General features: G+C 55.8%; 1 protein-coding gene and 1 long non-coding RNA gene across 5 annotated transcripts; one reads left to right on the forward strand and one right to left on the reverse strand.

Annotated features, from left to right (window-relative positions):
* Positions 1–28,213: 28,213 nt before the first annotated feature.
* LOC100841016 lies at positions 28,214–47,450 on the reverse strand. Of its 4 annotated transcripts, none has more exons than XM_024460248.1 (9): positions 46,868–47,450; positions 46,705–46,767; positions 45,285–45,890; positions 44,857–44,991; positions 43,829–43,912; positions 42,678–42,734; positions 37,382–37,468; positions 36,174–36,238; positions 28,214–28,597 (listed from the first exon to the last, which is right to left on the reverse strand). In XM_024460248.1, the coding sequence occupies exons 1-9, from the start codon at positions 47,330–47,332 to the stop codon at positions 28,540–28,542; spliced, it is 1,620 nt and encodes a 539-aa protein (XP_024316016.1). In that variant the 5' UTR covers positions 47,333–47,450; the 3' UTR covers positions 28,214–28,539. The 4 variants fall into 4 exon arrangements, with proteins under 4 accessions (XP_024316016.1, XP_024316015.1, XP_010233092.1 ...); XM_024460247.1 differs by lacking the exon at positions 36,174–36,238 and adding an exon at positions 36,995–37,057; XM_010234790.3 differs by lacking the exon at positions 36,174–36,238 and having other exon boundaries at positions 46,868–47,332.
* LOC112271171 lies at positions 29,386–36,041 on the forward strand. Its single transcript, XR_002964120.1, has 2 exons — positions 29,386–31,681; positions 34,893–36,041. It is a non-coding gene; the product is annotated as an uncharacterized LOC112271171 (long non-coding RNA).
* Positions 47,451–70,518: the final 23,068 nt, after the last annotated feature.

The raw sequence follows: 70,518 nt of genomic DNA on the forward strand, positions 1-70,518 counted from the left end.
CAAATTTGAATTCAAAAATGCAATTGTGGCATGATGCTCATGGATGCAATGCATATGAAAGAGTTCGAAATTTTGGGATGTTACACGGGGATTGATTTTACAGATTTTCTGGAATTTATTTGGTGTGATTTAAAGTTAAAAATCCAAAGTTATAAAAGAAAACAGAAAAAGAAAAGAGGAAAAAAACGGACCGGCCCGGCCAAATGGGCCGAACCGGCCCGACCTACCTGCGCGCCGACTGGCCCCGCCAGATCGCAGCCCCGCAGCCACGCGCGCCGCGCTCCCGAGCCGTTGACTGGCAGGCCCCGCCTGCCAGAGTCTTCTCCTCCAATGGGCAAGTGCCCGGAAGCACCGCGCACGCGTCCTTGGCGCCGATCCCGCGCGCCATCTCCGCGCGCCGTCGCCTCCGTGCCCCCCTCCTCTTTCCTTGTGTCCCTATAAAGCCAGTAGCCTCCTCTGCGTTTCCCCCCTTTCGATTTCGCTCATCCCACGCCCACGCTGCCCAAATTTCTCGCCGGAGTACCTCGTACGCCGCCGTGTGTTTTTGTTCGCCGCCGGTGACCTGGTGGGTGAAGCTCGCTGCCGCCTGCACCTTCTTTTCCCCCTTGCCTTCGCGCATCATCTAACGCGCTTCGTTTCCTCGTTTGGTGGACCACAGCCCGACAACGTCAACGACCCGAAGCTCCGCCGCCGCCGCCGCTTCCCCTTCGTCCTAGGCGTCAAGCCCGTCCCCCCCGAGCGAAGCCGCCGCCGCCATCTTCTTCCCTGTGTCGAGAGGAAGCCATAGATGACTTCCCCGGGCCGTCGCCGCCGCTCGCCGGACCCCTAGCCGCCGGAGGTAAGCCCAAAGCCCCCCTGACTGTTAGATCTCGGCCAACGGCCGAGATTAGATCAACCCGATCGAAGGGGTATCCTTCGATCTAGGCCATCCTTGTGTTTTAAGTTAGATCCGACGGTCGCAGTTTATTTCTAATCCTGAACTGGTACCATCCAATCACAGCATGCCACGTGTCATTAGCTTAGGATTAAATTTAATTCCTCGGTCGAATTAAATTGTAACTTTGCAGAAAAGCCCCCGAAAATTCAAATGCTCATATCTTTTAATCCGTTTGGCCAAATTTGATGTTCTACACCTTTTTGGAAAGCTCTCAGCCTGTAGAATCTTTTGCAATAATTTTTATAATCTAAACCCAGCCAAATTACAGAAAAGATTTTAATGCCATTTAAATCATATCTTTTGTTTTAAAAATTCTTTTGGCATGCCACCAACTTTAAAAATTGTGTTTTGTTGTCCTCTGTCCAGTAGGACCAGAGGATTGATTTTTTAAAATTATTTTATGGTTGGTTTGTTAGAAAACCATGTTTTATGCTTTTAAACCCTCATTTTAGAATCTTGTTTTTAACTAGTGTAATAAACTTTTTATTGCTAACTCCTTTTGGACCAAAGATTTAAAACCTATGAGTTATGCAGAACTGAAATTCCTTTCGTTAACTAAAAACCCATCAACTCATGTCATTTGCCGGGAGGAGGCGTTCCCGGGCGCAGGTTCCCGCCGTGAGGGCGGGGCCGAGCGAGCAGAGGAGCGGCGCCACGTGGGCGCGCGACAGGCGCCCAGTGTGCAGTTTCGCCAGGACAAGGAGTGAGGAGCACGGCGCATTTGATGAGTCGACAGGAGGGGCGTTACCCGTCTAGTCAGGCGAACAGTGGCTGCCCAGTCCTATTTTTTAGGCCTCCGACCCCTAGCCGCAGGGTTGGCACTCGTGCATGCATGCCAGCGCACCGAGGAGGAGCTGCCCAAGCTCCTTGCTCGCCATTTGTAATCCATGCACCGTGGCACCTGTGGTATCCCCTTGGCTATAAAAGGAGGACCCCCGCCAGCGGGCAAAGGGTTCAGTTCGGTTCGGTTCTGCTGTTTTCGGTCAAACAACTCATAGTTCTACACTAGCCTTAGCCAAAAGTAGCAAGGAGCACTCAGCCAAAAAGAGAGTGCCCGGGGACCCTCCCCCGCCAACTTGTAAACCCTCAGTCTTACAATAATAGAAGCTCAGACAAGCAGGACGTAGGGTTTTACACCTCCGGGTGGCCCGAACCTGGGTAAAAAGAGTGTGCATGCGTTTTTAGTGTCTGCGTACGCTTTGCATTGGCCTCGCCAGCGATTGCCGGAGCGATCCCCGTAGCCCACTGCCGAATCTAAAAGGGGGTGCCTGCGCATCCCCGGTGTCGGAGCCCCGCGCGACGACATCTGGCGCGCCAGGTAGGGGGCGCGTGAGGAGAGCTCGCCGGTGACCACCGGCGGCGACGTCTACACCAAGATCGGTCTCGTCGTTTTCGACGACAGAGCCAGCCCCCATGCCCCCCAAGCGGGCTGGTGACTCGACGATTGACCCGCGTGCGGCCCCGATGGCACACACGCGGTCACACGACGTGCCACGCGCATCGCAGGAACAAGGTGATCCAGATCCAGCTCGAGCGCAGTCGTCATAGCTGCGACCGCCGCCTCCTCGACCGTCGGCTGATAACCGGTCGAGAGGGCCTGCGGCTCCCAACGCCGGAGCCAGCCACGCGAGGGGCTACAACGCCGCCCGCGCCCTGCAGCGGGGTGGCCCGTAGGCCGACGAACGGCAGCAGCGGCAGCAGCCGCACGACGAGCACGGAGCGTCGCGGGCGATGCCCATCGGGTCGCATCCGGCTCACCCGAGGGTGTCCGTGGATAGAGCGGAGAGCAGCCGTTCGGGAAACCGGAAACCTCCTGCGCAAATCCCGGCGGAGGCCATCATCGCCGCGCGAGTCATGGTGCGCTACGAGCCGCCCCAGGGCACGCCGGCGCACGAGGCTGGGAGCGCTGAGTTGGACGCGCTCCTCGCGCTCACCGCCCAAGAGCCACAAGGCGAATGCGGCCCAGCAGGCTCAGGCCGCGGGCAGAACCCGGGGCGCGGAGGAAAAACCCTCCCCCGCAGGGAGTCCAGGGAGGCGGGGACCCAGAGGGGTCCTCAGACTTGTCACCCACCGTCACGCGAGGTGACGCGCGCGGCATCTTTAATGCCCGCTAGCAGGAGGACCCGCATGCATGCCTGGAGCGCCGGCGCCGGCGCGACGTAGAGCGCCAACTCCAACAGGAGCAGGAAGATGCTCCTATGGGCCCCGAGGACGGCTACTCCGCGTTTACGCGCGAGTTGCAGCGGGTGACATGGCCCTGCAAGTTTTGAGCGCCGGCGCTCAGTACGTACGACGGGACCAATTTCAAAGATTTCCTCCTGACCTACACGTTGGGGATGCATGCCATCGGCGCCGACTACAAGGTCAGAGCCAACTGGTTCCCAATGGTTCTGAAAGGATCAGCAAGAACCTGGCTGCTCAACCTGCCTGCTGGGTCCATCGCCACTTGGGCGGACCTACGCGAGCAGTTTGTGAGCTCGTTCCAGGGCGGCTACAAGCGCCCGGGAACCATGGCAGAGCTGCACACTGGAGTGCAGAAGCCGGGAGAGACGCCGCGGAGCTTCGTCAACCGTTTCTCCAGTCTCTCCTACTCCATTCCGGAGGCGGAGGCTGCTGCCATCGTCACCACCTTCGCCATCAACGTCCGTGACCCCAAGATGCGTGAGAAGCTGAGCACGCATCGGATCTGGACGACGCAGAATTTGTATGCCTTGGCGCACAAGTGTGCCATGGCCGAGGAAGGGCGCTTAGCACCCAGGAGAAGGCTCGCAGAAGAAGAGTTCCCGCAGGCGCAGCGGGAAGCAAGTCCTCGCTGCGGAGTCGGGGGCGGCTGCGAGGCCTGCAAAGAAGGCCTCGCCGGCGGGTCTGGCGGCAAGCAGGGTGACGCGCCCCGCTGCCCCATCCACGCCAACTCTACCCACGACGCGCAGGACTGCCGCATCCTACAAGGTATCAAGCAGCGGCGCGAGCAGCGCCGCGAAGAGCGCCGAGCAGCCGGCGCCTGCTTCAATTGTGGCGACATCGGGCATCTCTCCCGAGATTGCCCGAACGACCCCAGAGCAGCTGAAGCCCACTGACCCGTTCTGGGGAGTGAACCCCGGGATCGTGCGCCCCCGGGGTGCATCACGCTGCCGGTGACCTTCGGGTCCCGGGAAGCATTCAGGACCGAGCACATAATGTTCGACATGGCGCATACCCCGTTGCCCTACAACAGGATCCTTGGTCGGCCGGCGCTGATCAAGTTCATGGCGGCGACCCATTGCGCCTACGGTGTGATTAAGATGCCATCCGTGTACGGCGTCATCTCCATCAGGTGCGATCTCAAGGACGCGGCCTGGTGTGTGGGCGAGGTCGTCAGGGCCGCCGCCGCAGCCGATGCCGGTGACGAAGACGTTGCCGGACACGAAGCCCGCCCTGCCCTGCAAGAGATTGCCGGGGGAAGTGCAGGCTCGAGCTCATGCCCCGGCAAGGGCCAGAAGCTCATAGAGGAGGCTGCCAAGGTGAGGAAGCTGCCGCTCCAAGCCGGCAACAAGGAGCGCACCGTCACCATCGGTGCGAACCTTACTGCCGAATAGAAAAGCGCCCTCATCACCTTCCTCCGGGAGAATGCCGACGTGTTCGCTTGGGAGCCGTCGAACCTTCTCGGAGTCCCCAGGGAGGTGATTGAGCATCGACTCGCGGTGCGCCCGGACGCCCACCCCGTCAAGCAGAAGGTCTGCCGGCAAGCGCAGGGCAGAAGGATTTCATTAAGCAAGAAGTGGACAAGCTCAAGGCTGTAGGGGCTATCAGGGAAGTTCTGTACCTCACTTGGTTAGCTAACCCTGTAGTAGTACCCAAGGCGGGAAATAAGCTTCGCATGTGTGTAGATTTTACTGATCTTAACCGTGCATGCCCCAAGGATCCTTTCCCTGTACCCCGCATCGATCAAATAGTTGATTCCACTGCTGGTTGCGACTTGCTGAGCTTTTTGGAAGCTTTTTCCGGCTACCATCAAATCAAGATGGCAGTCGAAGACGAGGAGAAAACAGCGTTCATCACCCCGGATGGCTGCTACTGTTACACGTGCATGCCTTTCGGGTTGAAGAACGTGGGCTCAACATTCCAGCGCACGCTGTGCGAGTGTTTGGGACCTCAGCTAGGCCGGAACGTGGAGGCTTACATGGACGATATCTTCATCAAATCGAAGCGCGGGGACTCGCTGATTGATGACCTGTGGGAAACGTTTAATAACCTCCGCAGGATCAAACTCAAGTTGAACCCTGAGAAGTGCAGCTTCGGTGTAGACTCGGGCCAGCTTCTGGGTTTCTTGGTTTCACACAGGGGGATACAAGCCAACACACGCAAGATAGAAGCTATCGAGAAAATGGGGGCTCCCCGCAAGGTGAAAGATGTCCAGCGCCTCAACGGCTGCGTTGCCGCGCTGGGCCGCTTCATCTCAAGGTTGGGTGAACGCGCCCTGCCTTTCTTCAAGGTAATGAAGAAGAAGGGTCCGGTTGACTGGACCCCCGAGGCCGAAGCGGCGTTTCGGGATCTCAAGCAGTACCTGAGGTCGCCGCCCGTCCTCGTCGCCCTCAAGCCGGGCGAGCCACTGCTACTTTACCTAGCAGCGACTGACCAGGTGGTCAGCTCGGTGCTGGTTGCCGAGAGGGTGGAAGATGTTCCGGGGACTGAGACTGCGAGGCAGGGGGCTGAACGGCCCCCGGCAACCACCTCGGACCCCGGGACCACCCCCGAGCCGGCAGCGTCGACACCGCGCCGGTGGCTCGTGCAGCATCCGGTGTACTTCGTTAGCACGGTGCTGCGTGACGCCCGTACGAGGTACCCGCAGGTGCAGAAGCTCCTCCTGAGGATTCTGCTCGTGTCCCGCAAGCTGCGCCACTACTTTCAGGCGCACCACGTCACGGTGGTGTCGGGGTTCTGCCTTGAGCGAGCCCTCACCAACCGTGAAGCCACCGGGAGGGTGGCCGAATGGAGGATGGAGCTGTCGGAGTTTGATCTGCACTTCACCAACTCCAAGAGCATCAAGACTGCGGCCCTGGCAGACTTCGTCGCGGAGTGGACATCGACGGGTGTAGAACAGGAGGAGCCGGAGACCAGCCTGCCAGGGAGGCTAGACGAAGGCCACTGGACCCTGTACTTCGACGGCGCGGTCAGCCTCCAGGGAGCTGGCGCTGGGGTCGTCATCGAGTCACCGACAGAAGATCAGTTGAGGCTTGCTATCCAACTCGATTTCCCGAACTCCACTAACAACACGGCACAGTACGAGGGTTTGCTCGCCGGGTTGCGGGCAGCGATCGCCCTGGACATCAAGCGCCTGGTCGTCCGCGGGGACTCCCAGTACGACTGCCCGTAGATGGCACCGTACGTGGAGGAAGTCCACAAGCTAGAACGCAAGTTCAACGGTTTGCGATTCGAGCACATCAAGCGGAAGGACAACTTCACGGCTGACGAGCTGTCTAAGATGGCAGCAGAACGCCGGAAGCCTCTGGTGGGGGTGTTCTGGCACCGGCAAGCGGTGCCCTCAGTCGCCCCCGAGCCGGCTGCCGGGGAAGCCCCTCCGGCACCCGAAGGAAACCCCGCAACAACAGGGGTCCATGCCGCTAACGCAGCGGCATGCGATGGCAGGGAGACCACTCCCTGGGCGGTGGAAATCGCCCGCTACCTGAAGGGGGATGCCCTCCCGAGACACGACATTGCCGCGGAGCGAGTGGCCCGGCAAGCCAAAATGTACGCTGTGGTGGATTGGAGCCTCTACCGCATGCGTGCAAGCGGAGTCATGCTCCTCTGCGTGCCCCGAGATGAAGGACGTGCACTATTGGAGGAGATACATCGAGGCACATGCTCCCAATATGTGGCCTCCCGGGCGCTGGCCGGCAAGGCATTTCGGCACGGTTTTTACTGGCCCATGGCCCTTGCCGACGCGGAGCAGCTGGTTAAAATGTGTGAGGCGTGCCCGTTGCATGCGAAGAAGAGCAACCAGCTGGCGCAGGCCCTACAGGTCATCCCGTCCTCATGGCCATTCGCGGTCTTCGGGCTGGACATCGTCGGCAAGCTGCCGAGAGCGGTCGGCGGCTACGAGTACTTGCTCGTGGCCATCGACAGGTTTTCCAAGTGGGTGGAGGTGGAACCGGTGCGAAAGGTGACCACCCAGGCGGCCATCAAGTTCTTCAAGAGCATTGTGTGCCGGTTTGGTGTGCCTAACGGCATCATCACCGACAACGGCACGCAATTCACGAGCGCGCGTCCGTTGCTCACACAAGGAGGAACGAACAGGCGGAGCGAGCCAACACGGAAGTTCTGCGAGGGCTCAAGACGAGAACCTTTGACAAGCTCAAAGGCCACAGAAACCACTGGGTCGAAGAACTCTAGCCCGTGCTGTGGTCAGTCAGGACCACACCTAGCCGGGCAACGGGCGAAACCCCTTTCGCCCTTGTCTACGGGGCAGAAGCGGTGCTGCCCCTCGAGCTCAAGCATGGATCTCCCCGAGTACGCGGTACGGCAACACCAGCCAACACGAGCAAAGGGTTGACGATCTGAACTTCATCGAAGAGCTTCGATGCCGGGTTGCTGTGCGAGCCGCGCGCTACCAGCAGGGACTCCGTCGTTATCACGAGAGGCGAGTCCGTCCCCGGGGGCTCGAGAACGGAGACCTTGTGTCGTCGCACGGGGCTCCGACACTAGGGTCGTGCGGTCATGGCCCCTTTTTAGGTTCGGCAGGGGTGTCAAGGATCGCTCCGGCAATTGCCGGCGTGGCCGATGGCCTTCGTAACCTGCAAAGTAACGTACCCTAGATGCATGTAAGCTAAGGACACATGCACACACGTTTTTACCCAGGTTCGGACCACCCAGAGGTGTGAAACCCTACATCCTGCCTGTCTGAACTGATATTGATTATAAATCAGGTGTTTACACGATGCCGGGGGGAGGGTCCCCGGGCGTTCTCTCTTTTTGGCTGAGTGCCCTTTGCTGTTTTAGGCTACTCCTAATGGCTAACTGTGAGTTCGACGCCAACTGTAGAACAAGTGTGGAACCGTTCCACCATCCAACCCTTTGACCGTCGGCGAGGGTCCTCCTTTTATACTGAAGGGAATACCACAGGTGCCACGGTGCATGCACTACAAGTGTCGACCAGGGAGACATGCCACTCCCCCTCGGTGAGCTGGTGGCATGCATGGACGCCACCTCCGCTGTTAGGGGTCTAAAACCCTAAAGGTAGGACTGGACAGCCACTGTGTACCTGATTTGGATGGGTAACACCCCTCCTGTCGGCTCATTTAATGCGCCGTGCGCCTCACTCCTCGCCTTGGTGAGACTGCGCCCCCGGCGCCCGCCACGCGCCCCACCCTTGAGGCGCTGTTGCTCTGTCCGCTGGGCCCCACCCTTGAGGCGGGAGCTTGCGCTCGGGAACTCCTCCTCTCGGCAAGTCGCTCCCCGGGAAGCGCCCCGGTCCAACACACCCGGGAACCCCCCTCCCGGGAAGCGGCTTCCCGGGAGGTGTCCAGGTGGGAATATTCCTCGAAGCCCCGTTAGCCCTTCCGGGCTGGTAGCTTGCCCGGCTGCTCGTGGCTGCTGCCCAGGACGAAATCCTCCCGGGAACTCGGAGACGGGGCCCACGCGTTGCGAAGCGGTGGTACTCCGGGTGCCACTGGTGCGACAGTAGCCCCCGGGCGTGGGCCGGCATCACTCGTTCCTGGATGAGTCTTCCCCAGGTCGGTTGCCGGGCTACGCCCCCTACCGAATCATGGGCCCCCGATTCGCCTCGGGCCCGCGTCCCTTTGTTGCCCCTAGTACCACGCCATTACAGACAAAGTAGTGGGCGCGTGATTTCCGCCCTAACTTCCCTCTTAAACAGGGAAGGCCACTCCGCGCATTACTCCTTATGATTAGGAGTTATCCCCGCGCACCCGTAGGGTATGGAACCGGCCGTTACCAAACGGCTGGGTGTTATAAAGATTTTACTGCTGCCAAAAAGGGGAAAACACTCTGCCCCCGACAGCCTTCGTCTTCACCCTCCTTCGCATCTCGCACCCGAGTGTTCTTGCTAGTTTCCACCTTCGTCCCTCATGGCGCCCCCCACCACCAGGAAGGGAAAGGAGGTGCAGGTCTCAAAAAAAACGGCGGCCAGCAAAAGCGAGGCGGCAACCAAGGCAGCCGCCGCCAAAGACCAGAAGAAACGGGAGATGCGGGCCACGCTTGCCTTCTACCACCCTGGTTACAATGGCGAGGAGTTGGACAAGGTTCGGCATGCCGTTGCCTCCAATTTCAACGAGCACGGGGAGATGCTGATCTTCCCGGCGGGCCGAGCACCAAGACAATGACTTCCGGGTGTTCGCGCGCTTCCTCCTCACCGGTCTGGTGCCGCCATTCTCGCTGTTCCTCCATGCACTGATGGAGTCGTACCAGCTGCGGGTGGCGCAGCTCCACCCCACATCGCTGTTTCTCCTCGCCACCTTCCAATTCCTCTGCGAAGCGTTCGTGGGGGTGATGTCGTCGGTGGGGCTCTTCCGCCACTACTTCTACCCCCGCCTTGACAACGCGAAGGTGATGTCGCCGGGGGTGGTGTTCCGTGCCCGCGACCAGATGAAGTCCGAGTTCATCGTCCGGTCGGGGTAGAAAATTGAAAAGGAGTGGCGGGGCGATTGGTGTTGGGTCCGAGTGGAGGACCCCCAAGAGTTCATCCTCTCGCCCACGGAGCTGCCGCAACCCCACAGCGGCTGGCAGGACAAGTACCACCGCGACGCCGATCTCCTCCCCATGAGAAGAGCAAGGCGCTGCGGCTAGCGGGGCTCACCGACGTGGACATGGCGTGCACCTTCGTCAATCGGCGTATCGCGCCGCTCCAGCTGCGCTCCCGACCCGCGTGGATGTACACGGGTCCCGGGGACAGAACACGCCTCCACCAGCACGGCATGGATTTGGAAGCCCTCAGGACTTGGGAGAGGGGAATCTCCGGCGAAACCTTCCAATCAACGAAGTTCCCGCCAGGGGTCTTTTCCCTCCATGCCGGGGTCGCGGCGCTCAACGATATCGTCGCCGCCTTCCCGCCCTGCAATGAGTGGGGGTTGATGGACGACACCCCCACTCGGATCCCCCGTGCTCCCCTGCCAGCACTTCGCGGGAAGCAGGTGCTCGAGGGGAGCTGGGGCGAGTCGGAGACTAGCGGGCCCTCCCTCCAGTCGCTGGATGACGAGGCGGGCCAGGCTGCAACGTCCTCGGAAGTCGTCCTGTGGACGACGATGACGAGGACAGCGACAACGCGCCCCTGATCGTGCGGAGATCAAGGACGTTCGCAGCGGCCGTGGCTCCCTCTCCTCGGCGGTGACATCCGCCCCAGCAGCGGCCGCCAGCCCCGTGGCGGCGGCCGCTTCAGGGGCGCCCGTCGGTACTTCGGTAGCGCCTGCGCCCGCGGGGGTCGCTGGAGTCACAACGGCGACACCCACCCTAGCAGCGGTCGCCTACACCACGACGGCGGCTGCTTCGGGGGCACCCGTCGGCGCCTCGGTGGGGGCCACCAGTGACCTAGCAACGGCCTCAGCAGCAGCAACCGCCGGGGGTGCGCCGGCAACCTCCCCGGGGTCGGCCCCTGATCCCATGGTGGCCTCGCCACCGTCTCCCGCGACGCCCCGGGACTCGGTGACCCAGCGGGCACCTACGGTGCTGCCCGCTCGGGGGGTCTTCCGGGACACGGTGACCCAGCGGGCAACCCCCTGAAGTCCAATTCGCCGGCGGGTGCTAGCAAAAGGGGGAGGAGCGACTCCCTGCCCGCCATGCCGAGCAAGAGGGCGCGCGCCGATGTCGGCGGTGCCGCGGACCCGGCCGTCATAGGGGCTAGCGGCGCCGTCACTGCGCCCGCTGACAACCAAGCCCCTAGGTGGGCGGGGCCGGCAACTGGTACGGCTCCTTTGCTTCTCCTTTGCTGCATTTTTTCAGTTGTTAGTTAATCATATAAACGTACCTTCATCTTCAGTTAGCGGCAGCTCGCCTGCGGCAAGCCTTTTGGAGGCTCCCGCTGGCGCATGCAAGGCGGGGCAGGTCCCCCTCGCAAGTCCATCTGTCGTGCCAGGTAACCACACCGGCCACCCTTGTCCGCTTCCGATAGCTCTCTTGTCGATCCTCACACTTCTTATCGTTGTAGGCACGAGCACACCCGTATCGGGAGCGGGTGTTTCCGTGGTTGAACTCGACCTTGCCGTCGAGATCGCGGGGGCGGCGGAGGAGCCGGAACCGGCTCTCGCACCAAGCCCTGCCGCGCCAGCGCCAGCGGCAGTGGTGGCCACCGTCAACACTGGGACGGCACTTGGCGACGCGCCTGCAGCCGCGGACGCGACTGGCCCGGACTCGCCTGCCGCCCAGCAGGGGGCGGCTCCTGCCGGGGGCAGGGAAGCTTCTCCAGCCCCGGGGTCCCCGAGAGAAGGTGCGGGGGCAGCTGCCGAGGAAGGACGGCAGGATCCCCCGGAGCAAGCGGGCGACCCCCCACACAGCCTACGTCGACAGCGGGGGCTTCGTCGTCCTCGGCTGCCTTCCCCAACACCAACCTCGGCACCCTCGCCGGACTAGCCTGGAATCCTATCACATGGGATCCGAGTATCTTCGAGCGAGGGCATCGGTTCCTGGACGCCATCAGGGACCAACAGCAAGCCTTCATCACCTCTTTCAACGAGGTGAGGGAGCACCACGCCGTTGCGAAGAACCAACTTGGCGAGGTGTGGGAGGCCGTGGAGCGGGAACGACAGGAACTCTCCCGGCTGCGTGAGGAGACGCGTCTCGCCAGGGAGGAGGCGCGCCTCGCCCGACAAGCCTGGGAGGACGCCGAGGAGCCGGTGGTCCCGGAGGCCAAACTCCACCGGCAGCTGGAGGCCCAGCGCACGAAGCTTCAGGGGGAGCTGGACTCGCTGGCGGCAACCCTCGAGGCGACCAAGAAGGAGCACACTGGGGTGCTTGCGGCGGCCCAGGCCCAGCTGGACGAGAAGAGCGACCTGATCGCCAATTACCGAGGACGCAGCAGGATCAGAGGCTCAGCACGAGATCTAGCTTGTATCTGTCAAGGACAGAGCGGCCAGTCTCGTGACCGAACTGGCCACTGTTCGGGAGGAGCTCGCCAAGGCCGGCGAGGACAACGCGGCCAAGGCCGCGGAGCTCGTGACGCTGGCGGGCCGCCTCAGCAAGGCCAAGGAGGCTACCGTCAACGCTCGGCTTCACCAAGGCGCGCTGATCGGTCAGCGGAAGATAGAGACCGACAAGCTGCTCAAGATTGCCAAGGCGCTGCGCGATCTGCTGCCCAAGTTCAAGCTGCAAGCGGTGGAGGTGGACGGCACGGATGTCTCGACGTTTATCCCCTTCTTCTCCGACTTGGTGGGGAAGCTTGGGGCGCTCGACGTCTGGATCGCCCAGTACGGCGCCAACAAAGTCGCCAGCTACGCCCGGGAGATTGCCGGGACAATCCTTCCGAGGATACATCTCCGGGACCCGGGGTTTCCCTTCGAGTCCCTGCTGGATGCCTGGTCGGACAGCGAGGACGAGCCCACGCACACCCAAGCAGTGCGTGGGTTCGTCGACGAGGTGGTCGAGCGGATGCAGCGGAAGCCGGATCCCGAGCCGTCCCCAGAGCCCCCGGCCGAAGACGCCGACAACTAGTTGCCACAGCCCCCAGCCGTCCTTGCTGCTTTCCAATGTATCTCCTTTTCTCTGTTCTTTCCTGCAAGTGTGGCGCTTGGCGCCGTTTGAACAATTATTTTTCCATTAGCTTATGTGACCGTTCAACACTTAGACAATTCAAGCTCTTTCATCTGCTTAAACTCTTGTTCCTGGTGCTGCCTTGCGGAGCGACTCCCCTAGCCTTTCCGTGTTTTGCCTGGTGCTACCGGGGACTCGCACACCTCACCCTTGACCAGACCAGGGACCCGGGACGGACCCGCAGTGCCGACCTGGGGTCAAGCGATAGCGGGGTAGCTACTCCAAGCCGTGCCATTCCGGGACGGACCCGGGAAGCCACACGGGGAGCGCACTCTCCCCGCAAGCGTCCTTCTAGCCCTCCAGCTACGCGCAGGATCTAGGGCCACACTTGGCGAGGCAGCGTTCAATTACGTTCAGTTCTTAATAGGTTCGCCATTTAGGTGTCAGTACTTAGCTTTTCATTCAAACTTGCGCCCGGAGCGTTCACCGGAGGCGCACTCCTGGCTCGTTATCCCTGCAAAGTGCCTGTCAAAGGGAAGCAGCGGGGACGCCGCGGCAACCCTCACCCTTGGAAGAGCCTTCTCCGAGGGTTGCGGCAGGGACGCCGTGACTTCCTCGGCACCGCCGCTGACCGCAGGCGACGAGGACGTCACGGCGTCCCCACAGCAGCCCTCGCTGCTTGGAACAAACCCATCTGAGGGCCGCAGCAGGGACATCGTGGCTTCCTCGCCACCACCGCCGAAAGCGGGCGGCCAGGATGCCCCGATGTTCCCGCAGCAGCCCTCACTGCCTGGCAGCAGAACTGCTCGAGGGCCGTGGCAGGGACACGGTGATGGGCCGAAACGGACGGCGAACGCCGGCACCGGCGCCATCACAGCGTCCTCGCAACGACCCGCACCTATAGTGGGGCTCTCTTAGGGAAATGCGGCAGGGACACTATGATGGTGCACCCGTCGGCGCGAGGCGCGGATGGCTTGCACCACCATAGTGCCTCCGTGGCAGCCCCTGCTCCTTGCGGAGGTGTCCTCTGGAGGGATGCGGCAAGGGCACTGCGGTCGTGCACACGTCGGCGCCGGACGCCGATGGAATGCACCACCACAGTGCCTCCGCGGCAGCCCTCGCCCAGGAGCCGCTCGCTTGAGGAGGCGCGGCGAGGGCACGGCAGCAGTGCACCCGTTGGCGCGGAGCGCTCACGGCATACACCTCCCCCGTGTCTCTGCGACGCCCCTCAGAGCGGGCTCGATGGGGCGATGCGGCAAGGGCGTGATGGCAGTGCACCCGTCAGTGCTAGGCGCGGATGGAATGCACCCCCATCGCGCCTCCCCGGCACCGCCCACCTTAACAGCCCCTTTCCCAGCTTCGCCTTTTATAGGCGCAGGGGAGGGGCTTGCCACCGCGCGCGACGGATCAACGCAGCACCCGTGGCATCCCCCCCTCGACATGTAGTACAGTCTTTGCCACCCCGCATGCCAAGTTGCTGTGGCACACGTGGCGGCACCCTCCCGAGTCAAGAGCCTCGGAGTGCGGTGAGTCCCTTGTGTTGCGGTCGCTTCGCACCACAAGGCGCTGCTACATGCTGCGACCCGTGGGCAGCCCACGGGTATTACAGTGCGTGAGATTCCACCTTTTCCTACATATTAGATTCTTACCAGGGCCGAGGTGCTGCAATTTTTTTTCAAAATTCACGAAAATACATAAAGCAACACGAGTAATCTCCTGCCTCCCAGCCCCCGGGCACGGAAGGGTTGACGCCGAACTTGGATGTGAGCATTTTATTTCCCAGCCGGGGTCCACGTTGCAGGGAGCCCAGCAACTTCGTGATGCACGTTGCGGGGGACCCGGCACCTGCATGTCCCATGATGCACGTCGCGGTTAACTCGGCGACTGCATGCCCCGTGGCTGAGTGACCCGGCAACGGGGTTTTTGCTTTCGAGGCTCCAGCAGCCCCCTGCTCACAACCAAGTTTGGGAAGACACTTCCGTGCACCAAAAGCAAGAGACAGAAGAAGGGGGGGAACGCACAAATAAGCAAGGCAACTTTAAAGTTCTGAAAAGAAACACTTATCTTTATTCACAATAACTAGTGGTTTACACAGGGGGGCTACCCGACTACGCTAGTTCGAGAGGTATGCATCGGCGGCATCACCTGAGGGTCGGGCTCCGCCGCTTCACGGGTAGAAGTTGTGCAAGTGCTCAATATTCCAACTATTTGCCACCGGTAAGCCGTCTTCGGTTTCTAGCCGGACAGCCCCCGGTCTAGTCACCTGCACTACCCGGAAGGGGCCCTCCCATTTCGGAGTCAACTTGTTCCCGGCTTTCGTTCCTTGTATCCGGTGAAGGACAAGGTCTCCGTTCTCGAGCCTCCGGGGACGGACTCGCCTGTCGTGGTAGCGACGGAGTCCCTTCTGGTAGCACGTGGCTTGCACAGCAGCCCGGCATCGAAGTTCTTCGATGAAGTTTAGATCGTCGACCCTTTGCTCGTGTTGGCTGGTGTTGCCGTACGCGCGTACTCGGGGAGATCGGTGCTTGAGCTCGAGGGGCAGCACCGCTTCTACCCCGTAGACAAGGGCGAAAGGAGTTTCGCCCGTTGCCTGACTAGGTGTGGTCCTGATTGACCACAGCACGGGCTGGAGTTCTTCCACCCAGTGTTTCTCGTGGCCCTTGAGCTTGTCAAAGGTTCTCGTCTTGAGCCCCCGCAGCATCTCTGCGTTGGCTCGCTCCGCCTGCCCGTTACTCCTCGGATGAGCGACGGATGCGAAGTGCAACCTAGTGCCCATGCCCTCACTATAGGCCTGGAACACTCCGCTTGTGAATTGCGTGCCGTTGTCGGTGATGATGCTGTTAGGCACACCAAACCGGGAAGACCTTGATGGCTGCCTGGGCGGTCACCTTCCGCACTGGTTCCACTTCTACCCACTTGGAGAACTTGTCGATGGCCACGAACAGATATTCGTAGCCACCCACCGCTCTCGGCAGCTTGCCGACGATATCGAGCCCCCAGACCGCGAACGGCCACGAGGAAGGGATGACATGCAGGGCCTGCGCCGACTGGTTGCTCTTCTTCGAGTGGAACTGGCATGCTTCGCACGTCTTCACCAGCCACTCCGCGTCGGCCAGGGCCGTGGGCCAGTAGAAACCGTGCCGAAACGCCTTGCCGGCTAAAGCCCGGGAGGCCACATGGTGTGAACATGTGCCTCGATGTATTTCCTCCAACAATGCGCACCCTTCGTCTTGCAGCACGCAGATGAGTTTGACCCCATTTGCACGCCTGTGGTAGAGGTTTCCAGCCACCACAGTGTACATTTTGGCTTGCCGCGCTACTCTTTCTGCGGGAACGTCATCTTCCAGGAGAGCCTCCCCTCTCAAGTAGCGGGCGATCTCCACCGCCCAGGGAGGGGTCTCCCTGCCAACGCATGCCGCTATATAAGCGGCATGGACCCCTTCTGTCGCGGGGGTTCCTTCGGTTGCCGGAGGGGCGTCCCCGGCATCCGGCTCGGGGGCGACGGAAGGAGCCGCTTGCTTCTAGCAAAACACCCCCGCCGGAGGCTTCTGGCGCTCTGCTGCCATCTTGGCCAGCTCGTCAGCAGCGAAGTTATCCTTCCGCTTGACGTGCTCGAATCGCAAACCTTTGAACTTACGTTCTAGCTTGCGGACTTCCTCCACGTACGGTGCCATCTGCGGCCAGTCGTAGTCCTTGTTCACTTGGTTGATCACGAGCTGTGAATCCCCGCAAACAACTAGGCGTTTGACGTGGCCCCGTAAGTTCCGAGCGCCCGCGCTCGGTACGTATGACGGGACCGTCAATCCCAAGGATTCCCTCCCGAACTACACGTTGGGGATGCATGCCATCGGCGCCGATGACAAGGTCAGAGCCAACTGGTTTCCAATGGTCCTGAAAGGATCAGCGAGAACCTGGCTGCTCAACTTGCCCGCCGGGTGGCGGGTCTGGCGGCAAGCAGGGTGACGCGTCTCGCTGCCCCATCCACAACAACTCCACCCACGACGCGCAGAACTGCCGCATCCTGCAGGGGATCAAGCAGCGGCGGGAGCAACGCCATGAGGAGCGCCGCGCCGCTGGCGCCTGCTTCAACTATGGCGCAATCGGGCATCTCTCCCGAGACTGCCCGAACGACCCCAGACCGGGGCCGAGGCCTTTCAGGACCATTGGGAACCAGTTGGCTCTGACCTTGTCGTCGGTGCCGATGGCATGCATCCCCAACGTGTAGGTCAGGAGGAAATCCTTGGGATTGACGGTCCCGTCATACGTACCGAGCGCGGGCGCTCGGAACTTACGGGGCCACATCAAACGCCTAGTTGTTCGTGGGGATTCCCAGCTCGTGATCAACCAGGTGAACAAGGACTACGACTGCCCGCAGATGGCATCGTACGTGGAGGAAGTCCGCAAGCTAGAACGAAAGTTCAAGGGTTTGCGTTTTGAGCACGTCAAGCGGAAGGACAACTTCGCCGCTGACGAGCTGGCCAAGATGGCGGCAGAGCGCCGGAAGCCTCCGGCGGGGGTGTTCTGTCAGAAGCAAGCGGCTCCTTCAGTCGCCCCCGAGCCGGCTGCCGGGGACGCCCCTTCGGCAACCGAAGGAACCCCTCCGGCAGCAGGGGTCCATGTCGCTGACATAGCGGCATTCGTTGGCAGGGAGATCCCTCCATGGGCGGAGGAGATCGCCCGCTACCTTAAAGGGGAGGCTCTCCCGGAAGATGACGTTCCGCGGAACGAGTAGCGCGGCAAGCCAAAATGTACACTGTGGTGGATTGAAACCTCTATCGCAGGCGTGTGAACGGAGACAAGCTCATCTGCGTGCCGCAAGACGAAGGGCGCGCACTATTGGAGGAAATACACCGGGGCACATGTGGCCTCCCGGGCTTTGGCCGGCAAGGCGTTCCGGCACGGCTTCTACTGGCCCACGGCCCTGGCCGATGCGGAGTGGCTGGTGAAGACGTGCGAGGCGTGCCAGTTCCACTCGAAGAAGAGCAACCAACCGGCGCAGGCCCTACATGTCATTCCTTCCTCGTGGCCGTTCGCGGTCTGGGGGCTCGACATCGTCGGCAAGCTACCGAGAGCGGTTGGCGGTTACGAATATTTGTTCGTGGCCATCGACAAGTTCTCTAAGTGGATAGAGGTGGAACTAGTGCGGAAGGTGACCGCCCAGGCGGCCATCAAGTTCTTCAAAAGCATTGTGTGCCGGTTTTGTGTGCCTAACAGCATCATCACCGACAACGGCACGCAGTTCACAAGCGCAGTGCTGTGGTCGATCAGGACCACACCTAGTCGGGCAACGGGCGAAACTCCTTTCGCCCTTGCCTACGGGGCAGAAGCGGTGCTGCCCCTCGAGCTCAAGCACGGATCTCCCTAGGTACGCGCGTACCGCAACACCAGCCAACACGAGCAAAGGGTCGATGATCTAAACTTCATCGAAGAGCTTCGATGCCAGGCTGCTGTGCGAGCTGCGCGCTACCAGCAGGGACTCCGTCGTTATCACGACAGGCGAGTCCGTCCCCGGGAGCTTGAGAACGGAGACCTTGTCCTACGCCGGATACAAGGAACGAAGGCCGGGAACAAGTTGACTCCGAAATGGGAGGGCCCCTTCCGGGTAGTGCAGGTGACCAGGCCGGGGGCGGTCCCGTTGTAAACTGAAGACGGCTTGCCGGTGCCAAATAGGTTGAATATTGAGCACTTGCGCAAGTTCTACCCGTGAAGCGGCGGAGCCCGACCCTGAGGTGATGCCGCCGATGCATACCTCTCGAACTAGTGTAGCCGGGCAGCCCTCTTGTGTAAACCACTGGTTATTGTGAATAAAGATAAGTATTTCGTTCCTGAGCTTTAAAGTTGCCTTGCATATTTGTATGTTCTTTCTTCTCCTGTCTCCTGCTTTAGGTGCACAAAAGTGTCTTTACATACTTGGTTGTGAGCAGGGGGCTGCTGGAGCCTCGAAAACATAAACTCGTTGCCGGATCGTTCCGGCACGGGACATGCAGTTGGCGGGCTTCCCGCAACGTGCATCACGGGACGTGCAGTTGCCGGGCTCCCCCCAACGTGCACCGCACAGTCTCTGCGCCTGGGAAATGAAATGCTCACATCCAAGTTTGGCATCGACCCTTCTGTGCCCGGGGGCTGGGAGGCAGGAGGTTATCCGTGTTGCTTTGTAAGAATTTCTCTGTATTTTCTGTGTATTTTCGTGTATTTTCGTGAATTTCGAAAAAAAATTGCAGCACCTCGGGCCTGGTAAGAATCTAACCTGCAGGAAAAGACGGAATCTTGTGCACTGTAATGCCCGTGGGCTGCCAACGGGTCGCGGCATGCAGCGGTGCCTTGCAGTGCGGGACGACCTCAACATAGGGGACTCACTGCACTCCGAGGCTCCTGACTCGGGGGGGCGCCGCCACGTGTGCCATAGCAGCTTGGCAAGCGGGGTGGCGGAGACTGTGCCACATTTCAAGGGAGGAACGCCACGGGTGCCGCGCTGATCCGTCGCGCGCGGTGGCAAGTCCCTCCCCTGTGCGTATAAAAGCCGCGCTCCAGCCATGGAACGGCTCAGAGCGAAGCCGAGAGAGGGGCTGTTAAGGCGGGCGGTGCCGCGGAGGCGCGATGGTGGTGCGTACCATCGGTGCTTAGTGCCGACGGGTGCACCGCCATCGCGCCCTTGCCGCATCGCCCCATTGAGCCCACCTCGGGGGGCGTCGCAGAGACACGGTGGTGGTGCATGCCATCAGCGTTCTGCGCCGACAGGTGCACTGCCACTGTGCCCCTGCCGCGCCTCCTCAAGCGGGTGGCTCCTGGGCGAGGCCTGCCGCGGAGGCACTGTGGTGGTGCATCCCATCAGCGTCCGGCGCCGACGGGGTGCACTGCCACAGTGCCCTTGCCGCATCCCTGCATAAGACACCTCTGCAAGGAGTAGGGGTTGCCGCGGAGACACTATGGTGACGCATGCCATTCGTGCCTTGCGCCGACGGGTGCACCATCATAGTGTCCCGGCAGCATTTCCCTTGAGAGAGCCTCATTTTTCAGGCGCGGGTCGTTGCGAGGACGCTGTGATGGCTCCGGCCCATCACCGCGTCCCTGCCACGGCCCTCGAGCAGTTTTGCTCCCGAGCAGCGAGGGCTGCTACACCCCTCGGGACGAGCTCCCCAGAAAAACCAGGTCTCCCTGGATGCGGGGGCTGTCGCCGGGAGGCTATAACTTCCTCGCCACCCGTGCCTATCGCTCCAGGTGAGGTGCAGCTGGCGGCGAGGACGTTATAGCCGTCTTGTGGCAGCTCCCGGGGCGGAGTCCTCCTAGGCCAGGGTTTCCCCCGTGAAGGCGAGGGTTGCTGCATGAGCGCTGTGGTAGCATCGTCGTCGGCGCTTGTCGCCGGCGGCGATCCTGCCTCGGCGTTCCTGCCGCATCTCTCAAAGCAGATTTCCTTGAACAGGTACCCGCGGATGGGTCCCTACTAAGGCAGTGCTCCAGGCGCACTCTTCTGGCAAGCGTCCCGAAGCATCGGACTGGGCGAAAAAGCTTAGTGCTTGAACATGAATGTTGAACTCGCTAAGAACTGAATGTAATTGAGTGCTGCCTCGCTGGGTGTGGCCCCGGATCCTGTGCGTAGCTGGAGTGTTAGAAGGACACCTGCGGGGGGAGTGCGCTCCCCGTGTGGCTTCCCGGGTCCGTCCCGGAAGGGCACGGTTTGGAGTAGTTACCCCGCAAGTGAAGTGGCTCCCCACTACCGCTTGACCCTAGGTCGGCACCGCGGGTCCGTCCCGGGTCCCTGGTCTGGTCAAGGGTGAGGCGCGTGAGTCCCCTGCAACACAAGGCAAAACACGCAAAGGCTACTAGGGCCGCCCCGCGAGACAGCCCCGGGAACAAAGAACAAGAAATTGAACAAGTTAAAGAACTTGATAAGATACATTGTGAAGTAGCAAGGACGGCCGGGGGCTCGGCAGGCAGCTCAGGCTCCGGCTTCATCTGCATCCGCTCGACCACCTCGTCGATGAACGCGCGCACTGCGTGGGTGTGCGTGGGCTCGTCCTCGCTGTCTGACCAAGCGTCCAGCAGGGACTCGAAGGGAAACTCCGGGTCCCGGAGATGAATCCGTGGGAGACTTGTCCCGGCAACCTCCCGGACGCAGTTGGCGACCTCGTTGGCGCCATACTGTGCGATCCAGACGTCGAGCGCCCCAAACTTCCCCACCAAGTAGGAGAAGAAGGGGATCAAAGTGGAGACGTCTGTGCCGTCCACCGCCGCGGCCTGCAGCTCGAACTTGGGCAGCAAATCGCACAGCACCTGGGCGATCTTCAGCAGCTTCTCGGTCTCTATCTGCCGCTACCCGATCAGCGTGCCGTGATGGAGCCGAGCGTCGTGCGCGGCCTTTTTGGCTTTGCGGACGTTGTCTTCCATCGCCGCGAGCTTCGTGGTCTTCACCGCGATCTCGTTGCCTGCCTTGGCGAGCTCCTCACGGACGGCAGCCAGTTCGGTCTCGAGCCTGGCCGCTCTGTCCTTGGCGGAGCCGAGTTGGAGCTCGTGCCAGGCCGCTGCCCCCACCGCATCCTCGGTGGCCTTGACTTGCACCTCCAGCATGACGCGAAGGCCCTGAATCTCGCCGCGGTAGTTGGCGATCAGGTCGCTCTTCTCGTCCAGCCGGGTCTGGGCCGTCGCAAGCACCTCGGCATGCTCCTTCCTGGTCGCCTCGAGGGTTGCCGCCATCGAGTCCAGCTCCCCCTGAAGCTTCGTGCGCTGGGCCTCCAGCTGCCAGTGGAGTTCGGCCTCCGGGACCACCGGCTCCTCGGCGTCCTCCCAGGCTTGTCAGGCGAGGCGCGTCTCCTCGCGCAGCCGGGAGAGCTCTTGCCGCTTCTTCTCCACGGCTTCCCGCACCTCGCCAAGTTGGTTCTTGGCAACGGCGTTGTGCTCCCTCACCTCGTTGAAAGAGGTCACGAAGGCTTGTTGCTGGTCCCTGACGGCGTCCAGGAACCGGTGCCCCCGCTCGAAGATGCTCGGATCCCAGGTGATAGGATTCCAAGCTAGCCCGGCGAGGGTGCCGAGGTCGGTGTTGGGGAGAGTAGCCGAGGACGACGAGGCCCCCGCTGCCGATGTAGGGCTGTGCGGGGGATCGCCCGCTTGCTCCAGGGGATCGTGCTGCCCTTCCCAGGCCGCTTCCCCTGCGCCTGCGCCCGGGAACCCTGGGGCACGGGAAGCCTCCCCACTCCCGGCGGGAGCTGTCTCCTGCTGGGCGGCACGTGAGTCCGCACCAGTCGCGCCCGCGGCTACGGGCGCGTCGCCAAGCGCCGTCCCAGGGGCGGCGCGCCCTCTTGCTCGGCATGGCATGCGGGGAGTTCCTCCTACCCGTTTTGCTAGCACCCGCCGGCGAATTGGACTTCGAGGGGTTGCGCCGGAGCGGGAAGCCCCGGAAGATCCCCCGAGCGGGCGGCGCCGTAGGCGCCCGCGGGTTCGCCGTGACCCGGAGTGCCGCGGGTGTCGACGGTGATGCCGCCGCGGTATCAGGAGCCAACCCTGGGGAGGCTGCCGCCGTTGGGGCGAAAACCGTCGTCGAGGCTCCGGCGACCCCTGCAGACGCGGGCGCTACCGGAGTGCCGACGGGCGCTCGGGGAGCGGCTACCGCTACCGCCATGGTGCTGGCGGTAGCCGCTGGGGCGGAAGCCGCCGCTGAAGCTCCGGCGACCCCTGCGGCCGCAGACGCAGTCGAGGTACCAGCGGGCGCCCCTGAAGCGGCCGCCGTTGCGAGGTTGGTGGCCGCTCCTAGGGCAGATGTCGCCGTCGAGGAGATAACCGCAGCCGCTACAAACACCCTTGATCTCCGCACGATCAGGGGCGCGTTGTCGCTGTCCTCATCGTCGTCGTCCACGGGGACGACTTCTGGGGACGCTGCCGCCTGGCCCGCCTCGTCATCCAGCGACTGGAGGGAGGGCCAGCTGGGCTCGGATCCACCCCCGCTCTCCTCGAGCACCTGCTTCTCGTGGGGTGCTGGCAGGGGAGCGCGCGGGGCCCGAGTGGGGGTGTCGTCCATCAACCCCCACTCATTGCAGGGCGGGAAGGCGCCGACGATGTCGCTGAGCGCCGCAATGCCGGCATGAAGGGAGGAGACCCCCGGCGGGAACTTGGTTGATGGGAAGGTCTCGCCGGAGATTCCCCTCACCCACGTCCTGAGGGTCTCCAAGTCCACGCCGTCCTGCCGGAGGCGTGTTCTGTCCCCGGGGCCCATGTACATCCACGCGGGCCGGGAGCGCAGTTGAAGCGGCGCTATACGCCGGTGGATGAAGGTGCGTGCCACGTCCACGTCGGTGAGCCCCGCTAGCCGCAGCGCCTTGATCTTCTCCACGACGGGGAGGAGATCGGCGTCACGGTGGTACCTATCTTGCCAGCCGTTTTGGGGCTGCGGCAGCTCCATGGGCGCGAGGATGAACTCCTGTGGGTCTTCTACTCGGACCCAGCACCAATCGCCCCGCCACTCCTTCTCAATCTTCTTCCCCGACCAGACGATGAACTCGGACTTCATCTGGTCGCGGGCGCGGAACACCACCCCCGACGACATCGCCTTCGCATTGTCAATGCGGGGGCAGAAGTAGTGGCGGAAGAGTCCCACCGACGGCATCACCCCCACGAACGCTTCGCAGAGGAACCGGAAGGTGGCGAGGAGGACTAGCGACGTGGCGTGAAGCTGCGCCACCCGCAGCTGGTAAGACTCCATTAGCGCGTGGAGGAATAGCGAGAAGGGCGGCACCAGACCGGTGAGGAGGAAGCGCCCGAACACCTAGAAGTTGTTGTCCTGGTGCAAGACGCCCGCAAGGAAGATCAGCGTCTCCCCGTGCTCGTTGAAGTTGGAGGCGACGGCATGCCGGACCTTCTCCAGCGCCTCGCCGTTGTAGCCACGGCGGTAGAAAGCGAGCGTGGCCCGCATCTCCCGCTTCTTCTGGTCCTTGCTGGCGGCTGCCTTGGTTGCTGCCTCGCTCTTGCTGGCCGCGGCTTTCTTCGAGACCTGCACCTCCTTCCCCTTTCGGGTGGTGGGGGGCGCCATGGGGAACGAAAGCGAAAGCTAGCAGGAGCGCTGGGGTGCGAGATGCGAAAGAGGATGAAGACGAATGCTATGGGGGGCAGAGTGTCTTTCCCCTTTTGGCAACAGTAAGAGCCTTATAACACCCGGTCGTTTGGTAACGGCCGGTTCCGTACCCTACGGGTGCGCGGGGATAACTCCTAATCATTAGGAGTTATGCGCGGAGTGGCCTTAACTTCCCTATTTAAGGGGGGAGTTAGGGCGGAAATCACGTGCGCACTGCTCCGTCTGGAAGGCGTAGTACACGGGGCAATGAAGGGGCGCGGGCCCGAGGCGAATCAGGGCCCACATGTCGGTTGAAGGCGTAGCCCGACAACTGACCTGGGGAAGACTCATCCGGGAATAGGTGATGCCGGCCCACGCCCGGGGGCTACTGTCGCACCCGTGGCACCCGGGGTACCACCGTTGCGCGACACGTGGGCCCCGTCCCCGAGTTCCCTGGAGGGTTCCGTCCCGGGCGGCAGTCACGAGCAGCCCGGCAAGCTATCAGCCCGGAAGGGCTAGCGGGGCTTCGAGGAATATTCCCGCTTGGGCGCCTCCCGGGAAGCCACTTCCCGGGAGGGGGGTTCCCGGGTGTGTTGGGCCTGGGCGCTTCCCGAGGAGCGACTTGCCGGGAGAAGGGGCTCCCGGGCGCAGGCTCCCGCCTCAAGGGTGGGGCCCAGCAAGCAGAGCAACAGCGCCACGCGGACGCGTGGCGGGCATCGGGTGCACGGCCTCGCCAGGGCGAGGAGTGAGGCGCACGGCTCATTAAATGAGCCGACAGGAGGAGCGTTACCCGTCCAAATCAGGTGAACAGTGGTTGTCCAGTCCTAGCCTAGGGCTTTAGACCCCTAGAAGCGGAGGTGGCGTCCATACGTGCCACCAGCTCAACGAGGGGCAGTTGTATGCCTCCCCGTCCGACACTTGTAGTGCATGCACCATGACACCTGTGGCATCCCCTTGAATATAAAAGGAGGACCCCCGCCGGCGGTCAAGGGGGTTGGTGGGATGATCACACGGTTTGACGGACTCACAGTTCACAACAAGTTCTAGTCCAAGAATAGCAAGTAGCATTTAGCAAGAAAGGAGAGAGTGCCTGAGGACCCTCCCCAGCAAGGTGTACACACTTGATTTATAATCAATATTAGCTCAGACAGGCAGGACGTAGGGTTTTACACCTCCGGGTGGCCCGAACCTGGGTAAAAACGTGCGTGCATGCGTTCTTGGTTTGTGCGCATCCCAGGTGCATCACTTCGCTAGTCGCGAAGGACCATCGGCCACGCCGGCGATCGCCGGGGCGATCCCAGACGCCCCTGCCGAACCTAAAAGGAGGCCGTGACCGCACGCCCCCAGTGACGGAGCCCCGTGCGACGACACCAACATCAAGATATGCGAGAGGGAGGCAAGTGCATATAAATCACTAGAAGAACCAGTTGTGTGCAAGCGCAGCCAACGACAAGAATGACATGCTCAATTGCATCACCAGTTGCGTACGAGTACAAGACACATCAAGACAGCCTACGACGAGTTCTACAAGTCTAAGGGGTGCCCGGACCTGCGAGTCCATATTTGAGCCAATTCCTACTTCAGATTGGTTGTATGAATGAGTCCGTTTTGTATTGTGCGTTGCCCCTCACCTATATATACAAGGGGTTAGGGTTAGACCATGTTTTAGTTTTTTTTTTAGATTCTGCTGAATTGCGCGAGCATTCATCAGGAATCCTATACGCCATATTCGTTTCGATAGGGTGCTTATCTACTGAAATTCAAGCGTCATCTGTCGTTTTGCTGCGAATTAGAAGATTGTGAAACCTCCTGTGATCGGCGGACAACTGCGCAAATGTGGGGTGTCGTGAACTTCCATTGGGTCGCAAGTTCGTCACATGGCGACGGACGAACAACTGGAAGATTTGTAGAATCATACAAGTTATCAGTGTTGCTCTGTGAGAAGACTGGGCCGTCCCTTATCAGGGATGGTGCGTGGGGACGAATGCGGCACGCGGTGGCGAGAGCGCCGTGGACGGGGCATGGCGACCACAAGGAACGAGAGAGGGAAGCGATGCGTTGCGTGGGGAGACGAGAGAGTGAACGTGCTACCATCTGTCACACCCGTGCCCTCGGGGGTGCCGATCATCCCGGCGCATGGGCCCAAGCACAGGTCTCAAGGTTCGGGTAAGACCCCCAGCATTATGGGTCGAGGACAAGTAAGATGAAGGAACGCCCACCCGAAGGGGTGAGCGTTGGCAAGCACCCCCAACAGGGGTGGACCCAGGGGAAGAATTACACGCGTGCCAGGGATGGCAGCCGCGTGGCGCACCAGGCCTGCGTACACACAACCACGTAGGGGGATAGAGACCGGGCCAATGCAGGCACGAGTCAGGAATCTCTCCTGTTCGTCGACAAGATGAGACCCTGCCTACCAGCAGGCTAGGCAGCGCGTCCAATCACATCAACGCGTCCAATCACATCGGTGCAGGGCGAAGGAAGCCGCGTGGAGCAAAGGCCCCGACGACTGCACCGCCCACCACAGTGCGCGACACGTGTTGAGGTAGATTGCCCAAAGTGTGGTATCCCCTTGCAGTATATAAGGAGGACCAAGGGCAGTGTTGAAAGGTTAGATTAGGAGGTGGCACAAGAGGGTTAGCGAGCGGTAAAACAGTAGGAAGTGCTAAGGGAGGGTAGCAAGGAGAGAACCCGGGAGCCAGTTGAGTGCTCCCGGACCAGTGTAACCACCCCCATCTCACCAAGAATCCAGACAAGCAGGACGTAGGGTATTATGCTCCGGTGGCCTAAACATGGGTAAACCGTGTGTGCCATTGTGTGTTGGTCATTTCTCATCACCGACGTAGTCCCCACGCCCTCCACGAACAAAAGGGGGAGTGTAGTGCCCCCGGTGTCGGAGGCCGGTCATCGACACCATCCATAGTATATGAAGTTACCATCCCGTAGTGTCGTCGCACGGGGCTCCGACACCGGGGGCAGGGGCGTCGGGGATCGCTCTGGCGATCGCCGGCGTGGCCGATGGCCTACGCAACTTGAAAAGTAATGTACACCGGATGCATGCAAGCTAAGAACACATGCACGCACGTTTTTACCCAGGTTCGGGCCACCCGGAGGTGTAAAACCCTACGTCCTGCCTGTCTGAACTGTAATTCACTATAGATCAAGTGTTTACACGTTGCCGGGGGAGGGTCCCCGGGCGTTCTCTTTTTGACTATGTGCTCTTCATTGCTTTTATACTGAAGGGCTATTAGGGTACTACTAATGGCTAAATGTGAGTCCGTCTACCCGGCAGATTGTGGAATCGTGGAACCATCGAACCCTTTGACCGTCGGCGGGGGTCCTCCTTTTATACTGAAGGGGATACCACATGTGCCGCGGTGCATGCATTATAAGTGTCGATCAGGGAGACATGCAACTCCCCCTCGGTGAGTTGGTGGCGTGCATGGGTGCCAACTCCGCTGCTAGGGGTCTAAAACCCTAAAGGTAGGATTGAACAGCCACTGTTCACTTGATTTGGACGGGTAACGCCCCTCCTGTCGGCTCATTTAATGCGCCATGCGCCTCACTCCTCGCCCTGGTGAGACTGCGCACCCGACGCCCGCCACGCGCCCGCGTGGCGCTGTTGCTCTGTCCGCTGGGCCCCACCTTTGTGGCGGGAGCCTGCGCCCGAGAACTCCTTCTCCCGGCAAGTCGCTCCCGGGAAGCGCCCAAGCCAAACACACCTGAAAACCCCCTTCCCGGGAAGCGGCTTCCCGAGAGGTGTCCAGGAGGGAATATTCCCCGAAGCCCCGCTAGCCCTTCCGAGCTGGTAGCTTGCTGGGCTGCTCGTGGCTGCTGCCCGGAACGAAATCCTCCCGGGAACTCGGAGACGGGGCCCACGCGTCGCGCAACGGTGATACCCCGGGTGCCACTGATGCGACACGTAGTATATGATGTTACCACCCAATACTTTATGAAGTTGCCATCGTGTTAGTAACAAGTTAATACATGGAAACTTCTTTCAAAGCCAGATTGTAACTTTTACATTATCCCCTGCTAACTTAAGAGGCCGAAAAATAGTTTGTCAAAACATACCCGTGGAATCTCCCTCCGTTCCTAAATTCTTTGAACTAAAACCATGACAAGAATGAATGAAGGTAGTAGTTTTGAAGCGCTCGTCGGTGCAAACCGGTCATGAATTGGATATACGATTGAAGCTATAAGACATTTTTAAATTCCATAATTTTGTTTCTTTTCAAGAATCAACTTGGTATCTATATTTTACGTGCGGTTAGCAGTATAGAAAAGAAAAAACTGCATGCATGCAAGTCGTCGTTATCACGCCCACAGAGGATGCAGCATGTCGGCCAGCAGCACGTTGTGCGGCAAAGCAAGCGCGCTAACGTCAGCGCGTTATAATTCCCGGTTAGCTAATGGGTATGTGATGGGTACCTGACAAAATCCAACCAGGTAACCACCTTTACACAGGACGACATCTACGAGGCACGGCTACCTTGCAGGCTTGCACGACACTAACGTGAAAGAAGTAGTGGTCAAAAATAAAACGTGAAAGAAGTAGTGTACCCGTGTAAGTTGGAACGCTATTCTAATATTGGAGGCAGCTGTCAAAGTCTCAAAGATACAGGCAAAGCTATCCGAATGAGTATCCAACTGGAAGAGTTTTGCATGTTCAGAGATGTAAATGTATTAGAGCATTCCAAAATTCCTAACTCATAAAACTGACATGATCCTGGAAATGATATGTGATTAATTCCCAGGTGCAGGGAGCGTTCTCCTCGTTACCGCCAGCTAAACATTTCTGCTTCTCCATGTAAGCTGCTGCTCTCTTCTGGGACTGGAAAACATCAGTGTACTTGTCTGTGTCTAACCGTATCGTCTAGTCAGCTGCTGCTTCTTAATGAGATGTCATCTCTGAATGCAAACCATGACAAGCCGCAGGAAAGACATTCGAGCTGCAATAAAAGGCAAATTTTGTGAGAAACCTAGAGCAGAATATGGAAATTACAAACTTGGTAAACCCCTGAAAATATATGTTGCTGCTCTTTTTTTAGAACGAAAAAGAAACAACCTTGCAAACCCAAACTCTAGCAAAAGTCCAATTTTCAACTGAGCTCTACAACCACCAAAATTGAAACCTGGGACGATCAAAACTGTCTGCTTTGCAACCTCAGGTGGTTACCTGACAGGTTTTGTCTAATTTACATGCCACATGTTCACCGTTTTGCAGCTTGTTGATTTTATTTCAATAATACGTACTATAGTCAAGAAGGATTAATGAAGGCCCTTGCCGTGTTGGCCCCAATGATGATAGTGAAGTTACTGAGATGAGAAACAAGTGCTTTAGAAAGTTTTTTCCAGACCATGATGACTTCAAGACCATCAAGAAAGAGTTTGCTGATTTTGCTCTTCATGAATGTCTTCCAAAATCCAGATTCAATTGAAGATAGACTTGATTTTGAACCGAAGCAACGATGGGGGTTACTCATGGGGTAAGCACAAAACTGCTAAAAAATTAGCTTTGAAGTTACTTGGGCAGCCAGCATCTTCCTCTTGTTGTGAGAGGAATTGGAGTACATACTCTTTTATGCAAACTCCCTCCGTCCACAAATAAGTGTACGTTTGGGTTTAAAATTTGTCCACAAATGAATGTACTTCTCTTTTTTCAAAGCACTTTAGACTAAGAAAAATTGCTTCTCTCTCCTTACACGGAAATCAAATCCAATAATATTTTTTCATGCAGTTAGCTCATTGGAGGTGGGAGAATTAAAGAGAATAGAGACGGTGGTTGGCACCTTCCCAATGCATTTTCTATCTCGCTTCTTAATCTTTTTCTATCTCGCTTCTTAATCTTTTTGGAATTCCCACATGTACACTTTTTTGTGGACGGAGGGAGTAGATCTGCAAGAAATAGGCTAACTCCTGCCCGAGCTGAGGCTTTTTAGTGTTCTCATATGGAAGTGGACCAAGCAAGATGTGGGATGTTGGGGGAGATGGAGTTGAGAGCTTCACTGGTGTTGGCATGCTTGAAGGTGCTGAACTTTCACTTGATAAACCAGAGTAGGAAGGGGAGATATTGGATGATATCACTTGAGGCTTCGGTCCTTCACCTTTTGCTTCAAGGCTTCCGGTTATCTTATTTATGTTCCTTTCATCATGTACTGTAATGCAATCTTTGACTATGGTTTGTTCTTTGTGGCCACTTGAGCCTTGTATACTCGTACTTACCATCATGTTATGTTAGTGGACTTTATATTTTTGTCTAGTGTTACTTGCTATATATGCTATGTTCTTCTATGTTTTGTAGGATTATTGCTATTGAAGCATTGAGGAACAGGAAGTAGGCACGCATCAAATGGGGCAGTATCTTTTGTTCTCTTACTAATTACATTTTTTAATTATTCCCCGTATCTGGAAAATGCCGTATCCCGTGTCCCCGTATGCGTGTCGCCGTGTCCGTGTAGCTGTGTCGGTGCAATGTAGCTTGTCAGTGAGTGTTTTGACACGTTTGTCCCACAACTTCTATTTCTGTTGGAAGTGTGGCTATGTGTTACACCTGCCATATGACTTTTGGTACTCTGTTTTTTATAGGTATTAATGTAGTTTTGTGAAAATATTACATCTGAAATTGTGGTTATGTGAAATACTGAAATGTTACATGTGAAAGTTTGATTGTTGGAGAGATTAGTTTCATGAAATGATTTTATCTAGGGTTAATTGGATATATGCCATTATAATTTCCACCGGTTGGAGATATGCCATTACAAAAACTTGACTCGGAGAAATGCCACTCTAACTTTTATATACCTCTATTCATGCAATTTTCTCCAATACCAACACGTATATTGTCTAAATACGTATAGACATAGCTCTATACGAACAATTTTTTTCCCATCCCAAGTCAAACAATTTTATTCCACGCGTTCCTCATATCCCGTCCCCAACGGTGGACTCATATTACGGTTTTTTATTTTCTGTAATTTTTATAGATTTTTCTGAGAAGATTGATTTTTGGGCCAAATTTGATTTTTTTAACCTTTATGGCGTCTGGAAAACTCGAACGTACTGCTGAACATTGTAAATAGGGGTATTATGGTAAATACTGTTGTACACGTTGAAATTCATGTATTTTATGAACACTTATTGGTCTTAAGTGGACAGAATGGCATTGATAGAGGTATAAGAAAGTTAGAGTGACATTTCTCCAAATCAAGTTTTTGTAATGCCATATCTCCAACCAATGAAATGGAGTGACATAGATCCAATTAACCCTTTTATCTATGTGTAGTTTGATGTGGCAATGAAGCGTAGTTACATGATAGTTTCTAGCATTCCCAAGTGTCCAATAAATCTCTACTAGCATTAACACACAGTTTACCCATCCCTCACGGTCCAGTCGCTGTGGGCCGTCGAATATGATCTCTATGAATGTCCCAGATTACCCCTCTCCAGCGAACGAAAAAAACATGAAGAAACCGCCCCACGCCGGCTCTTCTCCCCACTCCCCACGCGGTCGCGCCGCCTGTCGCGCCACCTCTTCTCCCACACGCCGCCTGCCACCGCCCCTCCACCTCCTCTCTCCCTCTGCTCGCCGCCTCATCTCCCAATTTCTGGCCACCGCCAGCCATTCGCTCCCTCATCTCCCTCGTACGCTCGTCGCGCGCCACTCCGGCTCCCACGGCACGCGTTCCTCGTCGTCTGCCTCGTGTCCTATGGGCTCCACCTGCTGCTGTGTTCCAAGCTCCACGCCTTGCCGCCGGCCTCCACTTCCCAGCGTCCATCATCCGTGCGAGATCACGAGGTGCAAACTGCCCCTCTACCACGCCATCGTCCTCCGCCAACCCCAACCCCACCACCACCGCCGCCGACACCTCCCGCTTCGGGTCCTACCCACCGCGACTGCCACCCAAGGCACCCATGGCGGCAAAAGGAGAGGAGGTCCGTAGGATGGTGGGAAGAAGAGGAAGGAGTGCAGGAGAAGTTGCTGAAGGGGCAACATCGCAGTGACGGCCAAGAAACCGTCGAGGTACTTGGCAAAGGTGCGGTCGCCCACACCTTGATATCTTCCTGCTACAGCGACGACTGCCTTACACCTCGATTCTCCTGTGAAGCGATGCCATCTGTCCGCGCCTCAATCTTCCCAATATAGCGAATTTGGTGCTCACCCTCCCACTGAAAGAGCCACGACCCCAGTCTGATTGAGTGTTCTTGAGTGGCATGCACACCCTTTGTCCACAACCTGTTTGGTAGAATGCCTCACTAAACTTGCAAGTTCATTTTTTATGAGGTTGTTCTTTGGCAAAATGTATAAGAAATACAAGATTTATAAAGTTGTCAATCCAGTAGCATTTGAAGACAGACTTATAAGGTATACACAATTCTATTTTGTCTCTCATCTACACGTACGTGCTTATGCATTCCTACGGCATCTCTACGGGCACTCCCCATTTGTCCATTTGAGGGTCCATGCACAAATATGCAATCCAATGAGGACCCCCATTTGTCCAAAAGTGGTCCACCTCCGCCATTTCTTTCCCAAATTTGGGGAGAACAGGGAGTCCTCATTTGTGCAAAACTAATTCAAAACTTGTTGACATGTCCACTTGGCCCACATGTCAAACACTGATGAGAAGGACAAATGGGGGTTTCCATTGGACAACTTGATATTTTTGGACAAATGGGGAGGACAAATGGGGGTTCACCCTTGGAGATGCCGTTACTGATGATACATTTGGTCTCCCATAGTTTTTGGGTCGGAAGCACACCACAAGGTTCCTGATTAGATGGTTAATTGGCAAGGAACAACAACGAGGTCACCAAAGTGGACGGGACACCTTCAACAGATTGTGCAAGTGTTTTTATTCTTTTCTGATACTTGTACAATGTGTGCATATTCACTTAATATCGGTGAAAACAATTTGGTTCAGTTTCCTGCCATAACAGTATGCATTAGAGACTTGATTTTTTTTCCTTTTTTTTTCGTACCTACTGGGACAGCAAATGATAAGCTGACTTTGCAGACTTATTTGTCTTGTCCCATTAAACGAAATGGGAGGGCTTATTTGATTGCCAAACTGTGTTTGCATGCAGCTCTATTTTGTCAAGCTGATAGCACATTTATCATTTTGTCCAATAAGAAATGGAAGTACATGCATTGTACTATCACTGTGATTTTAACAGTCCAATCCATGGCACTTCTTGGAACTTACCTTAAGTTGTTTTAAGGTAATAAAGGAAAGAGAACTGTAGCGAGGAATCATCTTGCTGTGGTGTCCTTTAAAAACATAGCAAGCTAGGTTTTCAGAAGTGGACCATGAATCCATACTCTTGTCAGAAATTTGAAATCAAGATCAATCCATGTGTTTCTATTGCTGTTGTGGAGTGCGTACATTTTGGTTATGGACAGGAATCATAGATTTTATTCTATCTAAAAAGAATTGGGATGGTCCGAAGGGCCTCAAGCAACACTTTTGTGTTGATTGTTCACCCAAAAATAGTATGACTATGCATAAACATCTAAAAGAGCATGGTGGAGTATTATATTTCACTATTTATTTGTACTCAAGCTCAGAGCTAGCATGATGAAGCACATGACCTTCACAATGACAGTAGTTGATAACAAAAAAGGCCAACCGATCAAAGGCAAGGAGATAAGAATGGACTGTGCAGTCAAGGCACACGCTCCAAGGCCGGGAAGTGGCCAAGTCACGATGCCCAGGTCACGGCTATATAAACCCCCTCCCCGGCTCCTTTGCCAACCCGGAGGAGGAGGGTTGAGGTGATACGAGGGGCACTCCAGAGGCCTAGCGGCGGTAAGGTCACCGACGACCTGGTCATCGGTGTCTTGCCACTGCCGGCCCCAGGGGTCACCCTCTCCTACCTCACTCGAGAGAACCACCCACCGCGCCAGCTGGGCGAGTCTCCGAAGATCCTAACCAGCCAAGGCACCGATGACCCGCGCGGCTGGTGCCTTGGTTGGTTGGCATCCGTGGGAGCACCCCCATGAACAATACGGGAGAAACCCGGCATGGATCCTTCAAGGCGGACCACCGGGTCCGACGCCACCGTGTCGTGAAAGGGGCCGCCCTCCCACGCCACAAGTGATCGAGTCGCGCTTTCGCGGTCACGGTGCCGTCCAATCCGGGGTTTCCCTCGGACGGACTGCGGGACTTGCAGGAGCCGTGCCGCGCCTTGGTTCCACTTGGGGCAAGTTGGGCCCAAATGGCACTGTGGATAGCTCGACCCCGGCGAGGCCAAGGTATGCGCCCTGAGGGATGTCCCGGGGCTTGTGTGTGCAGGGCCTAGGTGACAGGTGGCGCACCCCTCCTGCCAGACTCAGCATCTTTGCAGGGCATTCAGTGCTCCTGCTCACAACAGGCGAACACGACAGGGAATCCTCGCTGTTCACTCGCCCTATCCCTCCACCACACGGAAAGGGATGGCACGTCGATGATGCACCCTGACGGCCATGCCACCTTGCCAGCCCGCGCGACGCGTGCATGGGTGGCGTTTCAGCCATGCAGCCCATCATTGTGGTATCCCATTGAAGTATAAAAGGAGGACCGAGGGCACGATAGAAAGGGTTCGCAGTTTTCATAGTTGAGCATTAAGTAGGAGAACAATCCTCGGTGGTAGTTTGAAGCACCCGGGAGCAAGGAAGCGCCCTCAGGAATCCTGTAACTCCACCCCCGGAGAGCAATTCAGACAAGCAGGAATGCTTCGGCGGCCCGTACCTAGGTAAAACCTTTGTGTGTTTGTGATCTCATTTGGTTCCTCCGTCGATTGCCAGCGCAGCTCCCTCGCCCTCACCTAACAAAAAGGGGGTGTGCAGCATCCCCGGTGTCGGAGTTCAGGCACCGACACCGTTTTCATCAGAATCTGCTTCTTCTGGAGGGAAGGCGGGCAGTTCAGAGTTCAGACTGATATATGTTCCAAATTTGCAATTTGTTGTGGAGAATAGGCCTTATATAATTATAGTGTAGACTGGCTGTGAGAATTTGTTGTTTTCTATAGCTATTTTGGATGGCTGAATGCACAATAGTTATATTTTGCATCGTTGTCAATCTTGGTCTGTTTGGATGGCTAGATGATTGTGGAATGTGAGCCTGCACACGCTGCTTGAAATTGCGGCTTAGCTAACCTGAAGTTGTTCTGTTGCAATGGTACGGTCTATTTTAATCTTGCTTCTACCAGAATTTTGGAAGTGTCTACACCTATCCCATGTTTCATCTATCTTTGTCTTCCTTGTAGGAGAATTGAAATGGATTAGGTGCCAGACTATGAACTGATTAGGCGGGACAGAATGGCCAGAAACAAGCAATTAATGAAGGAAGGTAACTTACTAACTTTCCTGGTTTACCTTATATAGAAAAGCTAGCTCCAAGCCTTATCGCAACAATCCTCAAGAACAAAACAAGGACAAACACCATGATGACTCTGGTTCTAGTTCTGATTTCGATCCAAATGCCCAAGATGAGACAGTCGATGCGGAGGATGAGCCACATGGTGCTAAGTGCAAAGCTAAGGTGCTCAATAACCACATCACTAAAACTGAAAAATTGAAACCTGCTTGACACTCTTCTAGCCTGAGACAGATCTCCTTATTTCCTTTTGTTTTTGCCATCTATTTCAACTGAGAAACGATTTAGGATTTTTACTCTTTGTTGTCGGCAAAGCAGAAAACATCTTATTTTCAATATTTTAGTATTCTCAGTCTATGTTTGCCTTAAAAATTGGACATCGGGACGATATGGGTTCCGTCGCGAAACACGGGCACCTTGCTACTGTATAGAAAATTATACAGTCGTAGATGGATTCCTGACAACCAGCTACAAGCCAGTAATAGTTCAGAGTAACCAATGTGAAATTAAATAAGGATATCATGTCCATTAAGGCATTAACTCTATGCAAATTGGCCTAACACGTACAGTTAATGAGCCATAATACTAGTTATCAACCTCTACACTTGTATAGACTTTTAAAGAGCACATAAAAATCAATAGTTTTTAAAGAATCACTCTCTGAAGTGTTGAGGCTCGCTCAAGTTGAAGCGTTCTGAAGTGCTGGGGACCTCGGAAGTGTTGATGCCATCTCATGTAATGAAGCTCTCTGCTGGGTTGTTTAGGTTGTAGTTCTGGTGGTTGAATTGTCTGTCTTTCTGTTGGTTCTGTACTGTTAAACTGTTTTTGGTGGTTCTCCTTGTGTTAGGGTTGAGTGGGAGGGGCAGGTTTTCGTCCCGTAGTCAGTTTCTGATTGCGGAAGCTGGTCAGCGGGTTTCCTGCCCATTTAGTAGGTTTATTTCTGTTTTTCCCCTGCTTGTCGGTTTGTTCGCAGACTTTGTATTTCCGTTAGCAATAATGGAAAGGGGGGAGACCCCAGGTGAATAATTTTTGAACAAAATTTTATTGTGATGTGGAAATTTGTGCGAATTAGAAATATAGAAAAACATGTGCTAGATTTCTTTGTTGCCAACAAGGCACCTATAAAGCAAATAGGAATGGTATTGTTTCATAATGTCTGATTAAGGAATACCTAGATAGCTCAATGGTTGTGTCATGTAACGGAAACCCCATTTGGCTCTCGGGATCCAGTGCTCCCTATAGTTCAAACATCACGAAAATTATGTTTTGAAGTTTCAAAAAAATCTGAATTTTTTTTGTAGTGTTAGTATAGATGTATACTACATATCTGTACATTTTCGTGTAAAGATTCATTGATTTGTGGTCTGTGTAAAAATACCAAATCTGGGAGGAAATTGATACGTCAATAGCACTATTATAAATCCCCAGATTTAATACTTTTACACAGACCACAAATCAATGAATCTTTACATAAAATGTACAGATATGTAGTATACATCTATACTAACGCTACAAAAAAAATTCAGATTTTTTTAAAAGTTCAAAACATAATTTTCGTGATGTTTAAACTATAGGAAGCACTGGATCCCGAGAGCCAAAAATCCATATTCGTCATGTAATCACTAATTAGGACACAAAGCAAACATGAATATGAAACATAAATTCCAAGCACCGAGGCTCGAATCCCACTTTCCAGTTAAGAAAGTATATAGTGGAGTTTCTTTTCCCTCATGATCTATTCTCTAATTAATTATTGATTAGATGGTTTACATGTAAGTATGATTCTAACCGTGTGATGTACTGTGCTAAGGACCTGCATCTATATGTACGGTTCACAATTACGTCACAGCATAATGACTATTTAGTGTTTAGAATGGTTGGACCAAATAAGTTTTTAAGATTACTACTTGGGATTAGTTCATAGGTGGGTACCCAATTGTCATGGCTCCGCTTAACTTGAATCCGACATCAAGTTTCCATGAAAATACTTACTCGGAATCCATGCATAGGGTAGTTCTGTAAGTTTCCTCTTGTGCATGTATTCGGGATGTACACCTGCCACACCTTTGTTAATATACTCCCTCCATCCCATATTAAGTGTCGCAACTTTGTCTAGATATGCATGTACCTACATACTAAAGCGCGTCTAGATACACACGTATCTAGACAAAATTGCTACACATAATATGGGATGGAGGGAGTGTATTGCAGGGAGTTCCCTTTCGAAAACAAATCTCCCTCCTTCCCTAAGTTTCAAATAAGTCAAGGACAAAAACTTGGAAAATGTGGTACTCCTATGATTTATGTTATGTTTCTATCAGAACTTCCAGTGACCCACAGAAATGGGACCAAGTAAAAGCAAAAAACACAAAATAATACCTTATAGCGACCTCCACGATTGGCAAGAAAAAGTTCAGTTATTCCCACGTTCTTTTCTGCGCATCCTTTACATCGGGATTCAGTCATCTAGTTAAGACAAACAAAAACTCAGAGAACCCCAAAGTAAATAACTCCACCTGAAATTCAGCTATTGTACTTGATGTTCTTCTTGTTAAAAGTGCTTTCACCCAACAAACACAGGTATATGGTTCGGTGGTTATTTGTGCTGCAAAGCTACTGCCCTTGTATTGCAAACTGCTATTTATAGGGATACAAGGTCGGTTCAGACCTGACAGCCTGGGTTCGCAGCCAACTGCTGCTAGCTAAGATGACAAAACAAAGTTTGCGAGTGCTAGTATGTTACTACAGCTTACTGCCTAAGAAAATAACCTATCTAGTATTACTGTTTAGAAGGACCTACAAGCTGCTACACGCTACTGCCTTAATACCTAAGCAAGGATTACTCTCACAATTCGCCCATAATCCCTGCTCTTCATGCTTGACTTGATCTGGACCATCCCGATTCTAGCACGCAGCCCATGAAACTTTACTCGCCCCAGAGATTTTGTTGAAATGTTAGCGAGATGATCTGAAGTATTGATGTAGCTGGTGCTGATGCTTCCGTCTTCCATACAGTCTCTGATGAAGTGCTATCAAAGATCGATATGTTTGCTGCACTCGTGGAAGACTGGATTTTTGGCTAATGATAGGGCATACTTGCTGCCCACCATTAGTTCAACTGCCTCGGCTTTTCTTCCATGGAGTTCACCAAGCAATCAAGCCAGCCAAATTCCCTGTGTTGCGGCAGTTGTGGCTGCAACAAACATACTCTGCCTCGCAGAAGATAGAGCAGCCACCCTTTGCTTGAGAGATTGCCAACTCACCAAGCAGCTGCCAAGGAAGAACAGTGTGCCGATTGTGCTCTTCCTGGTGTGAATGTCGCCGGCGAGGTCACTGTCACTGTATCCAACCAGCTGTATCTCCTTTGTCCTCCGCCTGTAGTGTATACCATAGTGGGTCGTGCCGGCGATGTAGCGAAGAGTTCTCTTCACTGCCATCATGTGCTCCTCTGTAGGTTGTTCCGTCAACCGACTCACAAAGCCAACAGCAAAAGCCAGGTCTGGCCGTGTGTGCACAAGGTAGCAGAGGCTGCCGACGATCCGCCGGTGCTCTGAAGCGTCCACCTCTTCTGTTGTGCTTTCACAGCTCAGCCTGAGCCGCTCCTCCATTGGAGTGTGAGCCGAATTGCATACTTCCATTCCTCCCAGCTGAAGGATGCATGGGGCAGTGTGCCTGAGATAGGCTGATGCCATCGACGTTCTGCTGGACTTCGATTCCCAGATAGAAAGACAACAATCCCGAGTCGCTCATTTGGAATTTTGTCTTCATCTCTTCCTTGAAGCTCTCTATTGCTTCCTTGGACGAACCAGTGACGATCAGGTCATCTACATAGACTCCAATTAGCAGAGTTGCATCGCCAATGTTGCGACGGTAGATCGCATGCTCGTGATCACTTTGTTTGAATCCAATTTCTTTGAGCGTGCAGTCGAGATTCGTGTTCCATGCTCGTGCCGCTTGTCGTAGGGCTGCTTCACATTGACCTCCTCCTTCAATTCTCCATTAAAAAAGGCTGATTTTACGTCAACCACATCGACGAGCCACCCCTACTGGGCAGCCAAAGCAAGCAGCAGCCTGATTGATTCCATTCGAGCAACAGGAGCAAAGACTTCATCAAAGTCTATGCCGGCTTGCTGAACAAGGCCACGCGCGATCAGCCGCGCTTTGTGTTTGATCACTTCGCCGGCTTCATTTTTCGTCAGTTTATAGACCCGTTTGAGGCCTATTGGTCGATGCCCGTGGCAAATCAACGAGCTCCCATGTCTTGTTCCGCTCCACCGCGTCGATTTCCTCACGCATGGCTGCCTGCCATGCCTTGTCTCGCTCAGCTTCAGCGAACGAGCACGGTTCTCCCGTGCTGGCCAAGTGCAGCTCGGCGTCAAGATTGCGTGACGTGAGCCCTGGCATTGGTTCTTCTCCTCCAATCAGATTCTCCACAGTGCGATAGCGAACTGGTGTATTGCTATGAGCAGCATCGAGTCGATCGTAATCATTTCTGGTGGCGTGACGAATTCTGGAGTTGCTGAAGCTGGTGAACTGGTTGTAGTTGCTTCTGGAACAGATGGAGGCGACATTGTTGTGGTGGCTAAGGCACCTTGAGCCCCATGGCTCAATGATGCAGTTCTGTCCTGGACACCTGGCTAGGCACGTCATGGCACCAAGACATATATATTGTATGTCTAACTGCTGCCAGAGTGTATGCCACCGTCCGCTGCCCAATCCCATCCATGTTCTTCATCGAAGATAACATCGCGGGCGATTCATGGCACCAAGACATATATATTGTATGTCTAACTGCTGCCAGAGTGTATGCCACCGTCCGCTGCCCAATCCCATCCACGTTCTTCATCGAAGATAACATCGCGGGCGATGCGGACGCGCCTCGTCGTAGGGTCCAGCAGCCGGTACGCCTTTACTCCTTCCTCGTAGCCAATGAAAACAGCGGGAAAGCTGCAGTCATCGAGCTTGCGCAGGTTCCCCTGTTCCTTGACATACGCCAAGCACCCAAAGGTGCGAAGGTAGTGGACCGCTGGCTTGCAGTCATGCCACACCTCATAAGTTGTCTTCCCAGTAAGGGATTTGGTGGATCTCGGTTGAGCAAGAAGACCGCGGTGCTCACCGCCTCCTCCCAAAACTCAGCTCGCATGCCTCTCTGTTTCAGCAGAGCACGTGCCATTGCCACCACCGTTTGGTTCTGCCGCTTGACGACTTCCTTTTGCTGCGGGGGGAGTACAGTGTGGAGAAGTGGCGCTGGATTCCTTCATCAGCACAGTAGGCGGCAAACTCTGTTGAGGTGAACTCACGGGCTCACCACCGTTGTCCGTGCGGAACACACGCAGTTTGTGTCCACTCTGAACTTCAGCCGCTGCCTGAATTCTTTTGATGGCATCGGGGGCATTGTTCTTGGCTGCCAGGAGCATCACTCACATGTAGCAAGTGCCGTCAACAGCAAGAAGTAGCGACGGCCTCCTGGTGTTGACGGCTTAATAGGACCACAGAGATCGATGTGGACGAGCTCAAGTGGCTCCTGTGCCCCGTACTTTGCTTGCTGAGGGCATGCACTCCGATGAAACTTCGTGATGACACATGTGTCGCATAGCTGCTGTGGTAGCCCACATGCCATGGCGAGGCATCCCATCATCTCCAAGGCATCGAAATTGAGATACCCAAATCGCTCATGCCAGCGCCCAGCAGCGTCGCCATGGCGGGCAGAGAGTCAGATTGGCTGAGCAATCTCAAGATGGAGTTTGTAGAGGCGATTCCGGCCGTGCCTTACGCAAGCAAGGAGTCGACCTTGCTGATCACATATGCGCAACACACCTCTCCTGATCAGGACGAAGGCGTCACTCTCGTCGAGCTGACCGATGCTGATGATCGAGTTCTTCCGGCGAGGGATGTAGTAGACACCGCTGAGGGCCTTGTGTTCGCCGTTTTTGCCAGCGAAGATGATGGTGCCAATGCCCCTGATTTTGACGACTGACGGTCGCCAAATTTGACGGTGCCGGTGACCGTTCGATCAATTTCAGCAAAGGCGTCGCTATGGCCCGTCATATGATTTGTGGCGCCGGGGTCAAGGTACCAGCCCTTGATTCACTTCTCATCAACGCTCGTCCCAAGGAAGACGTCGATGCAAAGAGGGGCGTCGAGCTGCAGCACTGCTGTTCTGCACTGGAGCTGGAGCTGCAGTAGTGCTGTCTTGCACTATTGTGGCTGTGGCTGGAGAACTGCTCTCTTGCACCACTGTGCACCACTGTGGCTACAGTTCGAGCAATGCTCTCCTGCACCACTTTAGCTGGGGCTGGAGTGTTGCAAACCTGCACCATGAGGAGAGCTGGCTCCTCGTCATCTTCCTCAGCTTGGGCCAAGAAAACCCTGTTTCTCTGGGGCTGCCTGCACTCCCTGGACCAATGGCCGCTGTGCCCGCAATTGAGGCATTTGTCATTGCCGTCCTTAGGTGCTGCCTGCTCGTCGCTGCCTTCTCCACCCTTCTTACGCGGTGGAGGTCGTCGTCGTCGCTGCGTGCTGCCACGCACGAACCTGGAGGTGCTGCCACCTTGACACTCCTTCATCTTCTCCAGCCACTGCTCCTTGGTGAGAAGGAGCTTGCCCTGTTCATGTGGCCGTTCTGCCGACTCGAGACGGTCTTCCGCAGCCTTCAGCCACCCGTGACATCCTCCAACGACAACTCAGAGATGTCGAGGAGTGTCTCGATCGAAAGGGCGAGCTGCAAGAACCTCGGAAGCACAACTTGCAAGAATTTCTCGACGACTTGAGATTCGTCGATTGGTTCTCCGAGCATGGCAAGGCTTGTGACGAGGTTGGTGAGGCACGGCACAAAGTCAACGACTCTCTCTCCGTCACGGAACGAGATCATCTCGAACTCCCTCCTCAGCTGCTGCGCCTTGCGCTTCCGCACGGGGTCAGTTCCGACATGCATGGCTTGGACTGCCTCCCACGCCTCCTGCGCTGTCCGCTTGACAGCCAAGCTGGCCGTCATTTCTGGTGGCACCACGTGCAAGATGGCCTCCAGGGGCATTCGATCTTCCTGGAAGTCGTCAGCGCCGAGCTCGATTGCCTCCCAGAGGACACAAGCCTTCAGCATCACCTTCATGAGAAGGCTCCATTCGGCATAGTTTGTCCGTGTATGCATCGGGTACTTGCCATCACCGACGTCCTTCACAACACGCTCGACGAAGACCTCATGCCTTCCAGCCTCATGGTGGTGTGGTCGTCTCAGCGGCGGTGAAGGGGGACGGCGCCATGGCTGGCAAAGCGGACTGCCGGCTACGTCCTGAGCTGGAGCTAACATCTCTCTCAGGATTCTCTTCTCAACAGGGCTCTAATACCAAGTGTTAGAAGTGCTTTCACCTCACGTACACAGGTATATGGTTGGGTGGTTATTTGTGCTGCAAAGCTACTGCCCTTGTATTGCAAAGTGCTATTTATAGGGGTACAAGGTCGGTTCAGACCTGACAGCTGGGCTGGCAGCCAACTGCTGCTAGCTAAGATGACAAAACAACTACAGCTTACAGCCTAAGAAAACAACCTCTCTAGTACTCCTGTCTACAAGGACCTACAAGCACAGGCTACTGCCTTAATACCTAAGCAAGGATTACTCTCACACTTCTTTATCTTGTCCGGGTTAACTACTGACCATGATAGATATGATGTACAATACCTGCAACTGCCTTGGTTCTTCTGTTTCAGGTGTTATCTCTGCTGGCATCAAACCAGCCTGCAATGATCAAACAGCAAAAACATTTCTAATTTAGATAAATATAAGCAAAAGAGTGGTAATAGATCTGAACAAAGACCAGATTATAGGTATAGCTAAAGTTCATCGAAGTAGGTTACTGGCTCAGTTGGCGGTTTCAGAAAAGAGGGGAAATATCTGCAGCAAATCACTAGGTAGGTGCAGTTCTGGATACTTGTGCGAGTACAACTCACTAGTATCCTTCATAATTTCCCGCTGAAAACTCAAATCAGTGTGGGGAGAATGAAGAAAATTAATTTTACACACATAGTAACTTATGGATTTTGTTTGAGTAAAATGCATCAGAAGTCATAATTCTTTCGCAAAGGCGCCAAGTTAATCCCAAATCTTTCAAAATGCACGTTTAGGTCCCAATAGTATCTTAAGTGGTTGATCACAGGTCCCTCTGGTGTATGTGCCCCTCTGACCGTATGAGGTGGCCATTTGACTAATGCCACCTAGGATTAGGATTGGACTAATGCCACCTGGCTCTGCCCACTGGAGCAGCTCTGTGCCGCCACCGGCCCACATTGCAGGCCCACCCTGTCTTGCACAGTGCCGCCACCACTGTAAGTTTTTAATCCATGTATTTACCTGACGTGTGGGCCCAATCATAGGTGGCATTAGTCAAATGGCCACGTCATACGATCAGAGGGGCGCATACACCAGAGGGGCCTGTGAAGAACCACTTAAAATACTATTGGGACCTAAACGTGCATTTTGAAAGATTTAGGACTAAGTTGGCACCTTTGCGAAAGAATTAGGACCTCTGATGCATTTTACTCATTTTTGTTTCCCTTCCTCAAATTCATAATTAATTTCAACATTCTCATAAAAATTTGACTAACTCCTGAATTCAGAGTGGTCTACACTAGATAGGACCCTTTTCCAAATATAATAGTTAATGCTTTGTACTGAATAGAATAATTTCAGTATCATTAACCTTGATATATCAACTAAACTGAGAGTGCCAACACACCACGTGACCACAGAACAATTATATTCACTATTGTACATGAGATGGGAAATAGTTCCTATCTCAACCATAATGCAAATACTGCAAAAGATGATTAGACCTTTAGTTCAGCAGGGGCCATTGTTAACAGAGCCACAGGATCGAGCTCCTTGTTCATTAGTTGCTTGCGCAGTACAGAGTTTTCCTGTATATCCAGAAAAAATAATTATATGCCAAGTCCTCAAACATATAAGAATATATACAAGTGAGTTAGAAATGGCAAAGGGCCATCATAAACTGTTGAAGAGTACATATGACATTGTCACTATGAAACAGCAGTATGATAATTACAGTAGCAACAAAAGGTGCCGAAGAATTATAATTATAATATACAATTTCAAACTACTAAAGTTTTTTGGACGAGGAATGCCAACAGTAAAAATCCATTACATGAAGAAAAAATGCCTAGTAAGTACTCCCTCCATTTCACAAAGGTTGGCGTATTTTGTTTCGTTAAGACAAGACTTTGACCAAGAATTAATACGTAAGTTATATGAGATGAAATCATGATCATTAGCAAGAACTTTTAAAGACGAATCCATTGATATAAATTTCATGTATGAAAAAACGCATATCAGTAGAGTTTTCATTGGTCAAAGCTTTGTCTTAACGAAACAAAATACGCCAACCTTTGTGAAAAGGAGGGAGTAGTAACCAAGAAAGGCAGTTGTAGAAAAGCCTAATATTGATGTGACAGCGTTACATCTTAGAAGAGTGTATGAGACAAAAAAAAAGGTATGTGAAGCTTTCAATTCTGCATTGCACTCTGAGTCCATGATTCATCATAAGATAGTCATATAGACAAATTTAGTGAATATCTGGAAATTCATCATAAGTGTACCAACTTTGGTGGGAAGTCAGACATTGCGAAATAATATGACCTGATTGGAGATTGATGTTCATGTACATCGATATAAAAATGTGTACTGATAAACTATCCATGTCGGTGGGATGATGACAACTAATTTTTTAAGTTCCAGTATGGCAACATGCGGTATAACCTAATGATATAACAGTAAACTTATGCAGTGGTGCATGATTTAGATGTTCCCAAGGAACATAAGCCGACCTTGGATAAAATTTAGGTACCTTGATATTAAACAATAATGTTCTCATTTTCTGGTTATACTTCTGGAAGTCTGCATAAAAAGCTTCAAATGCTGATCTTTCTAAGGAGGCCACTATTTGAACAACCACATTAGGTGGATAAGAATTTTCAGTATCCTGAAAATAGAAGATTATCACAAAACAGATCATCTAAGAAAGCAAGACAAGACACAAGAGAACACAAGAGACCAAAGAAACAAATAAAAGGCTAGGCCACTTTAGAGAAATGATGGAATTAAATAAGATATTCCCTCGACTCATGTATTATCTCTTTAAGCAGGAGCATTGGGAACAAGATCCATTGTTCATGAGGATAAATGTTATGTGGTATAATAGGAAGAATGGAGCGAAAAATGCCAAGAAACATGATCTGCATTTCTGGACAAATAGGAAAGGCTAATACAACTTACATTTTTGCAAGGAGTTAGGATAGTATCCACAAATTTATCAATCCACCGATCACGAGAGGGGTTACCAGTGATTGCTTTATATCTTTCAAGGATGGCATAATTATTTAGATTATAATTCCAAGGTGTATCTGCTTTTACGAATTGCTGAGATGTGCCTGTTGTTGGACCATCTTTAGGGTTCACAGGTCTCTTCCGTAGGCCTCCTGAGAACTTACTTGAGAACTTATCAGCATTGCTACCAGGTATATCTTCAGGATCACGGTCTGGAAGCTCCCCAATACGGTCCATTGTTTCCTTAACAAGGAGATCAACCTCATGTTGCATGTTATCCAAATAGTCCTTATCTGCAACATCCCACAGTTTCTCCTTGATATGGTCATACACCTTTTGGACAATGAATCCAGGGTGTTCCTTCATACTTGGAACCTGCTTGTGCTGAGGAATGAAATGGACCATACATGTGTGCATAACTGACCCTGCTGGGACCTCATCAATATGAGAACTATAAAATAATTCCCTTGGTTCACCACCATCTTCGTCAGCCTCTTCTGGTCTATAAAACCATTGAGCAGTTACCGATAAACTCCCACCGATTTTATGTATATCCTGTTTTGAGATAATAAATAACTCGCTATTATGAAATAAGTGCCATAGCCAGGAGGAGAAGACAACAGGATTAAGTCAAATAACTAAGGGTCATTACATTAGGAACAAAATCAAGCAGCTCTACATAGCTGCGCACTTTGGCTCCACAACTACTCAAAATAAGCAATGGTCTCCAATCATAGAATATAAGATAAGCTCAACTAGGAACTACTTGATATAAATCACATAGCATAAGCCTAGCATCAGTTCATCCAAGTGTTATTGAACCATACAAAACTAGCCCAATGGGAAAGAAGTACAGTGGATTTAATTACGAAAGAAGTGAACAAGATGAGATACCATAATTTTGCTCCTGACAGGTGTTAAATCCTAGTCAGTAGAGAGAGATGTGCTACTGCGACTCTCCACTGGGCTACTGCCTAGTTCCCAGCGTTGTTAAACCATTGATAAAACATTGAAAAGTATCCAGTACAACTAACAAGTCCAGAAAGCTGGAAGCCTGGAGCCAAGGTCCTAAAGCAAATCATTAATTAAGCCTAGTGTGGAAACAAAGGCCTAGTGCATATATGTGCAGTATTAAAGCTATGGAGTTCCATTTCAACTATTTACAGCCATAGGTCAAACCTATCAGCAAGGAATCATTGGTCAACCACAAGATTTTCTGCCATTGCACTATGGAAGAACTTGGCACCGATTTTAAGTGCATAAAACTAATCTTAGATCCTTTAACTTTTGTTGGATAAAGTACAAGATATACCCATGGCAATGCACTAATATTTTCAAACGTCGCCATAGTGGGTCCCCAATCACAGACCTTGATGATGCCGACATAGGGTTTCTGGTTCTCCAGCTCAGGCACGAACATCGCCGTGTCCCACTGCACAAATAATTCCACAACAATGTCTCATGAAAAGTATAAAACATCCAGAGAATCCCAAAATCATAAAAACCCTAAAGCGGTAGGGGTGGCGTCTTACGAGCTTGTAGGTGTTGCCCTCGCACTCGAAGGCGTCGTAGTGCTTCCGCTGCGCATTCCCCTTGTCAGTGACCTTCACGGGTTTACCGACGGGCACCGCATCCGGACCATCTTCATCCTCCTCCTCCTCCTCAGCCCCTTCCGCCTTTTTCTCCTTCAGCTCCTCATTGATATCCTCGGCGGAGCGCCCAGGCTTGCGGCTTCCCCCCCGGTGGAGGGTATGCGCGTCCTCCCGCCTCTCCTCCTCCTCGTTCCTCCTCGCCGCCACCAAGTCATTCTCGTGTTCCCCCTCCTCCACGAGCTCATCGGTGTGGCGGCGCTGCTGCTTGTCGGGGCGCGAGGAGTCGGGTACGACCGTAGGCTTGATGGTTTTGGGAATCTCCGGTGCGGCATTGTGGCCGCCACCGCCGTCATCGTCGTCGTCGTCGCTGGTGTACTGCATCCTGGGCCGGCGGCGCTTCCCCATTTCTCTCGAGGCAGCCGATTCGGAGGGCTGTGGCGGAATCGCAGAAGTGGGGCAGAGTGGACCAGGAGGAGAACAGGAGTCCTTTTTTCTCCTTGACCAGAGAATCGAGTCTTTCTTTTTCTTTTTTTCTTTCTTTCTTTTTTTTGAGAATCGAGTCTTTCTTTAACACATAGAAACCCAAACACGAGTGTTTTTGAGAATACGGCCTTGCCGTTTTCAGGCCCAATACGGGTGTAACTTACGGCCCAGTAAACTAGTACCTCCGTTTCTAAATACTTGTCGCTATTTTAGTACAAACTTGAACTAAAACAGCAAACTAAAACAGCGACAAGTATTTAGGAACGGAAGGAGTAATTCGCTTCCGACGAAAAACTCTGATTGGATGGCTGTATCGGGACGGAAAATTTCGGACGTTTCGCCGAATCCGAGGGTAAAATAAGCCGCGCGTCCAGACCTCCTTTTTCTTTCCGGGAGTTACTTGGTGCCCAGATTTTTACGCTCGTAAACGTTCTCGGGTGGAAAGTTTTATCAAACATCCAAGCGAGGCCTAACACTGTTTTAAATTGGTATAAAAATGGGGTGTTATGCGAGAAAAACTAGTGATAATACACCCTAGTCCCTCTCTCTACTGGTTTTCAACTTTCAGTGTATAAATACCCTTGAAAACACTAAAAAAAACACTAGTGCCACACAAACACTTACTGAGGAAACTCTTGGACGAAGATCCGCCCCGGCCGCATACTCACGGCGTGGGCCCGTTTCCACGCATTTTTCTACATTCACCTTCACCGTTTCTTCCTAGTCTTCTTCTTCGTTTCCCCATTTTTCTCTTCCACGTTGGACCCCTGCCACGCCGCGTACTGCTGCCGCCGGGGAGGCCGGATTCGAGTCGTCGCCGGCTTGTAAGGCCGGATTGGCTCGGTGAGTTTTTTAGGAAAAAAAAAATAGAAAGATACTACATTAAAACCTAAAACTACAAATTTAAAGTTCGAGAGAATAGCGGCGACGACCTCATCCCTCTCTCATGCAAGGTATATGATGACATCAACTTGTTATCCACCAATGTTACGGACATGGAGAAGGCCCATGCTGCCACCGTCACGCGACTAGATGGTCGGTTGGACGGAATGGATGCGAGCATGCGAGAGATGAATGCCAAGTTTGACACCCTCCTTGCTCGGATGGATGGAACACGCAGGCAGCCCCCACCTCGACAACAACAAGCACCTCTAGCTGGTCACCCTCGCACCCTTCGGATTGAAACTGAACAACCGGCCGCTGCTTCTGGTACCTCAGCTCAACTCCGCAACTACAACAACGCTACTGGAGCTCCAGCGGGTAACGCTGAGAACATGGCAGCCTCCGACAACTCCGTTTATGCTGCTGATTTGGATGACAAACATGATGTCAACCACAACAACGACCATCCACATCGTAGGCTGCATCATAACCGACATGCTACGGGACCACGTCAGGAGGTACCTGATGATTTTGATGTCCCTAGGGTTATGTTTTCTATGCTGCCATTTGAGGGTTGCTATGATCTTGATGCTTACCTTAGTTGGGAACTAGAGGCAGAACAATGTTTCACTTGCCATGATTTTCATGAAGATAGAAAAGTTAGGACTGCGGTTTGTGAGTTTACTATCTTTTCTTCAACTTGGTGGAGCGAACATCGTCGGTTGGATGCTAATAATATTCCCACCACTTGGGCTGTTTTAAAACTTGCCATTAGATCAAGATTTGTACCTCATTTCTATCAACCTGAAATGCTAGGCAAGTTGCAATGTTTGAGACAAGGCACAAAATCCGTAGAAGACCATGATCAAGAATTGCAAACAGGAATGATTCGTTGTGCTACCATAGAGGATAATGAAACCATGATGGCTAGATTCGTAGGTGGTTTAAACAGGGATATTCGTAGGTGGTTATAAAGAGTACAATAACATTATCCGTTTAGGCCCAGTTTTGTTTGGGCTTCAGCTTCAGCTTTTCGTGGTTCTAGCCCTCTAAAAAGCACTTCTCTCGTTTACACATGAAGCTGAGAAGCACATCCCGAGGTGCTTAACCCCAGAAGCTGCGGGAAGCACCTCCGGACGTGCTTCTCACCTTCATGTATAAACGTGAGAAGTGCTTTCTAGAGGTCTAGTGTCGGAGCACAGAACTCCGGCACCGGGGGTGTAGACACCCCCTTTTTCGGTTCGGTGGAGGGCGAGGGGATTGCTCCGGCGATCGCCGGCATCACTAAAGACACAAAGTGTCGATGCGTACCCAGGTTCGGGCCACACAGAGGTGTAACACCCTACGTCCTACTGTTGGTTGTATTCACAAGTTTGAGTGCGTACAGGTTGTCGGGGAGTCCCCGGGCTTGCTACTTGTCCCTCTAAGGAACTTGGCTACTTGGGTGAATGCTAAGCTATGTTCTATTTTCCCATGGGACTGGAACCCTTTGACCGGTGGCATTGGTCCTCCTTTTATAGCCAAGGGGATACCACAGGTGCCGATGCATGCAGCGTGACACGTTAGCCACCCGCGTGTCCTCGCCACAAAGCTTCCACTACTGTTGATCCATGTTGGGGTTCATGCAGCGCCCAGGCCACTGTACACGGTAAATAAAATGAACTGTAGGGTAGCCGCTCCAGCCTTGCTGAGCAACTCTAATCCTGCCGATGTGACTCTTGTCAGTGCATTAAATGCACTGCCTTTGCTGTCGCCTTCCACTGTCCTGCTGTCCCCACTTGAGGGCCCGAGCGCGAGTTGCCGGGACCACCCTAGCGCAGGCGCCCAGACTGTTGCGGGGGCAGCATGCTATTACCTTGCCAGGACCATGGTTCCCGGGCAGCCGCTGAGGCGGGTACTCTTTTGTTTTGGATCTTGGCCTTGACTTTGTCAATGATGTCAGAGCTTTTAACCTCCCATGTGATGGTCTTGCCAGACAGCGCCTTTCCACAACCCCCATCCGATACTTCCTCGGGGGTGAGCTTCCCGGGTTTGCCCTTCCCGTGGAGCCAGTCTAGCGGGATCCCGTTAGTTGCGACCCACGCATCCCGTATCAGTGGGACCCCGTGGGCCACTGGTACGACCGTAGCCCCCGGGCGTGGGCCGGCAACCTTGAGTTCCCGGGTAGCGTTTTCCTTGGTTGGTTGCTGGGTGTCGTACCAGTGGCCCACGGGGTCCCACTGATATGGGACGCGTGGGTCGCGACGGACGAAATCCCGCCAGGTTAGCCTCCCGGGAAGCTCACCCCCGAAAAGTGAAAGGGAAACCTTGCCCCTGTATAGGTTTTGATGAATGATGACAACATGGTTGAGAAACTAATGAGTTACACTGAGTGTTTCAAGTTTTAGTTCCTCAGAAGAGTTGGCTTAACCAGCATCGATGACCCCTAAAAATTGAAGTACAGGTACTGGCGTGAAGTATGAAGAACTCAGTGAAGAACGGTGAAAAACGTGAAGCATAGCATTCTTCATAGGTCTTTCCGTAGCTTTTTCTTTCACTTGAGTATAGGAACGCCTTACTATTAAGGGGGGTTTGAAGTGTTGAGCTGGTTTAGGTGAAACCTTATTCTTCATGTTCAGCTTAGGAGAAAACCATTTTCTATGTGTGTTTTTCGTCGGAGTGAAGAATGAAGCATTTCAGGCTTCACAAAAACTTCCGCGTGAACTCTTCACTCTGAGTTCAAATGTGTTTGAAAATCTGTCGCTTTCGTGCTTGACTACCTAATCTAACCGTTGTGAGACGAAGTGATAAAGTGTGAGCTGGAGGCTCAAAGTTCACTTTTATCCAACGGGTCACAACGGCTAGATCAGCCGTGGCCAAAGCTATATAAGATGACCCACCTCGAAGGAATTCGGCGGTGATCTTGAGTGAGTTGTTTTGAAGAACACCTGATAAAATCTTTAGAGCTGAACTGAGCGTGAAGAATGTGATCCCTCTTTAGCCGAGCACTTGAAGCTTGTTACTCTTGGTGATTGGCATCACCTAGATGGCTAGGAGTCAGTGTTGAAGAGCAATCGAAGATTGTGATTTGCCATCAACCAGTCTGTGAAGGTTCGGAGATCACCTCAAGATCTACCACAAGTAACTGGGTGAGACTTCGGTCTTAGCTTAGGAGGATTGGGTGGACTTGTGTGTCCGCGAGTCTTGTGTGACTCAGCCCGCTCAACGGAGACGTAGGATTGTGCCAATAGGCCATCGACAAGTTCTCAAAATGGGTCGAGGTGGAGCCTGTGCAAGCTGTCACGGCAAAGGCGGCCATCAAGTTCTTCAAGGGCATTGTTGCAGGTTTGGAGTGCCTACCATAATCTTCGCAGACAACGGGACACAATTCACTAGTGCTGTGTTCCAAGCATACTACGAGGACATGGGCACTAAGATCCACTTCGCCTCTGTCGCTCATCCAAGGAGCAACGGGCAGGTGGAGCGTGCCAACACAGAAGTGCTGCGGGGGCTCAAGACGAGAACCTTTGACAAGGTCAAGGGCCACGGGAAGAACTAGGTCAAAGAACTCTAGCCTGTGCTGTGGTCGATCAGGACCACGCCAAGTCAGGCGACAGGCCAAACTCTGTTTACCCTCGTCTACGGGGCAGAAGCTGTGCTGCCCCTCGAGCTCAAGCACGGGTCACCTCGGGTACGTGCGTATGACGACAACAGCCAACACGCACAGAGGATTGATGATCTCAGCTTCATCGATGAGATTCGATGCTGGGCTACCGTTCGAGCTTCAAGCTACCAACAGGGGCTCCATCGTTATCACGACAGGAGAGTCCGTCCCTGGCGGCTTGATGTTGGAGACCTCGTGCTGCGTCGGATACAAGGAATGAAGGCCGGGAACAAGTTGACTCCAAACTGGGAAGGCCCTTTCCGGGTAGTGCAGGTGACCAGACCGGGGGCTGTTTGGCTGGAAACCGAAGAAGGCTTGCCGGTGCTAAAGCGATCCCCCTTCACCAAGGGTTCGATCTCTGTGCTTACTTGTGCTAGTCCCTGGATCGACTCACTAGCACACACAGTTCAAGATGTAATACCAAGATACAAAGGTCAAAAGTACTTTATTACATCGTATCATCCAGAACTTAAATTGTACTTACAAACTTGCATGACCTCCTAGGCCAGCATAAACAAATAATGTTCAAAACCATGATAACAAAGTATCACGAAGCTGCAGCGGAAAAGTAGAGAAAAAGGGCCTCATCTACTCCCAGAGGAGAGAGCATATTGGAATGTAAGCACATGACCCAGAGAAATATCGACGAACCTCACTCTTCGTCAGTTTCACCTGCATTATTAATTTCAGCCACTACGTAGTCAATACATTTGAATGTATTGGCAAGCTCACCAGAGTTATAAAGGACCTACCAACTACATGCATAGTTTGGCTAAGTGGGGTTTCGCCATTTTGCATAGAAGTATCATTATTCAAATCCTACCATTTTTAGACAAATAGTTTTGACTTCTATTGGACACGGGTTAGAAACACCCATGCTCCTATTAACCTAGGCACATTGAGTAGAAACATCAATGCTCCTACCCAGTTCAATCCATTCATTTTATTAGGAAATTTAAATGAGTGAGACCTTCCTTACAGCTCCAATATCTAGTTGCTCATAATTGTCCGTAACCGGGGACACGGCTAAGTACTTAGTTTGACACTCTCGAGAGGTGGTACACTTTACCCACAAGAAATCGATGTGTTAATCCCTTACTGTCCTCAGGGTAGAGTAGCAACGGCATCGACTACAGGAATTTTCAGAACATAATCCCCCAGACCACCTGAGGGACGCGCCCCCACCTACACTGCTAAATACCGATGTCACCTCGGATCCGGGTTCATATTTCTTACATCCATCCTGGCAGAGCCCATAATACCATGTGGTTGTACTGGAAGCTACTAAACAGGAAACTAGTCCTGTCTCTGGTTACCCCGGGTGGCATTCCACATTGTGACGCAGGCGCTCCCCGAATTGCACGAGGAGACGACCATGGACGCTCCTGAATCACACGGAGAGACGACTCAGCGGGCCCCATAGAAATGGACCTAACGTCACGACATCCGAAAACTCAAAGCAGCCCACCCAAGACGATTCATTGAATTACTTGTTTTGCGATACACTAGGAAAATCATATTGTAATTCAATAGTATCACATTTGTAATAATACCACCCTCGTATATTATCATAGCATAACATTTTACTAGCACGATGGCAATTGGTGGTAAGGACATGGCAAAGGTATCCTATACTACTAGGAGAATCGTAGCATAGCATAGATACAATAGTTATCCTAACAATGCAACTAATAAAAACTAGTGTATAATAAAATAATGGGATGATGGTCAAAGTGAACTTGCCTTGATAGTAGTTGGTATTCAGACACTCTTCACAGTCACACAGTTCGCTCTCCGAGAAAACTATACAATCAAGCAAACATACACATACATAAAACACACCATACAAGCAAAGAATATATATGCTATGATGCAATGCAAATCATGTGACATGAGTTTTGGTTTATTTTATTTGGGTGATCTACTGAACCAAAGCATAAAAGAAATTAAGCATATTCAATTAGGGTTTTAAACGAAAAGCAAAAGTTAGGGTTTAAACCCTAAAATGAGATTTTATTTGCATCTGCAGAATAATTTAATTCAAAATATTTATTTATCTGTCTCATTGGACAGAGGACAATAAAACAAAATTTTGGGCACTGATTTCATTCAAAAAGGACTTCTAGATAATTAGTTATGATTTAAATGGTATAAAACCCTAATCTGTAATTTGAATGTGATTCAATTATTCAAATTTGAATTTGGACAGTGCCAAAAGATTCTACACTTCCTAAGGATTCCAAAAAGGTGTGGATCACTAAATTTGGCCAAACAGATTTAAAGTTGTGATCATTTGAAGTTACAGAGGCCTATCTGCAAAAATGCCTTTTATTAATCCGGGGAAATAAAATTACATTTTTATTTTATAACTCGGGTGCCACGTAGCGCATTCCTATTCGTTGGTACCGGTTCGGTTTAAGTGAATAAGGACGATCTAATCTACACCGTTGGAGATGGATGGACGAACGAGATCGATCGAGGGAAGCTCACCGGCGGGTTAGGGTTCCGGCAACGGAAACCGGCGGCGGCGCGGCTCGGGCGTGGAGGCGGGCGGCGTTCGGGTGGACCTCGGGCGTCGGGGAGGACACGGGGAGGCGCGGCGCGGCACGGCGGAGACGGGGGCGCGGTCGGTGGCGCTCGGGGACGGCGGGGTCGGCGCCTAGGACGAGACGGGCGGGCGGCGCGGCACGGCGGACGGCGGCGCGGGCACGGGCGGTCGTCGGCGGGGAGCTGCAGCGCACGGGAGTGAAGATGGCGCGCGTCAAACGAAGCGCAAGGGGAAGACGCTCCAGAAATTTGTGAGCTCGGGCGGTAATGCTCACCGGCGAGGTCGGGACGGCGCGGTGAACGGCGGCGGCGGCGAAGCTTTTCGGCGAGGAATCGGGGCAGCCTGGCGGCGTGATAGCGAGGGGGAGCAGAGGGAAAACGAGGAGGGGGCCGCGGTGCTTATAAGGACGCGCTCGGCTGTGAAAATGGAAGGCCGGAGGAGCGGATCCCGGTGATGGCGCGCGGCGGTCACGCGCGGGGACGGCGGCGCGATTTAGGGCGCTTGCCCGAGGTAGGGGACGACCCCGACAGGTGGGCCCCACCTGTCGGTGGCTCGGGCGTGCACACGCGGGCGGCGGGGCCAGCTGGGCGGCGCGTGCGCTGTTGGACTGGGCCGGTTCGGCCCAAAATGGCCGGGCCGGTCCATTTGCTCCCTTTTTTTTTCTTTTACCCTTTTCTTTTTCTGTTTTTCTCATTTCGTTGATATCTTTTGAGTTTGAACTCCAAATTGGTCCAAATAAATTCCAAAAATTTTGTAAAATCATGTTCTACCAAGATACAACTTTTGGAAGTAGTTTCTCTTCAAAATAAAATATGTAAAAATACATTTGCCCTATAAAGGCTTTAGGGCCATATAACTATTTAAATAAAATACTTTTTCAACTCCAAATGATTATCCAAAAATTATGGGATAGCTCATATATGCAATAAACCCCTTTTATACTTGAACCTTAATGGTTTGAAGATCCAAAGTTCAAATGGGTGTAAACCCTAGGGTTTAAAATGAAACAAAAATCTTTCCAAAGCCCTTTTGAGATTCAAATTTGAATTCAAATATGCAATTGTGGCATGATGCTTATGAATGCAATGCTCATGTAAAGGTTTGAAATTTTGGGATGTTACAGGTGCCCAATAGTTGGAAGTTCTACCCGTGAAACGGTGGCGCCTTACCCACGGGTGACGCTGTAGCAGCGTGCCTCTTTAAGCTAGTGTAGCTGGGCAAGACCCGATTGTAATCCGCTAGCACGAAGATGAATAAAGATAAGTGTTATTTCAATAGATATTGTGTGTCTTGTTAATATTTGCTTCTGTCTCCTGCTCTAGGTGCACAAAATTGTCTCTTCATCCTTGGCTGTGAGCAGGGGGCTGCCGGAACCCTGAAAACCAAGCTCGTTGCCGGATCGCCCCGGAACGAGGCCTAGCAGTTGCCGGACCCGTCCGCAACGTGTTACATGCCAGCAAGGTACCATGGAAGTATGAAAGTGCTCACACCCAAGTTTGAGGTTGACTCTTTTGTGCCCGAGGGCTAGGAGGCAGGAGGTTATCCAGTTTGTTCTGTTTTTCGTGCGTTTCGAAATTTTTTGTTATGCACCTTGGGCACCGCGAGAATCTGACATGCAGGATAAAGAAGGGGACGTAGGCACACTGTGATGTTCTTGGGGCGGTCACGGGTGTCGTCGTCTTGCGAGTAAGTTGTACATATATGGCAATTACTTCGAGGCTTGATGCTAGAAACTGAGACAGGGCCAGTGCCTCCACGCGTTCGTTGGAGGTTCCGCGTGCGAGGTGGCAAGGGCAGCACTTCGGCTATTTAAAGACCGGGGCAAGCGCGATACCAACAACAGGCAAGAAGGCAAATGATGTCGCAGAGAGGCGATGGTGGTGCATCCCTCTGCGCTTGTCGCCGAGGGTGGTCCCGCCATCGCGGCCCTGCCACATCACTTAGAAGAGAACACCGGAGATGGAAACACCAGAGGCGAGAGGCGTAGCGAAGACGCGGTGGTGGTGCATCCCAAAGCGTGTACCGCGGTAGGATGCATTGTCACCGCGTCCTGGCTGCGACTCTCAAATGGGTGCTCAAAACGATTGAGAGAACAAAACGCTAAGTACTTCACTTTGAGTCCTTAGTTCTTCCATTGATAGCATTGGTTAACTGGGGAGAGCTCAGTTCCCGTGTAGCCGGAGTGTAAGAAGGACACTTGCGGGGGGAGGACACTCCCCACACGTGGCTTGTGGGTCCGTCCCAGAGGCGTGTGCGCTGGGGTAGTCAACCCGCAGGTGGAGTGACTGGCCGCCGCTGTCTGGCCCCAGGTCGGCACTACGGGTTCGTCCCGGGTCCCTGGTCAGGCTAGGCACCCAGCTGGTCCCCGGGTGCACAAGGTATAACACTTGAAGGATAGAGCCCCTCCCCGGCGAACCAATTATAGACAAAGAACAAGCAAATTTTCATTGGATAAAAATGGAATTGTAACAAACGAGTTCGTGAGATGGGCATATAAAATGGTTGGGGCTAACACAAAATAAGTTGTAAGGCGCCTCGCGCCACTTGCAGGAAAACAAATAAAATGAAGAACAAGCGGTATAACTATGCAAGAGGTGCTTCCGGAGCACTAGTCTCGGCGGCAGGTGCCTCCTCGACATCGGGACCCCCTCCGGTGGCGTCTTCGTCGGCAGCTTCAGCTTCATCAGCCTTGTTTTGCATCCGCGCCACCATCTCGTCCACGACGCTCTGGACTGCTTCTCGGTGGGTCTTGGCTTCTTCTCCGTCCGACCAGGCGTCAAAAACCGACTCGAACGGGAAGTCGGGGTGGGTGGAGTGGACCCGGGTGAGGATTTGCCCGGTGACTTGCTCGGCAGCGAAGCCGACTTGCCGATCCCCGAAAGCCGTGACGCAGTTCTCCAGGCCGTGTAGCCGGCCAACGAAATCCGCGAAGAGGGAGGTGAAGCTGCTGATGTTCGCCCCGTCGAAAGAAAGCATACGGATGTCGAACCCCTGCAGCGCCTCCACCGCCGAGTTTGCTAACTTCTTCAGCCTGGCTGCCTATTCCGTCCTGCGGGCCCGCAGCTCGGTGCATGCACCACGAGCCTCCTGGGCTTGCAGCTTGTGCTCGCAGCACTCCTCCTTCAGCCTACCGATCTCGGACGCTTTCTTGGTGTTGTCCTCATCGATAAGGCGAAGCTCTTGCCGCGCCATGTCGAGCTCGCCCTGAAGGGACGAGCCCGCCTCCTGGGCAGCTCGAGGCTGCCCCGCAAGCTCGCGCTCCCGGGAGCGAGCCTGCTCTTGCAGCTCCTTCTCCCGGCGCGCCGAGGCTTCGGCTACCGTCGTAGCCGCCGTATCCAGCTCCCAGACTTCGCGCCGGAGGCGCTGGATCTCCAGGGAGTAGTTGGACAGCAAGTCCGACTTCTCCAGGAGACGCGCCTGGAACGAATCCAGGGCCACCTGGTGCTCTTCCTCACCCTTGGCGTGCGTAGCCTTCAGCCACTCGAGCTCCCGCTGGTGCTATTGCTGCAGGTCCCAGAGTTGCCGGAGGACCTGGGCCTCCGGAACTCCTTGCCCGGTGGGCGCCGCCCTTGCTTGCTGCACCTGCTGGAGCTCCTCCCGGAGCCGTTGCAGCTCCGGGCGCTACTCCTCCGCCTCCCGACGTGCGGTGCCCAGCTCCGCCACCACGCGAGCATGGTGCTGATGCGCGTCGTTGAAGTTGACGAACATCTGCTGCTGCTGCTGTATGTTGTCGATCACCTTGTGCCCTTCCAGGAATACACTGGGGTCGAAAGTGATTCGGCCCCATGATCGCCCGTCAAGCTCCCCTGCTCCCAGGCTGAAGGCGGCTCCGGCGGAGGAGGAGGACCCTACCACGACCGTCTGTGATTCCAAGGCTGCGTCAGGGCTCGACGACACGCCTCCGAATTATCCGAGCCCCGCAGCTCCCTGTCCGCCCGAAAGGGCAGGCCGGGGGCTTCTCGAAGGCACCGCTGCTTGCCTCGACAAGAAGAGGCTGGCCCACGTCACCCACCGCGGGCAGCGCTGTCTGCACGGCGTCACCTGCGATGACCGTTGCATCCCCGGCAAGCTCCGGGGCGGTTTGTTTAAGGGCTCCGGCGGAGGAAACCTCCTCCGGAGTGTCGTCATCGGCCTCGCCAGTGAGGTCGATCACCCGCACCTTAGTGGGCGCGGGTGCAGTTGGAGCATCCCCGGCGACTGCACATGAACACCTGCATCAGCCCCGGAAATGATGCAGTTTAACGTAAGAAGCATTACAAAGAACGACGCAATACCTTGCCGCGCCCAGTCACTAGCTTGGTGTGCGGCTCCGTCAGCCACATCTCCGCCAGTGCCGGGATGCTCCCGTCGGCTACCATTGATCCAGCGGGGAACTCAGCGTTAGGAAGCAGTTGTAAAAATCAATTACAATAAGTGGTGCTCGGTCCCGGGGGTACTTGCTACCGGTCCGGTGCCTAGCAGGTTTGGGTCGGGGACTGCTGATAAGACTCATGTCGGTGCATTAAATGCACCGCGCCCGCCGTCTTGTCCTGTCTTCACTGTTCTGTGGGCCCCGCCTGCATGCCCGAGCGTGGGGTGCTAGGGTGCCCCTTTCCGGCTAGCGCACCCGGCTAGTTGCCGGGGAGGCGTTCCTTCCACTTCCCGGGACCAGGGTTCCCGGCGCTTCTTCTGTTCCGGCCCTTGGCTTTGCCTTCACCAAGGACCGTCTCCTCGAGGCAGGCCTCCCGGACCTATCGCTTCCTGGGAGGCCAACCTGTCGGGGCTTTGTCACCAGCCACCCACGCGTCCCGTTCCAGTGGGACCCCGTGGGCCACTGGTACGACAGTAGCTGTGGCACCAGTGGCACCCGGGGTACCACCGCTGCGCTACGCGTGCCACCCCCCCCCCCCCCCCCGGGGTTCCCGGGAAGGTCTCATCCCGGGGAGCGCCAACGAGCTTCCCGGCAAGCTACCAGCCCGCAAGGAGCTAGCGGGGCTTCTGGGAATATTCCCGCTTAGGCACCTCCCGGGAAGCTGCTTCCCGGGAGGAAGGTCCCGGGCGCGCTGGGCCCGGGTGCTTCCCGGGCCGACTTGCGGGGACTGGGGGTTCCCGGACGCGTGCCCCCGCCTCGGGTCGTGGGGCCTGCTGGACAGCGCCACACGGGCGTGTGACGGGCGCGGAACGCGCGGTCCCACCAAGGCAAGGAGTAAGGCGCGCGGCTCAGTAAACGTGCGTGCGTCTGTTCTTGGACCAGCGCGTACCCGTAGTACTTTGCCTCGCCGGCCCCGTAGGGCCTCATCGGCTGTGCCGGCGATCATCTGGTCTCCACCCCAGACGCCCCTACCGAACCTAAAAGGGGGACGTGGCTGCACGCCCCCGGTGTCGGAGTACCGAGCGACGACATCTGGCGCGCCAGGTAAGGGGCGTGGGAGTGGACAGCGCCGGAGATCGCCGGCAGCGGAAGTTCCCATCGGCATCGGCTTCACTCTTCTTCGTCGACGAGCCTTGTCACCATGCCCCTCAAGCGGGCTGGTGATTCACGCATAGACCCGCGTGAGGCCCCAGCGGCGCACACGCGATCGCACGACGTGCGACCCGAGTCGGGAGCTCAAGAGAATCCCGAGCCCTCGAGGGTGCAGCAAACGTAGCTGCCTCCACCGCCTCCCCGACAGTCGACCGACAATCGGCCGAGGGAACCGGCTGCCCCCAGCGCCGGGGGCAGTCGGGCGAGCACACATGGCGTCGCCCGGGCCAGCCAACGGGTGGAGTCGCGACCCGAGGATGCCCCACGGCAGCGGCACCCGGAGCACGCCGCGTCACGGGCGACCCCTGGAGGTTCGCACCCTGCGCACCCGGAGGCGTCCGGGACCAGGGCGGGAAGCAGCCGTTCAGGAAATCGGTTGCCCCCAGTGCGAACCCGGCTGAAGCCATCCTCGCCGCGCGCATCATGTTGCGGTACGAGCCGCAGCAGGGCACGCCGGCACACGAGACGTGGGGCGAGGAGTTGGAAGCGCCTCTCGCCCTGGCCGCCCGACAGCCGCAAGGCGAGGGCGCCCCGGTAGGCTCCGGCCACGAGCCGAACTCAAAGCGCGAAGGCGCGCCGCCCGCCTCGCGACAGGGGGAGAACCCTCCCCCTCCTCAGCGGGGCCTGGTAGATGGGGGCCCGGAGGGGTCCTCGAATTCGTCGCCCACCGTCCCGGGGGGCGATGCGCGTGGCATCTTGAATGCCCGGCAACAGGAGGATCTACGCCAGCGCTTGGAGCGCCGGTGCAGGCGCAAGGTGGAGCGCCGGCACCCACTGGAGCAAGAAGACGCTTCCCTGGGCCCAGAAGACGGCTGCACCGCGTTCGCGCGCGAGTTGCGGCGGGGGGTGTGGCCCCGTAAGTTCCGAGCGCCTGTGCTCGGTACGTACGACGGGACCGCTAACCCCAAAGATTTTCTCCTGACCTATACGCTGGGCATGCATGCCATCGGCGCCGACGACAAGGTCAGAGTGAACTGGTTCCCGATGGTCCTGAAGGGATCAGCGCGAACCTGGTTCCTCAACCTGCCCGCCGGATCCGTCGCCACCTGGGCAAACCTGTGCGAGCAGTTCGTGAGCGCGTTCCAGGGCGGCTATAAGCGCCCGGGAACCATGGCGGAGCTGCACACCATCGTGCAAAAACTGGGAGAGACGTTGCGGGCCTTCATCAACCGCTTCTCCAACCTCTCCTATTCTATCCCGAAGGCGGAGGCGGCCGCCATCATCAACACCTTCGCCATCAACGTCAGCGATCCCAAGATACGTGAGAAGTTGAGCACGCATCGGATCCGGACGACGCAGGACTTGTACGCCTTGGCACACAAGTGCGCCATGGCCGAGGAGGGGCACCGAGCGCCCGAGCTGGCAGCCCAGGCTGCCGCGAGCCCTGGCGAGGGCTCGCAGAAGAAGGGTTCCCGTAAGCGCAGCGGGAAGCAAGTCCTCGCTGCGGACTCGGGGGCTCCTGCGGCGAGGCCCACGAAGAAGGCCTCGTCGGGGGGAGAGTCTGGCGGGAAGCAGGGCGACGCGGCCCGCTGCCCTGTCCACAACAACTCCACCCACGACGCGCAGAGTTGCCGCGTCCTGCAAGGGAGCAAGCAGCGGAGGGAGCAGCGCCACGAGGAGCGCCGCGCCGCCGGCGCCTGGTTCAATTGTGGCGACATCAGGCATCTCTCCCGAGATTGCCCAAACGACCCCAGAGCGGGTCCGAGGCCAGCCGGCGGTGGTGCCGGCAGGGTTGAACCCCAAGGAGGGCGCAGCCAGCCCCTCGCTGTGCGGGAACGCCCTCCTCAGGGGCGTGACAGGGCGCGCGCCGAGGAGCGGCGCGAGTTCGACTATTCCGGCGGCGACGAGCCGGGCTTCCAGGAGCCTCGTGGCGTCGCCTGCATCCATGGGGGAGCTTACGCTCGCCCATCCCACGCCGCGGTGAAGCGCCTCACCCGCGACGTGTGCGCGCTGTTGCCGGATGCGGAGCCGCAACAGCCGCTGAGGTGGTCGCACGTGCCGATCACCTTCATCTCCGACGACCACCCGGTGCGACAATTGGGTTCCGGGGTAATACCCTTCGTCATCTCGCCGATCATTAGCAATATGACGGTGACCAAGGTGCTGGTGGACAACGGAGCGGGGCTTAACCTCCTATCCGCCAGGCGGGTGGAAAAGCTTCAGGTGCCGATGGAGCAGCTGAAGCCCACCGAACCGTTCTGGGGGGTGAACCCCGGGATCGTGCGCCCGCTGGGACGCATCACGCTGCCGGTCACCTTCGGGTCCCGGGAAGCATTCAGGACCGAGCACATAGTGTTCGACGTGGTGCATACCCCGTTGCCCTACAACGGGATCCTTGTTCAGCCGGCGCTGATCAAGTTTATGGCGGCTACGCATTGCACCAACGGCGTGATGAAGATGCCGTCCGTCTACGGAGTCCTCTCCATCGGGTGCGATCTCAAAGACGCTGCTTGGTGCGTTGGCGAGGTCGTCCGGGCCGCTGCTGCAGCTGACGCCGGCGACGAAGGTGTTCTCGAGGACGACGCCTTGCCGGGTGACGCCCCAGCAACGAAGAAGGCCCGCGCCACCCCGCAAGGCGCAGGCTCGGGCTCGCGTCCCGGCAAGGGGCGAGGGCTCCGGGAGGAGGCCGCCAAAGTGAAGAAGCTGCCCCTCCAAGCCGGTGACAAGGAGCGCACCGTTACCGTCGGTGTGAACCTGACCGCCGAATAGGAAAGCGCCCTCGTCACCTTCCTCCGGGAAAACGCCGATGTGTTCGCCTGGGAACCGTCGGACCTTCCCGGAGTCCCAGGGAGGTGATTGAGCATCGGCTCGCGGTGCGCCCGGACGCGCACCCCGTCAAGCAGAAGATCTGGCGGCAGGCACAAGAGCGAAAAGATTTCATCAAGCAAGAGGTGGGCAAGCTCAGGGCTGCCGGGGCGATCAGGGAAGTTTTGTACCCCACTTGGCTGGCTAACCCTGTAGTAGTGCCCAAAGCGGGGAATAAGCTTCGCATGTGCGTAGATTTTACCGATCTTAACCGTGCATGCCCCAAGGATCCCTTCCCTGTACCCCGTATCGACCAGATAGTTGATTCTACCGATGGTTGTGACCTGCTGAGTTTTCTGGATGCTTTCTCCGGCTACCATCAAATCAAGATGGCGGTCGAGGATAAGGAAAAGACAGCGTTTATCACCCTGGTTGGCTGCTACTGCTATACGTGCATGCCTTTCGGGTTGAAGAACGCGGGCTCCACATTCCAGCGCGCCCTGCGAGAATGTTTGGGGCCCAGCTAGGCCGCAACGCGGAGGCTTACATGGATGACATCGTCATCAAATCGAAGCGTAGGGACTCGCTGATTGATGACCTGCGGGAGACATTTGACAACCTCCGCAAGATCAAGCTCAGGCTGAACCCTGATAAGTGCACCTTCGGTGTCAACTCCGGGCAGCTTCTGGGTTTCTTGGTTTCACACCGGGGGATACAGGCCAACCCAACCAAAATAGAAGCCATCGAGAAGATGGAGGCCCCCGGCAAGGTGAAAGATGTCCAGCGACTCAACGGCTGCGTTGCCGCGCTTGGACGCTTCATCTCCAGGCTGGGCGAGCGTGCCCTGCATTTCTTCCGGGTAATGAAGAAGAAGGGTCCAGTCGATTTGACTGCCGAGGCCGAGGCGGCGCTCCAGGGACTCAAGCGATACCTGAGGTCACCGCCCATCCTCGTCGCCCCCAAGTTGGGCGAGCCGTTGCTACTCTACTTAGCGGCGATTGACCAGGTGGTCAGCTCGGTGCTAGTTGCCGAGAGGGAGGAAGACGTCCCGGGGATTGGGGCTGCGGGGCAGGGGGCTGAGCAGCCTCCGGCAACCGCCTCAAACCCAGGGAGCACCCCAGAGCCGGCAACCCCGGCGCCTCGGAAGCGGTTGGTGCAGCGACCGGTATACTTCGTCAGTACGGTGTTGCGCGACACGAGGACAAGATACCCGCAAGTACAAAAGCTCCTTCTGGGGATTCTCCTTGCATCCCGCAAGTTGCGCCACTACTTCCAGGCGCACCACGTCATGGTGGTGTCCGGGTTCTGCCTCAAGAGGACCCTCACCAACCGTGAAGCCACCGGGAGGGTGGCCGAATGGAGGATGGAGCTATCGGAGTTTGACCTCCACTTCGCCAACTCCAAAAGCATCAAGAGCACGGCCCTGGCGGACTTCATCGCGGAGTGGACGTCCACGGGCGTAGAAGAAAGTGAGCCAGAGACCGGCCTTCCCGGCAAGCTGGACGAGGACCACTGGGTCCTCTACTTCGACGGTGCATTCAGTCTCCAGGGTGCGGGGGCTGGGGTCGTCATCAAATCACCCACAGGGGACCAGCTGCGGTTTGCCGTCCAGCTCGACTTCGCTAACTCCACCAACAACACGGCGGAGTACGAAGGCCGGCTTGCCGGGCTGCGGGCAGCGATCGCCCTCGACATTAAGCGCCTGGTTGTTCGTGGTGATTCCCAGCTTGTGATCAACCAGGTGAACAAGGACTACGATTGGCCTCAAATGGCACTGTACCTAGAAGAGGTCCGCAAGCTGGAATGGAAGTTCAACGGTTTGCGCTTCGAGCACGTCAAGCGAAGGGACAACTTCGCTGCTGACGAGCTGGCCAAGATGGCAGAAGAGCGCCGGAAGCCTCCGGCGGGGGTGTTCTGTCAGAAGCAACTGGCTCCTTCAGTCACCCCCCAGCCGGCTGCCGGGGACGCCCCTCCGGCAACCGAGGGAACCCCTGCAGCAGCAGGGGTCCATGCCGCTGATATGGCGGCATGCGTTAGCAGAGAAATTCCTCCCTGGGCGGAAGAGATCGCCCGCTATTTGAAAGGAGAGGCTCTCCCGGAGGATGACGTCGCCGCGGAGCGCGGCAAGCCAAGATGTACACTGTGATAGACGGCGGCGTCTACCGCAGGCGTGCGAATGGTGTCAAACTCCTCTGCGTGTCGCAGGAAGAAGGGTGTGCGCTGTTGGAAGACATACATCGAGGCACATGTTCGCACCATGTGGCCTCCCGGGCTTTGGCCGGGAAAGTTTTCCGGCATGGCTTCTACTGGCCCACGGCCCTGGCCGACGCAGAGCGGCTGGTGAGGACGTGCGAAGCGTGCTAGTTCCACTCAAAGAAGAGCAACCAACCAGCCCAGGCCCTGCATGTCATCCCGTCCTCATGGCCGTTCGCGGTCTGGGGACTGGACATCGTCGGCAAGCTACCAAGGGCGGTTGGCGGTTACGAATACTTGTTTGTGGCCGTCGACAAGTTCTCCAAATGGGTGGAGGTGGAACCAGTGTGCAAGGTGACCGCCCAGGCGGCCATCAAGTTTCTTAAGGGAATTGTGTGCCGGTTTGGTGTTCCTAACAGCATCGTCCCCGACAACGGCACGCAATTCACGAGCGCGGCGTTTCAAGCCTACTGCGAAGGCATGGGCACTAAGCTGCGCTTCGCGTCCGTCGCTCACCCGAGGAGCAACGGACAGGCGGAGCGAGCCAACGCAGAGGTTCTGCGGGGGCTCAAGACAAGAACCTTTGACAAGCTCAAAGGCCACGGGAAGCACTGGATCGAAAAACTCCAGCCCGTGCTGTGGTCCATCCGGACCACACCTAGTCGGGCAACGGGCGAAACTCCTTTTGCCCTTGTCTATGGGGCAGAAGCGGTGCTGCCCCTCGAGCTCAAGTACGGATCTCCTCGAGTACGTGCGTACGGCGACACCAGCCAACACGAGCAAAGGGTCGACGACCTAAACTTCATCGAAGAGCTTCGATGCCGGGCTGCTGTGCGAGCCGCGTGCTACCAGCAGGGACTCCGTCGTTATCACGACAGACGAGTCCGTTCCTGGGGGCTCGAGAACGGAGACCTTGTCCTGCGCTGGATACAAGGAACGAAGGCCGGGAACAAGTTGACTCCGAAATGGGAGGGCCCCTTCCGGGTAGTGCAGGTGACCAGGCCGGGGGTTGTCCGCCTGGAAATCGAAGACGGCTTGCCGGTGCCCAATAGCTGGAATATTGAACACTTGCGCAAGTTCTACCCGTGAAGCGGCGGAGCCCGACCCTCAGGTGATGCCTCTGATGCATACCTCTCGAAGTAGTGTAACCAGGCAGCCCCCGTGTGTAAACCGCTAGTTAATTGTGAATAAAGATAAGTGTTTCACCCCTGAGCTTTGCTTTTGCCTTGTTCGTTCTCGTGTTTTCCCCCTCTTGCCTCCTGCTTTAAGAGCACAAAGGTGTCTTTCCCTACTTGGTTGTGAGCAAGGGACTACCGTGGCCCCGAAACGAAAACCCGTTTCCGGCACTGGATATGCCGTTGGCGGGCTTTCCGCAACGTGCATCACTAGACATGCCGTTGGCGGGCTTCCCGCAACGTGCATCCCTAGGCGTGCAGTTGCTCGGCCTCCCACAGCCTGCACTGCGGAGTCGCTCTGCCTGGGGAAGGAAATGCTCACATCCAAGTTTGGCATTGACCCCTTTGTACCGGGGGCTGGGGAGCAGGAGAGATTTGTCTGATTTACCTGTGTTACTTGTTTTCGTAAGTTTCGAAATTTTTTCAGCACCTTGGATCAGGTAAGAGCCTAACCTACAGGAAAGGGAGGAATCTTGTACACTGTGGTGCCCGTGAGCTGCCCACGGGTCGCACCATACACCGGTGCCTTGTGGCGGGGGGGGACCGCAACACAAGGGGTTCACCGCACTTCGAGGCTTTTGAGTTGACGGCTGGCCGCCACATGTGCCGCGGTTACCCGGTAAGCATGGCGGCGGAAACTACGCCGCGTTCCAGGAAAAGGCGCCACGGTGCCGCGCGGATCCGTCACGTGCGGTGGCAAGCCTCCCTCCCGCGTCTATAAAAGGCGCGCCCCAACCATGGAATTGCTCAGAGCGAAGCCGGGTTCGGGGCCGTGAAAGCAGGTGGTGCGACGGAGGCGCGGAGGTGGTGCTTCCTGCCGGCGCCTAGCGCCGGCACGTGCGCCGCCATCGCGCCCCTGCCGCAGCACCCCATCGAGCCCACCCCGAGGGGCGCCGCAGAGGCGTGGTGGTAGTGCGTGCCATCGGCGCCCCGCGCCGACAGGTGCACTGCCGTTGTGCCCCTGCTGCGCTTCCTCAAAGGGGCAGTTCCGGGGCGAGGGTCGCCACAGAGGCACTATGGTGGTGCATCCCGTCAGCGTCCGGCGCCGACGGGGTGCATTGCCACAGTGCCCTTGTCGCCCCTCTCCGTAGGACACGTCCGCAAGGAGCAGGGTCGGCCGCGGAGACTCCATGGTAGTGCGTGCCATCCGTGCCTTGTGCCGGCAAGTGCACGATCACAGAGACCCGGCCGCATTCCCTTTGAGAGAGCCTTTTTCGGGCACGAGTCGTTGCGAGGACGCTGTGATGGTGCCGGTGCCGGCGCTCGTCGCTCGTTCCGGCCCATCACCGCGTCCTTGCCGCGGCCCTCGAGCAGTTTAGCTCCCGGGTTACAAGGGTCGTCGCATCCCTTGGGACGAGTCCCCTAGAGAAAACCCAGGTCTCCGCAGTTGCGGGGGCTGTCGCTGGAAGGCTATAACTTCCTCGTCACCCGTACCCGCCGTTCGAGGGGTGGCAAAGCCGGCGCCGAGGACGTTATACCCGTCTCGTGGCTGCTCCCGGAGCGGAGTCCTCCTAAGCCAGGGTTCGTCCCTGAAGGCCAGGGTCTACCCCTGAGGGCGAGGATCGCCGCGTGAGCGTGGTGGTAGCATCGTCGGTGGCGGTTGCCGCCGGCGGCGATCCTGCCCCCGCGTTCCGGCCGCATCCCTCCGAGATCGTTTCCCCTGAACAGGTACCCCGGATGCTTTCCTGGCGAGGTAGCGCCCCGTCTGCACTCTACCGCAGAACATCGCGGAACATTGGACCAAACGGAAAAGCTAAGTATCTGAACATGAACGCTGAATTCGCTAAGAGCTGAACGAAACTGAGCACTGCCCCGCTGGGTGCATCCCCGGATCCCACACGTAGCCGGAGCGTTAGAAGGGACGCTTGCGGGGGGAGTGCGCTCCCGGTGTGGCTCCCGGGTCCGCCTCGGGAGGACACGGCTTGGAGTGGTTACCCCGCAAGCGGGGTGACTCCCCGCTACCGCTTGGCCCCAGGTCGGCACTGCGGGTACGTCCCGGGTTCCTGGTCTGGTCAAGGGTGAGGCGTGCGCGAGTCCCCCTGCAACACACGGCAAGACACGCACAGGCTAAGGGAACTACCCCGCGAAGCGGCCTTGGGAATAAAAGACAAAAATCGAGCAAACTAACAAGCTTGATTGACTAGGTGTCGAGTGATTACATGGACTAATCAAAAGGTCATTGTCCAAACGACACTAAGTGCCATACTTGCAGGAAAAACAAACAAGAAGGAGGTACAGGGGAAGCAACGGGTATAGCTGGGGGCTGCGGCCACTAGCTGTCGCCGTCTTCGGCCGGGGGGTCGACGGGGGGTTCAGGCTCCGGCTTCATCTGCATCCGCTCGACGACCTCGTCAACGAACTCGCGCACTGCTTGGGTGTGCGTGGGCTCGTCCTCGCTGTCGGACCAAGCATCCAGCAGAGACTCGAAGTGGAATTCCGGGTCCCGTAGATGGATTCGCGAGAGGATTGTCCCGGCAACCTCCCGGGCGCAGTTGGCGACTTCGTTGGCGCCGTACTTGGCGATCCAGACGTCGAGCGCCCTGAGCTTCCCCAACAAGTCGGAGAAGAAGGGGATCAGCGTCGTGACATCCATGCCGTCCACCTCTGCCGCCTGCAACTCGAACTTGGGCAGCAGGTCGCATAGCGACTCGGCAATCTTCGCCAGCTTCTCCGTCTCGAGCTGCCGCTGCCCGATCAGCGTGCTATGATGGAGTCAGGCATCTTGCGCGGCCTTCTTGGCCTTGCTGACGCGGCCCTCCAGCTTCGCAAGCTCCAAGGCTTTGGTCGCGTTGGCCTCGCCGGCCTTGGTGAGCTCTTCCCGGATGGCGGCCAACTCGTCCTCGAGCCCGGCCGCTTTGCCTTTGACGGAGGTGAGCTCGGCCTCGTGCTGAGTCGCCGCTCTCGCCGCGTCCTTGGTAGCCTTGACCTGCACCTTCAGCAGGACGCGGAGGCCTTCGATTTCGCCGCGGTAGTGGGCGATCAGCTCGCTCTTCTCGTCCAGCCGCGCCTGGGCCGTCGCGAGCACCTCGGCATGCTCCTTCCGGAACGCTTCTAGGGTTACCGCCATTGCGTCGAGCCTTCCTTGGAGCTCCGTTCGCTGGACCTCCAGTTGCCGACGGAGTTCGGTCTCCGGGACTACCGGCTCCCGGGCAGCCTCCAGGGCTTGTCGGGCCAGCCGCGCCTCCTCTTCGGCGAGGCGCGCCTCCTCGCGCAGCCGGGAGAGTTCGCGCCGCTCTCTCTCGACAGCCTCCCGCACCTCGCCGAGTTGATTCTTGGCGGCGGTGTGGCGCTCCTTCACCTCGTTATAGGAGGTGACGAAGGCGAACTGCTGGTCCCGGACGGCGTCCAGAAACCAGTGCCCCCGCTCGAAGACGCTCGGATCCCAGGTAAGAGGATTCCAAGCGACCCCGGTGAGGGTGCCGAGGTCGGTGCCGGGGAGAGCCCCCGAGGATGATGAAGCCCCAGCTGCCGAAGTGGAGCTGGGCGCGGGGTCGCCAATTTGCTCCCGGGGGTCTTACCGTCCTTCCCCGACAACTTCCCCCGCGCCTAGGCTCCGGGGCACCGGGGTTGGAGAGGGCTCCCTGCTCCCGGTGGGGGTCGTCCCCTGTTGGACAACAGGTGAGCCCGAGCCGGCCACGTCCGCGGCTTCGGGCGCGTCGCCGGGTGCCGCCGCGGCGGCGGCGGTCCCCACTGCTGCCGCTGTGTCCGTCGCGGCGGGGGCGGACACGGGAGCCGTTTCCGACTCCACCTCCGCCCCCACGGACCCGACGACCGAGTCAGGGTCGACGACAGCCGCGCCTGTCCCGGGCGCGGGCGCACTTGTGCCTGCACCCGTGGAAAAGCATGAGGGTCGGTGATGGTTGGTGCTATCGAAGGCGGATAAGGGCGACCGGGGCGGTTACCTTGTGCGGCCGTCGGACTTGCCGGTGTGGCCTCCACTACCTCGCCTGCGCCGTCCGCACACGTCCTCTTGCTTGGCGAGCCGGGCGGGGAATCACTCCTCGCCCTCTTGCTGGTGCCCGCCGGCGAGGAGGACTTCGGAGGGTTGCGCCGGAGCGTGAAGCCCCGGAAGACCCCCCGAGCGGGTGGCACCGTGGGCGCCCGCGGTGTCGTCTTGACCCGGAGAGCTCCAGGTGTCAACGGCGATGCCGCCGCGACGCCGGGCGCCAAGCTCGCGGAGGCCCCCGCTACCAGAGCGAAGGCCGTCACTGGGGCGCCGATGGCCCCCGCAGATGCTGACGTTGCCGGGGTACCGGCGAGCACCCCGGGGCCAGTTCCCGCCGCGGAGCTGGCGGCCGCCGGCAAGACAGGGGCCGCCGCCGAGGCACTCGCGGCCCCCGTTGCCGCGGATGCCGTCGTGGTACCAACGGGTGCCCCAGGAGCGGCCGCCGCCGCCAGGGTGGTGGCCGCTGCCGGGGC

Source organism: Brachypodium distachyon, chromosome 2, assembly GCF_000005505.3.
Source record: "Brachypodium distachyon strain Bd21 chromosome 2, Brachypodium_distachyon_v3.0, whole genome shotgun sequence".
Classification (NCBI taxonomy): Eukaryota; Viridiplantae; Streptophyta; class Magnoliopsida; order Poales; family Poaceae; genus Brachypodium; species Brachypodium distachyon.

Excerpts from the sequence above, each read along its gene's own strand:
- LOC100841016 (XM_024460247.1), bottom strand. The coding sequence starts at position 47,332 with ATGGGGAAGCGCCGCCGGCCCAGGATGCAGTACACCAGCGACGACGAC. Across the intron at positions 37,469-42,677 it reads AAGAACCAAGGCAGTTGCAG|ATGACTGAATCCCGATGTAA; the intron begins GTATTGTACATC and ends TGTCTTAACTAG. Across the intron at positions 37,058-37,381 it reads ATCGTGGAGGTCGCTATAAG|GTGTACATCCCGAATACATG; the intron begins GTATTATTTTGT and ends AAGGTGTGGCAG.